The sequence below is a fragment of the Kogia breviceps genome, chromosome 14 (genome assembly GCF_026419965.1).
Source record: "Kogia breviceps isolate mKogBre1 chromosome 14, mKogBre1 haplotype 1, whole genome shotgun sequence".
NCBI lineage: Eukaryota > Metazoa > Chordata > Mammalia > Artiodactyla > Physeteridae > Kogia > Kogia breviceps.
Genome location: NC_081323.1, coordinates 8,299,443 through 8,371,531, shown reverse-complemented (window position 1 = coordinate 8,371,531; position 72,089 = coordinate 8,299,443). Strand labels below are relative to the sequence as shown.

General features: G+C 45.4%; 1 protein-coding gene across 4 annotated transcripts; it reads right to left on the bottom strand.

Annotated features, from left to right (window-relative positions):
* Positions 1-39,543: 39,543 nt before the first annotated feature.
* On the bottom strand, positions 39,544-67,941 carry ZNF217 (zinc finger protein 217). Of its 4 annotated transcripts, none has more exons than XM_059038952.2 (6): positions 67,862-67,941; positions 51,903-53,669; positions 47,725-47,841; positions 45,313-46,842; positions 43,704-43,835; positions 39,544-41,737 (listed from the first exon to the last, which is right to left on the bottom strand). In XM_059038952.2, exons 2-5 carry the CDS (start codon positions 53,293-53,295, stop codon positions 43,726-43,728), a joined length of 3,150 nt encoding a protein of 1,049 aa, XP_058894935.1. In that variant the 5' UTR covers positions 53,296-53,669; positions 67,862-67,941; the 3' UTR covers positions 39,544-41,737; positions 43,704-43,725. The 4 variants fall into 4 exon arrangements, with proteins under 4 accessions (XP_058894935.1, XP_058894937.1, XP_058894934.1 ...); XM_059038954.2 differs by lacking the exon at positions 67,862-67,941 and adding an exon at positions 64,373-64,576; XM_059038951.2 differs by lacking the exon at positions 67,862-67,941 and adding an exon at positions 64,029-64,568.
* Between the last annotated feature and the right edge of the window lie 4,148 nt (positions 67,942-72,089).

Here is a 72,089-nt window from a genome sequence, read left to right as displayed (position 1 = left end):
AGAGGGGCCCCCAGCCCCCCTGGGAAGTCACGGAAGGATTCCTGAAGGAAGTGATATTGAAGATAAAGTTAATTTCTGGGAATTCCCTGGCGGTCCAGTGGTTAGGACTCCGTGCTTTCACTGCCAGGGCCCCGGTTCAATCCCAGGTCGGGAAACTAAGACCCCACAAGCCACGTGACATGGCCAAAAAAAAAAAAAAAAAGATAAAGTTAACTTCTCAAAGGAACGTTAAAAGAACCAGAAGTACACAAGAACGCACCCTTAATCACTCGCTTTCCTCCAATCCAATCCATCAAGCTCTGTTGTTTCTAACTTCAAAACACAACTCAAATCTGTTCACTTTCTATCTTTCCTAGACATCTATGGTGACCTTCTAACTGGTCCTGAAGCACTCCCACCTCGAATCCATTCTCTACACAGCAGCGGGAGTGAAATTTAATAAAGTAAATCAGATCATATGCCATTTTGCTCCTCAAGACCAAAGACAGGCATGCCTCTTCTCTGAAAGGTCAGATAGGAAATATGTTCAGCTTTATGGGCCATCTGGTCTCTGACCCAACAACTCCACTCTGCCTTTGTAGTGAAAAGCAGCCCTAGACAAGACTGAACAAATGGTCAAGACTGTATTCCAATCAAACTTCATTTACAAAAGCAAGCAACAGCCCAGGTTTGGCCCATGGACCATGGTTTTCTGACCCTTGCTCAAGATCCTCCAGCACTCAGGTTTCCATTTTTCTTAGATCGACTTCCTGTGGAAACAGGTCTAGAGAATGGGGAAGGGAATGGAGAGGGAACCATGTCAATAAAGGGGCTTTACGAAGTGTGACCACCGTGGGCAAATGGGACCCAATGCCTCTGGGGACTCTGATAGACAGAGCAGAACATGCTTCAGTTATTTTGCCTACTGAGTAGGGAGCTGGGATATTTATATACCACCTCTGCTCAGTTCTTAGTGGACAGCTGCTGAGGGGTGTTGGGTTGCGGGTCGGGGAGGTTGAACGCCCCAGCACCTCCAACGTGCCCAAAGGTTGGGAGAGGTAGGCTCCCGACCTCACCCCTGCCCACCCACTGCCTGCATCTTCCAAGAGCCCCCTCTGCCATCCAGCCCCCACTGCATTTCTTAAGGATTTCACGACATCGATGACCACTATCGACTAGATCTAGGAATACACTTGCGAGCCGTCTTAACTTTCTGGTCAGCCAGGGGCCTCAGTGAGCTTCACCTGAGTTACTGAGGATGGTCTCAGGGAAGAATTTGGAGAGGAAGAAGTCAGGAGCGTGAGACCCTGCCCCCAGCCGAAGGCGGAGCCAAGAGCCCAAGAGAGTGTGTTCGCTCTAAAGCCAGTGGACTCAGGGTGGAATTTTAGAAGTCCGAGTACCGAAGCCAGACAGAGACAAGCCCCGAGGAGGCCGAGACACAGCTCTAAACATAAGAAGGTCAGGCTGGACAAACCGAAGTCCCCCAACAAGCCCCAAATGTATCCAATTTGTTACCCATCTCGCACATTGCAAATCTGAACCTGTATTCAACAAATTGAACATATAAAAGCACCACAGGGGCTTCCCTGGTGGCGCAGTGGTTGAGAGTCCGCTCTGCCAATGCAGGGGACACGGGTTCGTGCCCCGGTCCGGGAAGATCCCACATGCCGCGGAGCAACTTACGCCGCTGAGCCGTGGCCACTGAGCCTGCGCGTCCGGAGCCTGTGCTCCGCAACGGGAGAGGCCACAGCAGTGAGAGGCCGGCGTACCGCAAAAAAAAAAAAAAAAAAAAAAAGTCATATTAAATTTTTTTACTCAGTGTATATATTGCCTTTTCAAAATTAAAGAATAAATAAAAATATCTGATAGAGTATATATCTATATATAATATATATAAAAGGAATGTCCCTATTAGATATGAAAATATGCTATAAAGTTAAGATTATTTTTAAATGCTGAACTGGCACAAGAGTGAACAAACAACCTAATGTAAAACAAAATAATGCCCAGGAATATGTTAATTGTTTAAAGAATTTAACATTATTATAAAAGTAGAATTTTAAATTTGTAGAGAAAAAGTACATTAATAACCAATAAAATAGTGCTCAGATGATTGGTAAATTTTTCAGGAAAAAAAGTAAGTTAAATATCTTATTTTATATATTAAATTATATTTCAGATGAATGAAAGAATTAAATCTAAAAATGAAAACATAAAACAACTAGAGGAAAATGTAAGTCAATTGCTACTTGGTATCAGGCAGGGCAGTTATTTCCAGGTGTAAATACTATGGAAGAAATCATAGAAACTAAAATTCCAGGAGTTAAAAAAAAAAAAAAAAAACCACTGTAAGTATGATGAAAAGTCACAAATTGGGGGAAAATTACATTAATCTATGATTAATGGTGCCTAGCATAATTAATGATGTAATGTTTATATATCTCTAAGAAAAATAGATAAATATCCAAATAGAAAATTTTGGCAAAACTCATGAACTGACAGCATGTATATAAAGAAATACAAATGCTTAGTGAGGATTTAAGACAATATCAAGTGACAGTAATAGCCAAAGAGACATATATTAAAACAGGGAGAAATCATTTTCTCTTATCAAATTGACAAAAATAAAACATAATGTTTCCATTATTGGAGCAGGGTCAGGGAAGAGACACCTACACACATTGCTGCTGCAAGAAAAAAAGGATAGGAACTTTCTAGAAAATGATTAAGCAGTATTTATCAGTTTCTCTAAAATGTGCACGCTCCTTGATTAATTACTCTTCTGAAGAGTCTTCCTTGGAAAATAATTGAAGATGTGCACTGAGATGTATTTGATAAGAATGTCCAATCACATGGGCGGGGGGAAGGGGAAGCTGGGACGAAGTGAGAGAGTGGCATGGACATATCTGCACTAACAAACGTGAAATAGAGAGCTAAAGGGAAGCAGCCGCACGGCACAGGGAGATCAGCTCGGTGCTTTGAGTCCACCTAGGAGGGGTGGGATAGGGAGGGTGGGAGGGAGACGCAAGAGGGAGGAGATATGGGGATATATGCATGCATACAGCTGATTCACTTTGTTATGCAGCAGAAACTAACACACCACTGTAAAGCAATTATACTCCAATAAAGATGTTAAAAAAAAGAAAAGAATATCCAATCATACATTGTTGTAATTGTGAAAAGTTGGAAAGAACCAAAATGTTCTAAAATAGGAGACTGATTAAATAAATTATGCTACACCTATTGGGTAGAATACTACACAGTCACGAAAAGGTGTGTGCTTAAAAAACAGCCACAGGTTGCTTTAGCAGGTAAGCTTGGAAGTCACCAGCCTGTCCTAACGATAAGCTAAAAGCTTGAACAGACTGAAAAATCAACAACTCCGGGATCCAGAAGGGGGGAGGACAGAGGGCAACACTCTACCCCAAGTTTAGAGAGACAGACAGGCAAACACGGAGAGTAGAGGCTTAAGGGGGGGAAACACAGGAACATCACCTCCAGGAGCACAGCCAGATTCCCAGGTAAGTATCAGAGAAAAATCTCCTTGGCTTCCCCAGGGGGAGGGAAAAGGAAACCCTTTTGAAATAAACCGGAGCATTCTGTTCTTAACAAGTCCTGGCTTTAGGTAAAACTAGTTAACCAGATCCTAACTGATCTGGGGAAGGGAAACACCCAACTCCATTCAGCCTGTTCCAGCCTCCTATCTCACCTAAGGGAGGAGAAAAAACCAAGAAACTCTTGTGAAGTTCACAGTCTAAGGCACAGGCTTACTAAGATACTGAGACATAACCGTAAGACTACAGAAGGCTTCCCCTCCCCCCACTCCTCACCACAACATTGCTAAAGCCCTATTTACAGCAGTTCGTTTTACCCGGTACATCATATCTAGCTATTAAGGCATACCAAAGGGCAAAAAATATAATCTGAAAAGATAGAGCTAGCATCAGAACCAGACATGGAATTGAAAACAACTATGATTAAAAGAAAAGAAAAAAACAGGTTAATTGCTAAGGGCTCCAATGGATGAAGTAGACAGCGTGTAGGAACACATGGGCAATGTCAGCAGAGAGAAAAAAATCCTAAGAAAGAACTAGAAAGAAATGCTAGAGATTTTAAAAAGAAAAGAAAAAGAAAAAAAAGCCCTGTAACAGAAATGAAGAGTGATGGGCTTTTCAGTAGACTGGATATAGCTGAGGAAATCATCTCTTAGCCAGAGGGTATATAATAAAATCCTCAAAAACTGAAAAGCAAAGAGAACAAAGACTAAAAAAAAAAAAAAAAAAAAAAAAACAGAATAGAACATCGAAGGACTGCAGGGCAACTGCAAAATGTGTAACATATACGTAAAAGGAATACCAGAGAAGAAAGAGAAAGGAACAGAGGACATATTAGAAACAATAATGACTGATAATTTCCCCAAAATTATTGTCAGACACCAAACCACATATCCAGGAAGTCTGAGAAAAAGGATAAATGCCCAAAAGAAAACTAGGCATATCATCTTCAGACCACAGAAGATCAAAGATAAAGAAAAAATACTGAAAGAAGACAAAGGGAAAAAAAAACACCTTACCTAATGCTTTACCTATAGAGGAACAAAGATAAAAATTACATCCAACTTCCCCTCAAGAAACCATGCAAGCAAGAAGGGAGTAGAGTGAAATATTTAAAGTCTTAAGAGAATGAAAAAGCAACTAGAATTCCCTACCATGAGAAATGATCCTTCGAAAGTGAAGGAGAGGGGCTTCCCTGGTGGCGCAGTGGTTGAGAGTCTGCCTGCCAATGCAGGGGACACGGGTTCGTGCCCCGGTCCGGGAAGATCCCACATGCCGCGGAGTGGCTGGGCCCGTGAGTCATGGCCGCGGAGCCTGCGCGTCCGGAGCCTGTGCTCAGCAACGGGAGAGGTCACAGCAGTGAGTGGCCCGTGTACCGCAAAAAATAATAATAATAATAATAATTTAAAAGTTTTTTAAAAAGTGAAGGAGAAATAAAGGCTTCCTCAGACAAACAAATATTGAGGAAATTTGTTATCAGTAGACCTGCCTTGCAAGATATGTTAAAAGAAGTTCTTTAGAAGAAAATAAGTCAGAAACTCAGATCTAAGAGAGAAGAGAATCATACCAACAGAGGCAGGAAAAGCTTTTGACAAAATCCAAATTCTAACTATATGGCATTCTATGGACTTCCATGGTGGCGCAGTTGTTAAGAATCCACCTGCCAATGCAGCGGACACGGGTTCGAGCCCTGGTCTGGGAGGATCCCACATGCCGCGGAGCAACTAGGCCCATGAGCCATAACTACTGAGCCTGTGCGTCTGGAGCCTGTGCTCCGCAACAGGAGAGGCCACGATAGTGAGAGGCCCGCGCGCCGCGATGAAGAGTGGCCCCCACTCTCCACAACTAGAGAGAGCCCTCGCACAGAAACGAAGACGCAACACAGCCATAAATAAATAAATAAAAATCATTTAAATGACGTATCCACAGTAAGTGTTCTACCCAGGTGAGTAGGGGAAATTTCTCAGGGCACAGCTCAGCAACTGACCCCAATTAGCCAAAGTGCCCCAGGACCTGGTTAAGCAACACTTACAACAGTTGTAATTTTACTCATTACATGATCATAATTGATTAATGCCTACTTTCCTCGCTTATATAAAACTTAATAGCTAGCGTTTGTAATGGAAGACACCGCATTTCAAATGCTGTACTGAGCACTTTACATACATTATTTTATGTAATCCTGATGAACAAACCTCCGAGGTAAGTACAATTGTCACCCCAATTTTACAGATGAAGAAACTGAGGACAGAGAGGATAAGTAAGTTGGTCAAGATCAACCAGCTAGGAAGTGGGAGAGCTGAGATTCAGCTAGGCAGACTAGCTCCAACATCTATGTTCTTGGATGTTCTTTACCAAGGGGTCAGCAGATTGCAGCCCACAGAGCAAATCCAGCCCTCACCTGTTTGTTTGGTTTTTTTTTTTTTTTTTTTTTTTTTGGCTGCGTTGGATCTTCGTTGCTGCGCACGGGCTTTCTCTAGCTGCAGCGAGCAGGGGCTGCTCTTCATTGCGGTCCTCGGGCTTCTCATTGCGGTGGCTTCTCTTGTTGTGAAGCACGGACTCTAGGCGCTCGGGCTTCAGTAGTTGTGGCTCACGGGCTCTAGAGCGCAGGCTCAGTAGTTGTGGCGCACGGGCTCAGTTGCTCCGTGGCATGTGGGCTCTTCCCGGACCGGGGCTCGAACCCGTGTCCCCTGCATCAGCAGGCGGACTCTCAACCACTGCGCCACCAGGGAAGCCCCATCACCTGTTTCGGTTTTTTTTTTTTAATAAAGTTTTATTGGAACACAGCCACAACCATTTGTGTACTTACTGTGTGGCTGCTTTCACACTGAAACAGCCAAGTTCAGTAGCTAGGACAGAGACGTCTGTGAGGCCCTCTTCATTCAGCACCGCTGCCCGTGCCCTTCAAGTCGTAGTGACGTGGTTATAACTTGATTTTGCTCTTGCCCCCCCCCCCCCAAAACCAAAACCACGTACTATCCGGTCTTTTACCAAAAACATTCGCCGGCCCCTGTTACACTGTCACTTGAGCGTAGACTCCATGAGGGTAGGGACCAGAGCCCGCTGGATTCACCACTGTGCCCCCAAGTTCTAGGACAGCCCGACATGCCTCTCACATCACACATGCTCGAGACAGTATTTGTTCAGAGAACCAACAGATGTGTGAACAAGTCCTAGTTAATACCTCAACATGTGCTAGGTACTGATGCTTACCTAGTAGCCAGACCTGAAGCTAAGAAATGTCCCAGTCCTCACAACAACCCCACACTACCCACACCCCGTTTTAGAGTTGAGAAGACCCAAGCTGCCCCATATTGCATCCCCCTTGACACGGTGGACCTGGAATTCAGACCTAAGCTGTGATATGGGAAAACCACGCTCGTGTAAGCTCCTAGCACGGGGCTTGGCAGACGGCACGTCCTTTAAAGATGATGGTTTAGTCACCACGTAACGGTCACTGGGCCTAAGTTCTGGGTTTGAGCGGTAAGCATCCCTGGGCTTCCCGGGGCCACAGCAGGGAGGGCTTGGAGGGATGCAGGATGAGAAACCGAGGAGACGGTTCACCACACAAGCAAATGTGACGGCAAAGGTCTTTGAAGTATGAACGGGAGCCTCATCGTCCTCCCAGCTTACCTAGTCCCCTCTTGGTTTTGTTTTCCAGACGCCAGAACTAAGCTCCTCCCTTCCCAAGGGAAACGGAAAGGGTTTGGGAAAACACAGGATGTTCTAAAATGTCAAAGCAAGTTGCACCCTCAGCCGTCCCTGCCCACCCTCAACCTTTGATTGATTCCTTCTCCTGGCTCCTTGTGCCCTGGAAACAGACCCCAGCCTCAGCCGCCTGAGTCCCTGCCTGGTCCAGCTGCCCCCAGCCCAGGACACCCACCTCCTCCGGCACATCGCACCCCCCAGCCAGATGGGGTCCTCTCAACCCCCATGTCGGCCTTTGCACGGGCCGTGACCTGCCTTCTCCTCTGACCCTCAGGCTGGGGCAAGCCCCCTGCCCAGGGGTCACCCCTGAGCGGCCCGTTTGCCCTCGTGGTGACTGGTGCCACCCGCCTGGCCGCGCTGCTCTGCTGCACCCCCTGTCCCAGGCCCCAGGCCGGTGGGTCCGCACGACCCGCCAAGGCCGTGATGGTTCTCCTCCCTCAGTTCTTGCACTGACTCTTGACAGCGTTCGCGAGAGGAGAAGTGTGTCGTGCCCAGGGTGGAGATGAAGACACAGGGACCCAGAGGGTTAAACGACGCCTCCGAGATCACACGCCGAGTGAGGTGAGACCCAGGCCTGATCTCAGGTCCAGGACTATTGGGTTACAGCTTGAGGTCACCTCAGCTCGCTTCTGTTTCTTTGCCTTCTTCTATCTTTGTCTTGCGTTCCTACCTAATCTGTAGGTATTAGACTGAAGGAAAATATAATATGATGTGATATAATATAATGTAATGTAATATAACATCACATAATGTAACAATATACAGTATACAGTTGACCCCTGAATAACCGGGGACTTTGGGGCGCTGGGCCTCCATATCCGAGGTTCTGCGTTTGTGGCTTCAACCCACCACGGACTGTGCTGTGCTACACTATTCACTGTTGAAAACAAACTGTGTATAGGTGGACCCATGCAGTTCAAACCTGTATTGTTCAAGGGCCAACAGTATATCGTACTAATAATACTATATTATCTTTAATATAGTTTATATAATACACACTAATACTTAACCATTATTGAGCACTCACCCTGTATCGGCTTCTTGACAGAAATTACCTCTCTTAGACTTTACCATGGCCCTAAAAGAAGCATTCTCAACAGCATAGCATCACTTCCAACTGGGGGAAAAATCTTAGCCGCTACAACACTTCATGGTCCTCCACAAAGTACAAAAACAGACGTACTATGTGTCTGTGGCATTAAAGTTTCATGGAGAGGGAGGCAATTGATGCAGGAGAGTCTAAAAAAGTTGCTCAAAGAGGCAACTTCTTTTAAAAGGTTGAGTCACACTGCCCTAACATGTAAGTTTTCTCATTAAGCCCGTGGTGCCAGCTCAGAGAGATGAGCTGACTTGCCCAAAGCCGCACAGCTCGTGCTTTGTACAGCAAGAATTCGAGCCCATGTCTAATACCAGAAGCCATGCCCTACGTGACTTCTGACCGCCCTCTCTGGACACTGTTAGAGGTCGCAGCAGAAAGGTGCTGCAAATCCCGCCACTCAATGTGTGGTCCTCCAACCGGCCGCTGCAGCATCACCTGGGAACTTGTTAGAAATGCAGACATGCAGAGCCTCAGGCCCTGGCCCAGACCTGCGGGCTGAGGATTCACGACACACCCAGATGACAGTCTGCAGGTTCATAAGCTAAGGGAGCTGGGGTTCCCACACCCCAAGCGAGCGACCCTCATCCACCTTGAACAGCAGAGAGACAAAGACACCTACACTTGCTCCCGCATCCTAGGTCCCCAGTCCCGATGGGAAACTCCCTTGTCAGACTAATTATATTTAAGGGTGTTCTGTGACTTGCTGTATTCCCCGGAAAAGAAAGAGAAATGAAGTTCTCTTTCAGGTTTGCAGGGTAGATAATATCAAATATTTACAGAGCAAACATTCTAGAGGCGTGCTATTCCCTTCCCACTGATTAGGGGGCTGTCAATCACGCCTCGACGAGAGGGCCCATCAGCTCTTCTCGGGAGAATCCACCTGTCAGCTTGGTTGAACTCTGCATGCCTGCCGAGCTGCGGGGGGTACAGGGAGAGGGTTCTGAAGGTGGGTCATGGAAGTGGGCTTGCTCCAGGGCTTCAGAAGAATGGGGTGGCTTGAGGTTGGCTGTCCAGTGAAGCTGATGGCACGGGGGAAGAGAGGCCTTTGGTGCAGAGGAGACTGGAGCTCTCGCACACCAGGGGTTTTCAAACCCAAGCGAGCATCTGACCTCCCGCAGAGCTTGACAAAACACTGGCCTGCCCCAGGCTCAGAAGTTTGGGGATGGGGGCCTGAGAATAAGTATGTCCTCCCAGCTCCCAGGTGAGGCCGCTGTCCTGAGGTCCACTCTTGGAGAAGCGGGTCTGAACCTTCGCTACCCCAGATGTGGGCCTCAGACCAGAAGCTTTGGTGTCACCCAGGAGCTTGCTCGGAATGCAGAATCTTGACACCTACCCCAGATGCTGAACAGAATCTGAGTTTCAGCAAGATCCATGGGTGGTAATGATGCACATTAAACTCTGGAAAACACTGGTTCGTACTTAATTTCACACCGGAATCATCTGGACCAGCTGTTAAACGCAGATTCCTGGGGCCAGCTCTGGATGGAAATAGTCAGGATATTTGAGAGACAGGACCGGGAAAACTGTATTTTTAAGTATCGAGGAGAAGTCTCCTAAAGTCAGCACAGCTGGTCTAAACGGTGCTCTCCGAACTACTGGGGTGATGGTGCTTATACCTATCACCCCAATAGATCTTCACTTAGTCATGTAGAAACAGTATACACATCCTATTGTACTAATTTCTTGTGTACACTATGAAGCACCCCAAAACACTTACAGTGTTTTATATATAAATATGAATATACTATGCTTATACATAATTTCCATATTTTTCTACCCACCGCCAGGGAGCTCTTACCCACCCTCGTTGGAGACCATTGGGATTCACAGTGGAACAGTTCTTCCGACGCCCTGCCAGCCACTTTATCACCCCTCCTCACTTAATCTTCACAGCAACCCCACGTAACTGGGATCATACTCCCCATTTTACAGATGAGAAATCTGCAGCTCAGGCTGCACGCAGTCACAACACGCACCGCTTGCTGCATCGGCGTTGAAACCTGTGTCCCACTGTGTCGTCCGAGCACTTAACCGCGCTGATCACCGCCCAGGTCCTACGCAGGGCCTCCTAAGACCCAGGTTCAAATGCAAGGGGCTCTTAGGGGCCCCCTTCAGCACCTGGAAGATACTAGATCCTGTGACAACTTTCGGAGGCATAAAGATAGTTCGAGGCGTGATATCTGCCTTCGAGGAGTTTTTCTCCAGATGAATAGACCATTGCAATAAAATAATTTATGATCACGTGTTAAGTCCTAAGACCAAGGTACGCAGAGTGCGCTGAGCAGAGAGGAAGGGCAGTTATAAGCTTTGTGGAGACCCGTCCGCTTTCCTCCATCATTTTTTTGATTTGGAAATATAGTTGATTTACAATGTTGTGTTAGTTTCTGCTGTATGGCAAAGTGATTCAGATGTATATATATATTCTTTTTCATATTCTTTTCCACTGTGGTTTATTATAGGATATTGAATATAGTTCCCTGTGTTATACAGTAGGACCTTGCTCTTTATCTATTTTATATATAGTGTTGTGTGTCCGCTAATCCCAAACTCCGCATTTATTCCCCCCCCCCGCCCCCTTCGGTAACCACAGCTTGTTTTCTATGTCTGTGAGTCTGCCTTCCCCCAGCATTACCGCCACGTCCGTCTCTCATTCCGACTCATGACTGGTTGCCTCACTCCCCCCTCACCACCTTGGAGTCTTTCCTGACAAAGCAGCCTGTGTAATCCTTTCAAAACAAAGAATCGGATCACATAGACCTCTGCTCAGAACCATCCTGTGGGGACTTCCCTGGCGGTCCAGTGGTTAGGCCTCCACACTTCCACTGCAGGGGGCACAGGTTCAATCCCTGCTCGGGGAACTAAGATCCCACATGCCCTGGGGCACTGCCAAGAAAAAAATGAACAAAATCCACCCCAGTTAGTTAAAACAGAAAAAAATAGAAAGGAGGAAAACAAACAAAACAAAACAAAACAAAACCCTCCTGTGGCCCCCATCTCACTCAGAGGAAAACCCTAAAACCTTACCAAGGGCTGCCTGAGCCATCCCTCAGCTGCTACCTCATCTCCCACCACACCCCTCCTCCCCTCTCTAACCATTAGGGCTCCCTGCCCTTCCTCCCTCATGACCAAGTCACCCGACCACAGGACCTTTGCACTGACTGTTCTCTCTGCCAAGAACACTCTTTCCCCAGGGCATGGCTCATTCGTATATATCACTTACATCTCTGCTTAAGTGATACCTTGTCAGGGATGTTTTCCCTCTCTATCCCCTTAACCCACTTTACACGTTTCTTCACAGGACACACTGCCACCTGCTGTGATATAATATAGGTATCTGTTTATATCAATGACAATTCATCCCTTAACCCCAGAAAACACTGGGTAATGTCCAGAGATATTTTTGATTGTCAGGACTGGGGAGTGTTGTTACTGGCATCTGATGGGTGGAGGTCAGGGAGGCTGCTAAACTTCCTGCAGCGCACAGGACAGCCCCCAGCAGAGAATGACCCAGCCTCACGTGTCAGAAGTGCTGAGGTTGAGAACCACGGTTTCCATGTTGATTGTCTCCATGCAGAAAGGGACAGTGCCTGCCACACAGTAGATGCTCATAAAGTATTTGTTGGATGGATGGATGGATGGATGGATGAACAGTGGTTCAGACTAAGAGCTCAGAAAAGACATTACTCATCTCTAACCTCCTAACCTCCAGTTTCATCCATTCTTCAGCTCTCAGCTTATATGAGCCTTCCTTGATTCACCTACACACACACACACACACACACACACACACACACACACACACACACACACACACTAGGTGCTCTACTGGAGGACCTTCTGAGAACATTTCTACTGTCCCTAGTAGCGCTGATCCAGAAGGTGATAATTTTTTGTTTGGATGTCTGCTCCACACTATCTGCTCCACTCAACTATAAATTCCACGAGAAGAGGGTGGTATCGGCCCGTTCACCAATTAATCCCCATAGAGCCTAGCACAGTAACCACTCCCTACATTTGTTGAATAAATGAAAATAATTCTAGGCAAAGAGCTTTGACATACAGCCATAAATATATCTGTTGAGCAAATGAATTTGTGGAAGGATTATTTATTGAAATACTCATTCGTCTTGTTCCTCCTGAGATATAGAAATAGGGGAAGATATTTCTATTGCCCCCATGCTCTGAAAGCAGCCTGGACCTCTGTGTTTCTTTTCCCCGGGGGGGAACGAGTAGGCCTTTGTTTCCAAATAGAAGACGCTACAAGGATAGTCCCAGGAAAGGGGAGCTCCGAGGGAGGTGCGTGAGGGGTGGGGAGGGAAGGAGACGAGGCCTCAGTGGTCCAGCCCTAAGGACCAAGGAATGGTAGAGCTGATGGAGGAGATGCAGCGATGCAACGTTTCCCCATCACTCCCAGAGGAGCTGATCATCTAGTCAGGCTGCCGGAAGGGAAACCTGGGGCTCCCTACAGCAGGATGAAAGGCACCACGTCTTGGTGACCTTAGAAAAGGGTCCCTGTGTTCAATCTCAGCATGGTGAGCCAGTTGGATTTGAGGAAGTAAAGCTGCCCTGAGAAGATCTCACTTTTAATCACAACGCAGGGCTTCCCTGGTGGCGCAGTGGTTGAGAGTCCGCCTGCCGACGCGGGGGACGCGGGTTCGTGCCCCAGTCCGGGAGGATCCCACGTGCCGCGGGGCGGCTGGGCCCGTGAGCCATGGCCGCTGAGCCTGCGCGTCCGGAGCCTGTGCTCCGCAATGGGAGAGGCCACAGCAGTGAGAGGCCCGCGTACCGGAAAAAAAATAAATAAATAAAAATAATCACAACGCAATCAAGACCAGAGACCCACTTCCTCAGTCTTGTAGAGCTCGGAAAGCTTTGTTTAACTCTAAGGGGGGAAGGAATTCCCCCTAAATAGGGCAGAATAGAAATATCCCAACCTCTAGGGAAACAACACCCAACAGATATATCATGCAAGCCGTATATGCTTAATGTTACATTTTCTAGTAGCCACATTTTAAAACAATAAGAGAAACAGGTGGAATTAAATTTAATAACATATTTCATTTAACACAGTACATCCAAAATATTATTTTAACATAAAATCAATATAAAAGCTTATTGATAAATATATTTTTTTATTCTAAGTCTTCAAATTCTGGTGTGTATTTTGTACTCACAGCACATCTCGGTTGGGACCAGTCACATCTCAAGTGCCCAAGGGCCACATGTGCCTGGTGACAACTGTATTAGATGCCTCAGTGTTACTGGATGGGAACTTCTAATCTATATTGGGGTCTTTTTTATAGTGTAGCATCTGTTTTTCTCTTTCTTCTAATAATACTGCCCACGTTCCTCTTGAGGAAACAACTCCCTGTGTTAGTCATTTACTTGCTGGTTGTTTGGTTGGATCGTGTCCCCACCAAAAAAAAAAAAATATATGAATTTCTAACCCCCAGTCCTTGTAAATGTGATCTTACTTGGAAACAGTGTCTCTGCCGATGTAATCAAGTTAAGATGAGGTCATTAAGTGGACCCTAATGCAATATGAGTGGTACCCTTATATAAAAGGGGAATTTGGACACAGAGACAGACGAGCACAAAGGGAAGGTTATGTGAAGAGACACAGAAAGAAGATGGTGACCCATAAGCCAAGGGATGCCCGGGGTGACCAGAAGCCAGGAGGAGGGCCAAGAACAGGTCCTTCCCTAGGGCTTCCAGGGGGAGTGTGGACCTGCTGACATTTTGATTTGGGACTTCTGGCCTCCAGCACCACGAGAAAATTAATTTCTCTGGTTCTAAATGACCCAGTTCATGGTACTTTGCGATGGCCATCCTAGCAAACGAATACACCACATAATAAATTGTCCCAAAATTTAGCAACTGAAAACCACAGGCATGTATGACCTCACAGTTTCTGTGGGCCAGGAATCCAGGTGTGGCTTAGCTGGGTCCCTCTGCTTTAGGATCTCTCGCAGGCTATGATCAAGGTGCCAGCCAGGGCTGTGGTCTCATCTCAAGGTTCAACTGGGGCAGGATCCACCTCCAGGTAAAATCGGTGGCTGTGGGCAGGATTAGTTCCTCGTGGGCTGTGGGATTGAAGAGCTCAGTTCTTCAGTGGCTGTTGGCCAGAGGCCTCAGTCAGTTCATTGCCATGTGGGATTCTCTTTATGTGGCCCACACATGGCAGCTGCTTCAGCACAGTAAGCAAGCCAGTGCAATGAGACAGAAGTCAGACTCTTTTGTAACCTAATCATCCATGTGATATCCTCTCATTTTTGCCTCATCCTATCCATCAGAAGCAAGCCATTAGACCCAGCCAAATTCAAGGGGAGGGGGTCACACAAGGGCACGAGTGCCGGGAGGTGGGGGTCAGTGGGGCTGTCTCAGAGGCAGCCCACCACGCTCTCCCAGACGGTGCCGAGGCGCGGGGAGGTGTGCAGGCCTATCACTTTCTCTCTCATCCGGGAGAGACTCAAGTCACTCCTAGTCCCTGGAACCCCAGGGCTGCCCTGTGTCCTGCCCTACCCAAGCCCAGTCCTTCAGCTCGTAGTTTGTCGGCTACCCTGTACCATTTCAAAACTGAAGAGTCAAGTTTGTTTCTTGCATCCATCAAATTCTAATGGATAAAGAGTAGAACAAATGTTCCTAATTTAGAAAAATAATGAATTATAAACCTTGAACCCAACTGTTGTAAAGCAAATGCCCACCTGCTCAAATGGATGGATGGATGGATGGATGGATGGATTTGAATCTCTCTGTGACATGCCCACCAATCCTAATCACTTTCATCTGCCCAACAACTTTTAAGAGCAAGGTCATGATAACATCAAGTTTCCTATTTCAGTTACATTTCTTGGCTTTTATCTACTTGAAGCAGAGTGGCAACAGTTGATGTGTGTGTGTCTGTGTGTCTGTGTGTACATCCTAGTTTGTTCACATGTATTGACTATCTCATGTATTCTGAAATTAACCTGGCCTGCTAAGGGACATTAGTAAATATTTGGTCATAAAGTGTCTTCAGAGAACCATTTTCTGAGTTAACCACACCCGATAAAATCCTCTTGCATCACTGAAAGCCTTGTCTGGCTGTCAGGCAATGAGATCGTTTTATTGAAAAGACTCATGATGTAGTGAACAAAAGCTTAAGAAATAAACTCTAATCCCCAAAGGAAGACTCAATACAACTCTACTCACACTAAAATATTCAATTTATGGCTTACATTGAATCTTATGTCTATAATTTACTGCCCTAACTGCAAAGGAGTTCTTTTTAATACAAACCAATTTCAATATATTTTACTATTTTCCTTGCCTCTGTTAAAGCAGAAATAACAATTTTTGCTGAAAGACTAGGAGACAAATGCAATAGACATGTCCAGGGATGCATCTTACAATCACCCGGTTTTGGTCAGACTCTGAGTACCTAGGATTGTGCTGGATGCCCTGGGCACCCAAATGAGTATTCTCTTTTTTCACTGGCTTCCCAGGGAGTTCTGATATACACCAAAGACAATAGCTCTTAGGAAAACAACGGTGTGTTTATTCAATAAATATTTTAGGGCACCTACTGTGTGCAAGAATCATTCTAGATGCTGGGGACACAACAGTCAACAAACTAGAAAACAAAGTCCCTTTCTTTAAAGAGCTGTCATTTTAGAAGAGAGAGAGAAAGTAAATAGACATGTAAATATATACACTATAGAAACTGCTCGGGAGCCAGAAAAGTCCTCATTAAGTGAGAAGGTGCTTTTTGGGGAAAGATCTAAAGAAAGTAAAAGGAGGGAGCCATTCACAGATGTGGAGGAAGAGGAATCGTGAGGGTTTTGGAGCAGAGTAGTTGATAGTCCAGCTTATAATTTTAAAAGATCCTTCTGGCTACTGTACAGAGAACTGACTCTAGGAGTGTGAGGGATAAAGAAAATGTAGGTAGATGGCAATTGCAGCCAACCTAGTGAGAGGTGATGGTGGTGAACCAGGCTGGTAACTGAGGATATGAGAAGACATGATTGGATTGGGGATACAGTTCACAGTTAGAACAATGGAGCTTTGCTCTTACATTAGATTTGGGATGTGACATGAAGACAGGTTTTGAGGATATCCTCAGCGTTTTAGCCTGAGTAACAAGAATCAAGACATTGCCATTTTCTGAATAGAGAAGACAGCGGGATTATTATGTTTGCAGGATGAAGATTACGAGTTCAGTTTTTCACATGTCATGTTTGAGATGCTGTATTGATTATCTGTTGCCACATAATAAATTTTCCCAAAACTTAGCATCTTAAAACAACAAATATTTATTATCTCACAGTTTTTGTGAGTCAAGAATTTGGGAGTAGCTTAGCTGGTGGTTCTGGCTCAGGATCTGTCATGAGGTGGGGGTCAAGATATCAGCCAGGGCTGCGCTCATCTAAAGGCTTGACTAGGGCTGGAGGAGCTGATTTCAAGATGGCACACTCAATATGGCTGTTGGCAGGAGGCTTCAGTTTCTTTTTTTGTTGTTGTTTTTAAATATATATATATATATATTTTTAATCTATTTATTTATTTTTGGGTGTGTTGGGTCTTCGTTTCTGTGCAAGGGCTTTCTCTAGTTGCAGCGAGTGGGGGCCACTCTTCATTGCCATGCGCGGGCCTCTCACTGTCACGGCCCCTCTTGTTGTGGAGCACAGGCTCCAGACGCGCAGGCTCAGTAGTTATGGCTCACGGGCCTAGTTGCTCCGCGGCATGTGGGATCTTCCCAGACCAGGGCTCAAACCCGTGTCCCCCTGCATTGGCAGTCAGATTCTCAACCACTGCGCCACCAGGGAAGCCCTTCAGTTTCTTATTGACTGTTGGCGGGAAGCTGCACTTCCCTCACCACATGGGTCTCTCCATAGGACTTGTTGAGTGTTTTCCCATGATGGCAGCTGGCTGCCCCCAGAAAGGGTGATTCAAGAGAGCAAGGCAGAAGTCACAATGCCTTTTATGACCTAGTCTCAGAAATCATACGTTGTCATTCCTATAATATTCTGTTAGAAGAAAGTCATCGATTCAACTCACACTCAAGGAGGGAGAAATTAAGCTTCACTCCATAAGGACATTGTATCAAAGAATTCATGAACATTTTTTTAAAACCATCACAAATGCCTATTAGACATTCAGGTGGAGATATTGTACATGAAGCTGGTTATACAAATCTGAAGCTCGGTGGAGAGGTCTGGAATGGAGATACAGCCTGGGAGTTGATGGTAAATGTTCATTATCATTATTATTATATCCTTAACACCATAGCAGTTATGAGCACAAGCTTTGGTGTTAGATTTGAGTTCAAATTCCAGATCATGCATTCACTAGCTATTTGACCTTGATGGCCGTATGCAAACCTCTTGCAGTCACACTCTTCTTCTTTATAAAAGAAGCAGAAAAACACATTTGATAGTCTTATCCCCAGGGAGCCTTGGTCCACCCAAAAACCCAAAAGTGAGGTAGCCTGGTTTCCCAAAGAAAATACAAATTGCAGCACCAGGATAAAGAGGAAGGAAACTAGACAAAACCAACAGACACCCATATAGACATTTCAAGTAGAACAATGCCAACGGATCCCTTTAAAAGATATTTGCACATTGGGATGTGAAAACCCTTCTCTGTCTGTCCAAAGAAATTGGTCAAGAGTGTCCTTGATACCTATGAAATAAATGATCTGAGTGGATTATTATAGATTTAAACAAAGGAGAGACGGAGTTTTAGGGAGGCAGGGAGGAGAAACAGGCATCACACTCAGCAGCCGGACCCCGTGAGAGGGAGAGCCTCCCCCACATTCCCTAAACCGCCACAGGGAGCCGCAGACATCTGTGGGCAAGCTTCAGAATAGCACAGGCTTAGAAAATGAGGATTTCAAGGCGTTTTTACCCAGATAAAAAAGGCAGGAGTTCTCCAGCTGTCATCCAAGCCACCATTATAATATTGATCATAATTTTCCAACTATCTCCACCACCGTACCCAACAGAGATTAGGAAAATTCGCGATGGTACTCGAATCCAATGGGTGGGAAACGGGGAAGAAAAGTCACGACTCCAAGAAAGCAAAGAAGCTAGTGAGAGGCGAGATGAATGAGTCCCAGTTTTAGGAAAGTTTAAGATCACTGAATTCGTAGACACAAAGCTATTCTTTGATTCATTTGAATATAATGGTTGATTCATTTTTTATAATGACTTTATGAATGGGTACTTTTTAATGACGTTTCAGATTTATAAAAAGGTGTTGGGGAGTAATAAAGCAAACACCTCTGTTCCCACCCAGTTAAAGGAAAAGAAAAAAATTTATATAGTTAAAAACCATGGGGCTTCCCTGGTGGCGCAGTGGTTGAGAGTCCGCCTGCCGATGCAGGGGACACGGGTTCGTGCCCCGGTCCGGGAAGATCCCACGTGCCGCGAGCGGCTGGGCCCGTGAGCCATGGCCGCTGAGCCTGCTCCACAACGGGAGGGGCCACGGCAGTGAGAGGTCCACATACCGCAAAAAAAACAAAAAAACAAACAAACCAAAAAAAAACATGTATATTGATGGGAGTCTTTAAAGTATGGCTGTGATAAACATAAAAAAATGAAAACAAGTTATTAAAAAATAAACAGTAGACAGAGCAATAGAAGAAAATTTAAGAGTAACATTACAGTGGCAGTGTCTTACATGCTCATTATGGACTACGCCTTTAAGTAGCTGTCTTTCTTTAATGAATAAATAATTACATCCCCTTTTTTTTTTACAGTAGACCCCTGTGAACCTCTCACCTCTCTGATCATATTTCCCTCCTTCTACCCTAAGATAACCACGATCCTGAATTTGATGTTTGCTTTCCCATGCATATCTTTATATCTTTTACATTTTTATCCCTGTATGATAGACAATGTTCTGCATGTTTTTTAAACTTCATACCAATGGTATCATTCTGCATTTATCCTGCAACTTGCTTTTCTCACTCCACGTTAGTGTGTGAAATGTACCCATGCTGGTTACGCTAGCTCCAGCTCCTTCCTTTCTGCGATAACATGGCCTCCCATTCTAGAAGCAGAACGCAATTTATTTATTCGGTGTCCTAATGTTGAACCTTTCGTCTGTTCCCAATGTGTGGCAAAACAGACATCTCTGCAGTTGACGCCTTGTCCTCACATGTGTTTTTCTAAGTATCTGCCTAGGAGTGAAATCGCTCAGCCTTGGGGTGTGCCCGTGAAAATCCCATTTGCTCCTATCCCTAAAAACAATTTTAATTTTTGCTTTTCAGACTGGAACAAAAATCTCATCAAATTGCTTAACAGAAAGTCTTTATCTCCACAGGCTCGCCGGCCTCACTCACTCTCTCACCCAACCGGTGATGCTATTCCTTTCCTGACACCATTGACACGTGGCTCTTTCTAGAAAACCCCAGTACCCCTATTTCTTCTCAGTCTTCTTCCTCCTCCCTGATTTTTCTGCATTGTTGGACCTCGTTGGCCTGCGGTCCAGTCGGGGAAAAAAACCTCAGCAATTGAAGACATGCTTCCTCAAATGTGGGATCCTGCATTTGAGAACAGCACCGTCCAAGAGAAATATGTGAGCCACACATACTTTAAAATTTCTAGTAGCCCCATTTCAAACAAGAAGAACCAGGTGAAATGAGTTTTAATAATACAGTCATTAGAGTATTATAACTTAATAATATAATATATAACTATATTATTAAAACAATAATATAAAAATGATACAATATTGTCATTTCAGCCTGTAATACATATATAAACTATCAAATGTGTTTTTCAGATTTTTAAAAAATAAACCTTTAAAAGCTGGTGTGTATTTTATACTTATAGCACATCTCAGTTCAGATGAGCCACATTTCAAATGCTCGACGGCCACACGTGGCTGGTGACTACATGGGGACCAGAGCCATCCAGACTCTGTTTTTCAAAGTGTGGTCCTGTTAAACGAGTTAGAAATCCAGAATCTCAGGCCACACCCTGGAGCTGCTGAATTTCAATCTGCCTTTTCACAAGATCTCAGGTGATTTTTGTGCAAATCAGAGTCTGAAAAGCGGCTCTGGAATTCCATAAGGACCTAAAGATCCAGGACCCCCACGCCCAGAATCCATTGCCCTTTCTTCTTCACCGGCCGGACTCTGACTTTGTTGCAGGGTTCATTCCTCTCCTACGTGGCCCAGGTGACCCGGAGAAAACTGACATTACCCCCAGCTGTTCAGGGCATGGCATTCCCCTGGCCATTGTTCCCATTATGTCACATGCTTGTCCCCAGACAAGTGACTGTGGCCAGAGAGATACAAGGTTCCAATCGCCAAGCCCTGAGTCCCAGGCCCCTTCCTGGATTCAGGGGTAGAGTGAAGTCCATCCAAAGCTCATGGAGAGAGCACCTACTGGGTGCCAGGCACTACGTTCCACGTACATTCATCACCCGATAAAATAGTTTTATCTTCAACTCACAGAAAAGGAAACTGAGGCCAGGAGAAATGAAATGATTCCCTTAAAATCACACCCGCAGGGAACAGCTGGCCAGGACAGCACCTGAGAGGGCGCCCCGAGCCAGTGACCATGCCAGAATAGGTTGTGATTTCATTCTCTCCCCTCCCCTCCTCCTCCCTCTCCCCCTCCAGCGGTCCTGGGTGCCACATGAAGGGGACACCACAGAGGCATGGGGTGAGGCCAGACCCTGGGAGCTTCTGTTTTTCCCGCAGTTTCCTTGCTTGTAGACCCAACAGCTGCCCAGTCTCATGGAAGAGTAGAGCATCAGTGTCTCTTTAGGGAACCAATGGTCCACGTCATTGTCAAAGCACCGACACCTGCTGTATCAAGTTCAATCTAGAAAACTCTGCAGGCTCGTGGTGAAGCCCATGGGCCCTCGGCCTAATTGACAGGTTCAGATGCCAGCTCTGTCAAATGATGTGATCTCAGGAGCGTTCTCTGTTCCTCGGTCTCCTCATCTGTCAAATGGGCTGTCAAATCATAGCACCTTCTTCATAGGGCTGGTAGGATTAATTGGAGCACAGGCAGCATGGTAGACACAGTGAAGTTGGTTATTATGGCTATGGTTCCTCTTCAGACCATCCCGCTGAAGGGTAAGACTTAACTTTAGCTATTTGAGCCTCTACGCTAAAGGGCCTGAAGGATGGAGGAGCAGCTTTGATTGTCAAGGCTGATGTCCTCAAGAGCATCTTCCCCTCTCCAACTGCTAAACTGGAAACACTCTTGGAATAATAATAATTATAATAATACAAATTGTTGCCAATAATTGAGAACTTGATATGTTCCAGACATTGCTAAGAGCACCTTCCATACAATGTCATGGGCCCGTCGTTGCAGCTTTAACAGGAGGTGACATTATGGTGCCCACTCAAAAAGAAGGCAACGGATCTCATTGAGGTCACATGATTTAATAGCATCATCAGAGGCAAGTGGCCGACCCAGGACCTCAGTTCTCCCTGACCCCAAAGGTCATGTTTTGCATTGTCAGCTGGATAGCGGTGCTCCGTAAAATGGTCAGATGCTCGGCTCTCAGACCGGAGAGAATCGAGAAGACTGAGAAGATCCAACTTTGGCAAGAGTGTGCAAAGTGTGGTATTGTCAGACCCTGCTGTGAGCATGTAAATCTGTGCCTCTATGGTGGAAGTGAATTCAGCAATAAAAATTCAAATGGGATATGCACATACGCAATAACCCGGCAACTCCACCTCTTGGTACCTACCCAAGAGAAACGCCGTCACGTGTGCCCTAGTGGACAAAGTGAGGCTGTTTACAGCAGCGTGTGGCGCAAGCCGGCGACAACCTCCAGATCCCTTCGTGGAAGGAGGGCTCACGTGTTATGAATGCAACCACTGGCCGGCTTCAGCGAGGCTGGATGTAAACACGGAATAAGTCTAGGGTAGTGGCATGGACACTCTCCTCTACGTCACGTTAAAAGTGAAAAATAAGCAAATTACAGAAACAATAGAGGAGAACGAGGCTATCTGCATTTTTTAAAACCTTACATGTCGATGTCATGCATGGGAACACACCATGAAAGATACACATCAAACTGCTGGCAGGGATTATCTCTGAGGAGAGGAGTGGATGGGGGAGGGCAGAGAATTCAAGAGTGACTAGGTTTTTCTGCATTATTTGAATAGTTTACAAGACTATGCATGTTTTCTTGGGAAATTTTTGCAGAGCATTGAGATTAGATAAGGCTCAGTAAAAAGGAAGAGACCACCATGCAGTGATTCATAATCTTCCTGACAGCTCATCTCACTGGAAAAAAAAATGCACATTTTGCACATCTGTACAAAACCTCATTCAGGGGTTTCACTGAAAAAAAAAAAAAAAATGTCCATGAGACCTAGTGACCCCTGGTTTAACAGACCTGCAATGGAAGGAAAGATTATGGTGGATGAACGTGCCACAGGGCCTTTGCTACCCCTCCCTGGAGAGGTGGGATCTGATTCTACCCCACCTGGAATCTGAGCGGCCTCAGTGATTTGCTTGACCAAGTAGGATGCTACAGAAATGGTGCCCTGGAACCTCCGAGGCTACTCATAAGAAGCCTGGCTTGCAGCTCTGCCCTTGGGACACTCGCTCTGGGGGAATCCAGCCTCCGTGTAAGGACCCTGGCTCCCTGAGATCACCACGCTGCAGAGGCCACATGGAACAGACAGTGCCAGCAGGGTCCAGCCTCGCAGCCATCTTTGCCAGGACACCAGACACAGAGTGAAGCCCCTTTCACTTCCAGACCAGCCCATCCACCAGCCTTCAAGGGATCACATGCAACACGGTGAGGGAGCAGGAAAACTGCCCAGGCGAGCCCTGCCCACGTTCCTGAGCCACAAAATCAGGAGACACAATTTACTGCTTGTGGCTTTAAGCCACTAGGTGTTGGGGTATTTGTTACTTGGCAGTAACCGGAAGGGGATGCATTCCTATGATCTCGAGTGAACGTGGGGACCCCAGCTATCCAGGGACCCTGGGAGGGGTCTTCCCTTCAGACCTGATATCTTAAAGCGGGTCCTGACCTCCCACTGAAATCATTTCCTCCCTTCCCTCTTTCCTGCCTTCCCTCCTGTTTCCTTTCCCAATCATTAAACTGAGCACTTACTAAATAAGTACAAAGCATGGGACAGACTCTGGGGAAACACAGATCGGTTAGACTGGGTCCCTATTCTCAAGGGACCATTTCAGTGTGACATAGATAGGCATGCAAATAAATTCCCAAATCATAATAACTACAATGCTACTACTTAGCACTAATTGGCTTTAAATGGACGAACCCGTTTAATCCTCTAAGATGGGTCTGGGTCCCATTATTATTTCCATCCACCAGATGAGGAGACTGAGACACACAGACATGAAGAGACGCGTCCAAAATCTCATGAATAAGGAGTAACAGAGTCCAAATGTGAACCCAGGCTGCCTGGTTCCAAAGCCACCAAAACTGCTGGGGAGAGAACAGGCTGTAGGGCCCCGAGGGAAGCAGGGAGACCCTCGAGGATAAGACGGTGCCGGCTCAGATCCAGGTGAAGATGTTTTGCACGTTTAGGACTGAAGGGGTGGCCAGCAGGTTAGAGATGTACGCGGAATGTTGACTTGACGGGGTTGGCTGCTGGCTGTGTCCCTTCCACACAATCTCACGGAAGCACGTGAGGTTTGGGGTGAGAGAGAGAGAGAGAGAGAGAGAGAGAGAGAGAGAGAGGTCAAAGGTGGGGCAAGATTTGCTGGGAAAATGGAGAGCTCAGTTCGGTGAAGTACGTTGGAAATCCACGGATACCTTTCAGTGGCCCGTGGTAAACGAGTGCACTTTTTCAAAGGAGGAGATTTCACTCTTGAAAAAACACCTGCTCGGGAATTCCCTGGTTGTCCAGTGGTTAGGACTCCAAGCTCTCACGGCCCAGGACCTGGGTTCAATCCCCGGTCGGGGAACTAAGATCCCACAGGCCACACGGTATGGCCAAAACCAACAACAACAACAAAAACACCTGCTCAAACTCATAGGCACAGAAAGTAGATGGGGGGCTGGGTTGCCGGGGGCTGGCGGAGGGGAGACGGGGAGTTCGCGGTTAGCGGGCGTGGGGCTTCAGCGTGGGAAGATGGAAAGTTCTGGAGATGGAGGGTGGCGATGGCTGCACAATGATGTGAATGGACTTAATGTCACAGAATTGTGCCCTAAAAATGGGTAAAACGGTACAGTTTACGTTATGTATTTTTTACCACCAGCAAAAAAAAAAAAAAAAAAAAAAAAACCTGGATTTTTGGAGTCTCTGGAAAAGCTGGAGAATCTGGCAAGACTGTGATACCCTTCCGGGTCCCCACTCACACGTCAGTAGCCTCGGACACCCGGGTCTCGGCTCCGCGGAGGGCCCAGGCCAGCTTTCCTGGCAACCTTCCTCCTTCTGGGTGATGCCTTTGCTCCGTCCTGTTCCCGAGGCCCAGGAAGTGTCAAGGAGAGAGTGTCCGGTGTCCGGGGCAGAGGAGGGCAGCCGGGCTGGCACCTCAGGCTTCTAGTCTGTCTCTAAGTGTGATGGTTGCTGCTGCCCCGCCCCCGTGCTTAGCCGGCTCTGAGCCAGCGTTAGCTCGTCACTCAACCATTCCTGAAGCATCTTCTTCAGCAGAGAAGCGTGGCCTCACCCTGCACTTACTTGGCAAACAGGCCCCGCCAGTCCCCCCTCGGCGGCATGGGGCTGGGGCTCCTGGCCCGAAGGAAAGAGCAGAAGCAAGGCCACGGCACAGGGGAGGCCCGCGCGTCGCCGGGGTGTGTCCGTGTGCTGTGTGCGCCCACGCGTGCGTGTCTGTCACCACCACCGTCACCATCACTATCTGAGCTGCACAGACCACAACACACAAGGTGGAAGCTTGCAAATGTGTTTCGTCCGTCCTGCATGTGCCTTTTACATTTTGAACCAGTATTTTTTATAAAGGGAGATGTCACGTAAATACCCTGGTTTCTGGCTTCTTTTTAAAAATCTGAAGATTTGGTGACATTGGACTTGCATTCCCACCTGGCACCGGTCAGCCAGAGCTAAGTAGCCACTGTTTCCCTTTCAACGGGTCCAGGTCCCCAGGCCGCCCTCCCCAATTCACAGGTACACATGTCCACTCACATCTGAGCCACCTACTGGCCTTAATAGCCTTGGAGTTTGTCACCTCTGCTCTAATCCAATCCCTCCATCTCCCCAGGGATGACCAGAGAGGTTGTGTGGCCCACCCAAAGTCACCCAGCAAGTTGCAATGGAGTTGGGACTGGACCCCAGGCCTCCTGGCTTTCAGCTTTCTTGTTGTCACTAAGGTATTTATAACTGTGGGGCTTCCAGCATCCCGGACTGTGAGAAATAAATATTTATCATCTATACCCTCCAGTCTATGGTGTTTTGGTTATAGCGGCCCAAACGGACCTAGACAATCCATTTTAGGATTCTGGGACCTTGAGAAACAAGCCTCCTCTTTACATTCAGATTTTTTTCCTGAAAAATGAAATACAATTTTTAAAAGATGTTTCTGATTACACAGACTCCAGAAATGACTAAATAGAAAGAGATACTTTCTCTTCTCTCATAAGAAAATTTATAGATGATATTTCTATGTATATTAGATTAAATCATATGGCCTTTTATTATGACATTTAAAAATTTATATTCTGCCTCATTTCACAAAGGAGTTAAAACAGAAATTTGGACATATTTTATGGAAATAATTATTTAACTCAGACTCTGCTTTGTTACTGTAATATTCAGAAAGTTTCCAGGAGAATTATATCTTTAAGGGAACTCACAGGCAGTCTAAAGAGATGCTAGAGGTATCCAAAGCAAACAAAAACACTAATTTGGAAAACTACACCCACCTCAATGTTCATAGCAGCATTATTTACAATTGCCAAGATTGGGAAGCAACTTAAGTGTCCATCGACAGATGAATGGATAAAGACGTGGTATATGTATACACTGTAACACCACTCGGCCATAAAAAAAGAATGAGGGGCTTCCCTGGTGGCGCAGTGGTTGAGAATCTGCCTGCTAATGCAGGGGACACGGGTTCGAGCCCTGGTCTGGGAGGATCCCACATGCCACAGAGCAACTGGGCCCATGAGCCACAACCACTGAGCCTGCACGTCTGGAGCCTGTGCTCCGCAACAAGAGAGGCCGCGACAGTGAGAGGCCCGTGCACCGCGATGAAGAGTGGCCCCCGGTCGCCACAACTAGAGAGAGCTCTTGCCCAGAAACGAAGACTCAACGCAGCCAAAAATTAATTAATTAATTATTTTTTTTAAAAAAAAGAATGAGATTTGGCCATTTGCAACAACGTGGATGGACCTGGAGGGTATCATGCTTAGTGAAATAAGTCCAGTGACAAATACTGTGTGTATGTTATCACTTACCTATGGAATCTAAAAAATAAAACAAACGAAAGAATAATACGAAACAGAAATAGACTGACAGATACAGGTTACCGGTGGGGAAGGGAAGGAAAGGGACGGGGAAAAGTAGGGGTAGGGGATTAAGAGGTGCAAACTACTACGTATAACATAAATAAGCTACAAGGATATATTATACAGCACAGGAAATATAGCTAGTATTTTATAATTATAAATGGAGTATAATCTATAAAAATATTGAATCACTATATTGTACACCTGAAAGTAATATAGTAAATCAACCGTACATCAATAAAAATTAATTAATTAAAGAGATGCTAAATCAAGATCAGCAAACTATCTCTGTGAAGGTCCAGACAGTAAATGTTTTAGGCTTTGCCAGCTATAACCATCCATGTTGCCACTACTCAGATCTGCTATTGTAACACAAAAACAACAGACAACATGTAAACAAATGAGAGTATTGTGTTCTCTTGAAACTTCATTGCATCTAGATGAGAAGCCGGATGTTAGCTGAACCTGTTGTGTAATCATTTCACAATATGTACAAATCAAACCGTCACGCTGTAGCCCTTAAACTTATACAGTGATGTCTGTCAATTGTTTGGGGGAAAAAAGTTAATAAATAGTCTAGCCTTTGACCCAATAATTCTGCTTCCAAAAAATCTATCCAGAAGGAAATCTGAAATGTGAAAAAAAGCTACATGCACAAAGATATCCAACGCAATCTTTTTTATAAACAATGAACACTTGGATCAACTTAATGTAAGTGCTGTGGTCCGTATGTTTCTGTTCTTCCAAAATTCGTATGTGGAAATCCTAATGCCCAGTGTGATGATTTTAGAAGATGGGGCCTTTGGGAGGTGATTTGTCACATGGGTGAAGACTTCCAGAGTGGTGGGGTGCCTTATCAAGGAGACCCTAGCCCCTTCCACCGTGTGAGGACACAGCAAGAAGTCTGCCGCCCAGGAGAGGGCCCTCACCCTGCCACGCTGACCCCCCGTCGCAGGCCTCCAGCCTCCGGAACCGAGGGAAATAAAGTTCTGTTGTTTATAAGCCCCCCAGTTTGTGGTGTTTTGTTACAGCAGCCCGAACAGACCAAGACACTAAGTACAGGGCAGTCGCGTCAAAATACACATTTCATTCATCAATGGGAGATGTTACAACCTTCAAAAATCATGGTATGGAGTATATTGATAACTGGGGAAAATGCCTTATTTTATACTTTTAAGTGAGCCAAGGAGGATGCAGATTCGTTTATAAAGTTCAACCTCAAAACATAACAATTTTTTTTTAAATAATGGAAAGAATCACGGTCACACATTAGCTGCCTCGCAACTGGGAAAGTACGGGTGATTTTCCTTTTTAATGGTCTACTGGGGTGGTGGTTGTTTTTTAATTTATCAGGAAACCCACGTCTTTTCTTTCCAGAGCAACCTGGAGCAACCAGAGAACAGCAAAGCTCTGTGGCCCACCGGCTAGGTGCGGTGGTGGGGAGGGGACGCTCGCTCCATATCCTGGGTTCAAATCTCAGCACCTCCGCCAGTCACATAAACGCCTCAAGGTCTAGTTTCCTTCCCTGTAAAATGGGAATGATATCAAGTTCCTGTCTCAAAGGGGAGTCACGAGAATTAAATGTCAGTACATAGAAAACAAAAATATGGAATTACCATGTTGTATACCTAAAACTAATATCATACTGTGTCAACTATACTTCAATTTGAAAAGAAAGAAAGGAAAGAAAGAAGAAAGGAAGGAAGGAAGAAAGGAAAGAAAGAAAATGCACAGCCCGTTGCAAATGCTCAGGAAAGGTGAACTCTCCTCCAGTTTGGTAGAAACAAGCTATGCATTTAAGGAAATTCAGATGAGTTACTTGCCCTTCGAATCTTGATTTCCTTAACAAGTTTCTCTCAAGCCAAAAGAATTAACACCTTTAGAAGAATGCCTCCTCGAGTCTTAATGAAGTTTTCGTGGATTTGTTTTTCATGAAATTTTCTTTTTATCCAATTTAAACGATTACCCTTTAGTCTTCAATCATATTTTTCCAACTGTCTTGCCCTGTGTTTTATGAAATCATGGCACTAGTAAACGCCAACTGTATTTTTTTATCCCCTTAACTGGCAAGATCAAAACTTGATATCCACCCCTATGATGACACCAGTTTTTCAGTGTTATTGGTCAATGAAATTCCAAAAATCCGAGCACCCTGTGGCCTCCCCAACCCGATGGAAGGTCTTCTTGGACAGTCGCTTTCAGCGGCTTTTGAGATGTTTGTCGTGCACTTGGCTGCCCTCGAGTTAGAAAGTTCTTCGGGGAAGCAGTGCCCTCTCTTTGGGTCCTCATCTGTCTGTGACAACAGCACAGGGGGAGTAAACCAGGGACCACGCTTGGGCAGCTCTGACGCAATCGTCCGGCAGACATGTGGGAGCGTGTGCTCTGAGCCCTTTCCCAACCATGGAAGAGGGGAGAAACCTCGCTGTGGTTTTCGGAGCTGATGCCTGGTCTGTTTTATATTTGTTGACCCAGCGATCTACAGTCGTTGATTAATTTCCTAAAGTTGGCCTAGAAACCCAGCAGCCAGCCCGCTGTTGGTGACTGCGGCCTTTGTTCCCTTACAATTGTTATTCTGAGCGAATACTGCCCCCGTGTGGACAGAGGCTGCATTACCATTGCCTGGGAAAAAACCTTTCCGGGGGCCACCGTTGAATGGGCTTTCCCTAAGAAAACTCAAGTTCCCTCTCTACCTGTCCTCGTGTCTACGTTCTGAGTGTTCCAGAGAAAGTGGTCCAATTAAGTAGAGACTGCTCTAAGATGAGGGTATGAATTTAGGCTCCACTTCTAAGTGAACACCCCCTCCCAGGCTCAGTTTTCTTTTTTTCCTTTTTTTTTTTTTTTAACATTTTTATTGGACTATAATTGCTTTATAATGGTGTGTTAATTTCTGCTCTACAACAAAGCGAATCAGCTATACCTATACATATATCCCCATATCCCCTCCCTCTTGCGTCTCCCTCCCACCCTCCCTATCCCGCCCCTCTAGGCCGTCACAAAGCACGGAACTGATCTCCCTGTGCTATGCGGCTGCTTCCCACAAGCTATCTATTTTACATTTGGTAGTGTAGCTATGTCCATGCCACTCTCTCACTTTGTCCCAGCTTACCCTTCCCCCTCCCCGTATCCTCAAGTCCATTCTCTAGTAGGTCTGTGTCTTTATTCCCGTCCTGCCCCTAGGTTCTTCATGACCTTTTTTTTTTTCTTTTTTTTAGATTCCATACATATGCGTTAGCATACGGTATTTGTTTTTCTCTTTCTGACTTACTTCACTCTGTATGACAGACTCTAGGTCCATCCACCTCACTACAAATAACTCAATCTCGTTTCTTTTGATGGCTGCAGGCTCAGTTTTCTAATCAATAAAATGGACCAGCAGGCCCCACACATAACGTGTGAGACTGAGATAGAAAAACCAGAAACTTAAACCAAAATACAGCCCATGCTCCTTGGCATGAATAAGGAGTCAATACACATTCACTATAATCAGTTCTCATAGAGAATTTTATGCCCATGTCATAAAACATTTTTTCAGATGTTGTAATTAATAGGGTACCAATTCACTGACTAGCACAACAGAAGTCTTGGTGGGTTTTGCCATGAAGGGTTGCCTCAGTGACTATCATTCATTCATTTACTCATTAAATATATATTTAATAACATTTAAAATAAAATATATTTCTTTAGCAACTCCTGTTTATCACTGTTCCAGGCATTCAAGACTCAATCGTAAAGTGCAATTACTATCGTTTAGACTGAAAGTCTGGGGGAAAGTAACACACTAAGAATGGGTTCTCCTACTGAAAAATAAAAGAAAAAAAAGTGTATGTGATATAATAACCCATATGACTAAACAATTCCACTCCTAGATATATACTCAAAAGAACTGAGAACAGATATTCAAACAGAAACGTGTACGTGCAAGTTCCTAGCAGCACTATTCCCAACAGCCAAAAGGCAGAAACAACCCAAACGCCTATAAACAACTGGAAGATAAACAAATGTGCCGTATCCATACGATGGAATATTATTCAGCCATGAAAAGGAACAAAGCACTGATTCCTGCGGTCACATGGGTAAACCTTCAAAACATGATGCTGAGTGAAAAAGCCAGGCACAAAACGTTCCATATTGTATGATTCCATTGGTATGAAATATCCAGAATAGGTAAAGGCATAGAGACACTTTGCATAGTTATAACTACTGATTTTTCAGCATTTAGAATCAAACTAGGTAAGTATGGACAACGTTCTTTTATGGTTCCAGAACCCAGATAAAGTGTCACCAGTCTTGAACATGGAACAGAAAAAGTACAAAAAAAGTACATAACACGAATTGAGAAGTGGAAGCAGAGATGTGATGACGGGGCAGACACCATCGTTATCGTCATTTCACAAGAGGGGAGGCAGAAGGTCCTCAGTAGAGCAGCTGTTCGCAACTAAAGGAGGTGTTGCCCACCCCAAGGACACTTGGAAACTCTTTCCTCACGTAACAGGCAGATCCTCTACTTTGGGTGGGGGTGTGGGCAGGAAAGCTAACGTTCCATCTTGCAATAAATGGTCAGTCCCACGCAACACAACTTTGTCCCCCCCACCCAAAATGCCAACGGTGCCCCCACTGAGAGACACTGCAACGGACAAGCTAAAAACCCTGGCACAGTGGAATGGAGAGGACTCGAGAGACAGGAGCTAGTAGCCATATCGCTGGTAATGCCAATAGAAGCTTGGAGAAATGGTCTTGCATCAGAAAAGCAGCACTGAGGGAGTAGGGAGGTAGTGCAAGACCCTCGTTTTTCACTACGAACACTATTTGGCTGTTTTAACCATTTGTATGTGTGATGTTGTTCATTTTTACATAAATGGACATCTCAACAGTATGGAAAGGGCTATGACATAAGGAAACGCTATCAGCTACAACATTTCACTTGAATTTTTTTAATGTTTTCTTATGTCACATGCCCTTTGGTTTCAAAGACAAATCCAGCTTGGAACTACAGAGCAGCTGCTTGTTTTTCAAGGGAAGAAAATGCATCATTGGAAGCCGCAGAACTCACATCTCATCTCAACAAAGGAGCAGCCACGCTTCTGTTTACCTGATGACGGGCGCCACCATGTGGCAATGATGTGTCCCCAACCTTCAGCCCACCTTGCCTGAATGAAGATTCTTGGAGAATTTCTAATTTTGTAGCATTCACACTATTGCAAATTTGGTGGGTACACGTATCTAATTCACGATTTCAAATGTGCATAAAGTAAGACCTCCCCGTGTCACCTGGGGTCCAGTCAGGAGGATGCTACTTCTGAAAGTCTGTAAACTTCTCAACCCCAGGCATCGTTTGTATTGTAGATGAAAGGAAGCCATCGAGCTGGCTGTGATTTACGATTAGTTGCTTTATATTAAGGATCAGCAAAAGGCAATAAAAAGAGTCATTGGAGGATTCCATTTTCCAATTTGCTACACTTGCCTGCTCACCTTCAAAACTAACTGGATAATAATGAGGGAGAGTTAATACAAGTTCAACCAAAAGTTCAAGTCTTGCTCTTGATTTTTGACATTGCCTTACTGCTTCTGGTCGATAAAACCATGGACCTTGCCGTTCTGCAGCTTTGCACCCTGCATCTGCTGGCCACATGATAATGGAAACTCCTTAACCGGCTAAACAGCACCTCTGCAGCCTCTTCAAACCCTGCCCCGGCAGAAAATTCTCTTACCCAAGTGGATCACCTACCGGTGATCGCTGAAGTGGGTCTTTCTGCCTTCAACCTCCACAGGGAAGTTGGAAGGGAACAGCAGGCGCAAACCCTCTCAGAGCCATGTGCAAGTCTCAGATTAGGTGACACTTCCAGGAAGCCCTCCGGACCTTCCTCGTGAGGTTCAGATGCACCAACAGGTGGGGTCTTCCAGGAATGGGAATCAAGTTCAACACTGTGGGATGAGCGGCCCCACAGGGTCTCTACTGTATGAAAGCTCAACCCCACTCGGAGGTCACCTCAGTGACTCAACATCCGCGTCCCGGCATGGAGCTGGAATACGGCTGTGACCAAGTCCAGTCAGGTTAATCCTCTGCTCAAAGCCCTCAGTAGCTCCGCATCAAGCTCAGAGCACAAGTCAAATCCTTCCAACAGCCACAGCAGGTCCCCATCTCTCTCCTCAGCCACCTGGCCAGCCGGCCACCTGCGCCTTCTCACTGTTCCTGAGTAACCCAGGAACTTTGCACGAGCCACACTAAGCCAGATCTACTTCCAGAAGTTCTTGACTGAGTCACCTTAGAAGGGGTGGGGGGGAGGGAAGAGAAGCGGGGAGACAGGAAAGCAGGATGGGTTTGTAGAGAAAGAGAAGAGGGCAGGAGGGCACAGGCTCAATCCACTCCCCCTGGAGCCGAGAGGCTCCTTCCTCCAGGACTAGATTTCCTTTAATGTTGGGACTTCACCACACCCTCCCCCAACTCTCCAGGATCACTGATTTGAACCTGTACCTTCCTGCCCCACATCCTCCCTGTAAACTAGAAGGCAGAGGCATCTCCATCCTGCCCCCGGCTCTCTCTGAAGCCAGCATCTGAGGCAAAGAGGAGAAGACGATGGTGACCAGTTTCTTTGTTCCTTTTTTTTTTTAAAATTAAACTGGGTTGGGGGCATTCCTGGAAATAAACATTAAAATAGAAGTGGTGGGCTTCCCTGGTGGTGCAGTGGTTGAGAGTCCGCCTGCCTATGCAGGCAACGCGGGTTCGTGCCCCGGTCCGGGAAGATCCCACATGCCGCGGAGCGGCTGGGCCCGTGAGCCATGGCCGCTGAGCCTGCGCGTCCGGAGCCTGTGCTCCGCAACGGGAGAGGCCACGACGGTGAGAGGCCCGCGCAACGCAAAAAAAAAAAAAAAAAAAAAAGTTACCTGTGTGGGCTTCCCTGGTGGCGCAGTGGTTGAGAGTCCACCTGCCGATGCAGGGCACGCGGGTTCGTGCCCCGGTCGTCCGGGAGGATCCCACATGCAGCGGAGCGGCTGGGCCCGTGAGCCATGGCCGCTGAGCCTGCGCGTCCGGAGCCTGTGCTCCGCAACGGGAGAGGCCACGACGGTGAGAGGCCCGCGCAACGCAAAAAATAAAAAATAAAAAAGTTACCTGTGTGGGCTTCCCTGGTGGCGCAGTGGTTGAGAGTCCACCTGCCGATGCAGGGCACGCGGGTTCGTGCCCCGGTCGTCCGGGAGGATCCCACATGCAGCGGAGCGGCTGGGCCCGTGAGCCATGGCCACTGAGCATGCGCGTCCGGAGCCTGTGCTCCGCAACGGGAGAGGCCACGACGGTGAGAGGCCCGCGCAACGCAAAAAATAAAAAATAAAAAAGTTACCTGTGTGGGCTTCCCTGGTGGCGCAGTGGTTGAGAGTCCACCTGCCGATGCAGGGCACGCGGGTTCGTGCCCCGGTCATCCGGGAGGATCCCACATGCAGCGGAGCGGCTGGGCCCGTGAGCCATGGCCACTGAGCATGCGCGTCCGGAGCCTGTGCTCCGCAACGGGAGAGGCCACAGCGGTGAGAGGCCCGCGCAACGCAAAAAAATAAATAAATAAATAAATAGAAGTGGTGTCATTCTACTGCAGAGTTACAGTCACTAATGAACATAAAGGCTAGCTCGTGGGATGTTGAACTACAAAAATGTTAAATATTTTAATAAAATCATATTAATAGAGTCTCATGGTTCCTGCAGCATTTGCAATAACACAAACCACTATTGCTCTGTCTTGGGAAATTTTGTCCCAAATAGTTGAATAGCAAAGCTGGTTGGATGAGTAAACGAAGCTTGTTTACAACAGCGCCCACCTGGTAGTGTAGTTTATTTAGCACTTTCCAGGGTTAAAATATCTGGGGTCTTGGTCAGTTCCGTGAGGAAAATAGTCTTGAATTATTCAAAGTGTTCGATTATTGACTGTCTTTAAGAACACACGTCTCAAATGCAATTTGGCAAAAGTGAATTGTGCTTATTGCCGTCCTCGTGACTAGAGACTGGTTTGGTCCCAAACGTAATCAAACCCCAGTAACTGCTTTAGCTTAATTCACAGAAATAGTCACACTTTACAAAAAGTCACGTACAAGCTATAGCCAGCTACCCATCTCTATGTTAAAAGTACAGACCTAGCTCAACCCCTTTACCAGCCGTGGACAGGTTACTTAAATTCTCTGGGCCTCGGCTTCCTCATCTGTCAAATGGTGAGAATAAATTCTCCGCCTTAAGATAATGCATGTAAAGTCCCTTCATGCTTTTCTATTAAGTAAATGCTCAACGAAAAATCAGAAGACATGGATTCTGAACCGTTAAAGGTGGTTATTTTAGAGGAGGAAGTTTCACTTTCTACGTTATAGATTTACACGAAGCTTGCTTCTTCATAAAGATATATTGTGCTTGTAGTTGTAAAATGAACGGGTTTGTTGTACTGTGGTAAAATACACATAACACAAAATTTACCATTTTAACCGTTTTCAAGTGTCAAACTCAGTGGCATTAAGCACATTTACATTGTTGTGCTTCTATAACCACCCTCCATCTCCAGAACATTTTCGTCTTCCCAAACTGACACTCTGTCCCCGTTAAACTCTTCATCTGCCTCCCCTACCCCTCGCTCCTGGCAGCCACCATTCTACTTTCTGTCTCTGTGGACTGGACTATTATTCTAAGTGGAATCGTGCAGTATTTGCTCTTTTGTGCAAAATCGGGGTTTTTCAATGGAATATACAGGAGGCTTCAAGCAATACCTCTGTCTTCTGTAAAGCCCTCAGTCAACTGTATTATTCCCAAAGTCCTAACAGTGTGGTCCAGGGACCTCCTACGGGTCCAAAAGACCCCTCAGGGGGTCCAAGGGTCAAAAGATCTAATACCAGGAAATTATTTGATTTTCACACTCTCGAGTGGAGTTTTCCAGAGGCCACATGGTGTGGGATGTCCCCAAAGACAGAATGCAGGGCAGTCAAACACTAGTGACAGTGACAAAAAAGTGAAACAATGCTATTCTTCTCATAAAATGTTTTTGCCTTGGAAATTTTGTTATCTATCATGAAAAGATATTTATGTTAACATGTAGTGGGTTTGTTTTTCCTCATGAATTAAAGTTTTAATTCCGTTTTAAACCAGAATATGGTAAATATCAATAGGCATAACCCACATAAAAGAGAAACTTTCGAGGACCCTGAAGAATTTTTAAGAGTGTAAAGGGATTCTGAAGCCAAAAGTCTTTCAGAATGGCTGAATTCTGTCAACCCTTCCTACAACAGATGATGCTTGGATTGGCATAGACCAAGGAAAATTTTTTCTGCATATATATCAGTGATTTGTGAATGGCTAAACTTCTCAGACGTGAATAATACCTTCTTCCAGGCACTATCTCTGCTCTCCTGCAACCTGATTATCAAATTCTGCCCTCAAGCCATCTCCACATCCTCACCCTCACAAACACGCACACCCAGTAATAAAGCAATCATTCAAGTACTCCAGACCAAAGCTCTCTCAATCCGAGCTACCGTTTATTCCTCTAAAATACCAGTCCTACCCACAATCACCCTCTCGGTAAAACTCCTCTCACAGGACTTCCCTGGTGACGCAGTGGTTGAGAGTCCACCTGCCGATGCAGGGGACGCGGGTTCGAGCCCCGGTCCGGGAAGATCCCACATGCCGCGGAGCGGCTGGGCCCGTGAGCCATGGCCGCTGAGCCTGCGCGTCCGGAGCCTGTGCTCCGCAACGGGAGAGGCCACAACAGTGAGAGGCCCGCGTACCGCAAAAAAAACAAACAACAACAAAAAACTCCTCTCACTTGTTATACTGATGTATAAGCAAAAATAACCTAAGCAAAGAAAAAAAAAGAAATAAACCACGTAATTCCTTTTTGCACCATGAAAAAATAATAATAATAATAACCTAAGCAGTGATGAGTGTGAATTACATTTGTTGCCATGGAAATGCTTATGTCAAGGAACTCAGTAATTAATTTCGAAGGTATGAGGTTATTCTGACATAATTCTAGGCAAACACCTCTCCGTCTTTAATGAAATGCTGGGCCAGAATAAACCACATATATTATCCATCCTTCCATCCTTCCATCCACCCATTCTGCCAACAAATATTAAGAGTGCCAAGCTCTGCATAGGCCTGGGGATACATTGATAACAAATTTCTGCCCTCAGGGAGTTCACCTGCAACTGGGGGAAGACCAACCCAACAAATGCACATTATAATGGCAGGTGGTGCTGAGTGATAGGAAGAAAACTCATGCCAGATCCAGAGACGGAGAGGGCTGGAGAGACTTGGGGGCTGGTGACGTAGGAGCACTTGAACGTGGATTATCCAAGTAAAGGAGGCACCAGGCACAAAACAGCAAGGGCATCACTGCTGAAAGAGGAAGGTGCCCTAAGATGTTCCAGAAGGACAACCAAGTCCCCTGCGGTTGCCGTAATCAATGAGAGGAGGGGATGGGGGAAACCAAGGCTCAGGCCTGGTGAGCAAAGCCATGGCCAGGATTGGGTTTTATATTGTGAGTCATGTAAGATCATTGCAGGGTTTGAGCAAGGATGGGGTAAAATGACCTCTATTGTAAAAGATAGTTACGGCAGCCGTGTGATTAGATGGGAGAAGAGGTTAAAGAGGGAAGAGGGGAGACTGAAAAGGTGAAGTCATCAAGGTGGAGTTCGTGTCTTGGTCGAGGGTGATGGCAATGGAGGTGATGGGGAACGTCCACGTGTCCGGATGTGTTTTGAAGGAACAGAGGGAACAAGTTTGGAGAGCAAATAAGAAAGAGGAGTCCAGGGTGACTGAAAGGCTTTGTTCCGTTGCACAGAGAGAGGAAGACAGGCTGTCATTGTTGCCATCATTCCGGACGTGTTGAGCTCAGATGCCAGCTGGGGACCCGGGTGCAGATGTGCAAGAGGCAGCTGTGAGCGACACATCTGGGCTCAGGGGCAGGGCCAGGGCGTGGACAGTCCTGAGGATGAACCAATGCGGACAGAGCCCTGAACCCTGGGTCCTGCCGGGTCCTGCCGTGTCAAGAGGCATGGGAGGGAAAGATCCACCTGTTCCTAAAATCCCTGCTGGGGCTGCTGTCGGTTAAAGTGAAAATCCCTGGGGCGCTGAGGATGGCAATCAGTCCACTGACGATGATGGCTTGTGAGGCACAAAGCTCAGGGACACTTTAACCATCATTATGATGAGATTACAGCTACCCAAATAGAATATCCAGGAACCTTAGGTAACCTCTCACTCTTCGGAGTAAATAAGAATCACCTGGTGTTCTCGGTAGGCATTCAGGTTTCTCAACCCTGTTCCAGACCTGCCAACCAGAATCCAGGGGAGGTCGGGCTGGGAGACATGCCAGGTGATTCTGATTCTATGGCTACAGTCCATAGGAGCCATAGACGTTTGGGAGTTTGATGTGTGTGCAAAAGTGAGGATGCAATTTCACTGTGACGAATAAGGGTAACGGGCAGAAAAGAAATGTGATTTTTTTTTTTTCCTTTGGTATAACTTTTCATAAACTCACAGGTTGGAAACCTTTTGTCACATGAGTATGTCCCATTCATACTAGGAAGCAGAATCTCATTGAAAGGCTGTACAACTGGATTAACATCAGGTGCCCAAGTCCCAGACACTGGCACAGAGATGTCACCCGGGCACCACCAACAGCCAAGTTCTGAGGAAAGAAGGGCAGACTTAGGTCTAACCAAGTCTGAACATGAACCTGAGATTTTGCACTTCTCTCTGACCCCTGGAAAGAGAGCCGAGTGTAACAGAAGAGAGGGACACCTCCCTCCTAACGCCCAGCAAAGCTGTCTGGCCTTGGGATCACATGAGGCCTTCTGGGGAGCTCGGGCTCCTCGTCTGTCCAAGGAGGGGGTCGAGTGCAGCCTCTGCAAGTTCAGCTCTCTCACCCTCTTGACATTACACAGCCACGGAGGGTGCCTTCTTTCTTTTTCAGCACTTGCCTGAGCCGGGCTAAGATATGGTCAGCCTATCCATGCAAAAATTTTGAACTTCAGGGATTTGAGAAACTGTACAGAACAAAAGGGGTTGAATACATGAAAGTAGTCAACAGTCACACGTTGTACGTGTCCAGAGGTGACGCGGCTGAAGTGCGATGGGCTGAAGAAGCCCCCGCCTCCCCCAAATTGAGATCGACTTTAAACCTCTAGACTTTTATTTACCCGTTTACAGGACTACATATAGAGGCTGGAGACACAGGTTAGATGAAACCACAAATATGCAATTAACCCAAACAAGAAAGTGAGAACTTCTATAGGACAAATGACCCAGTTTCTTCAATAAATAAAATGTCATGAAGTGTGTGTGTGTGTGTGTGTGTGTGTGTGTGTGTGTGTGTGTGTGTGTGTGTGTGTGTGTGTCGGGGGTAGAAGGTTACGATTAAAATCGGGTTAAGAAACCTATCAACTAAACCGAGTAAGTGGATCTTGTTTGGATCCTGACTGCAACTTACCAGTTGTCAGAAGATGTTTCTGAGACAACCAGGGAATGCAGACAGACATGGAGGTCAGCTATGAGCAATCGTTTTCCGTTTAGTTAGGTGTGATGAGGAAAAGCCCTTATCTGTTAGAGATACTTAGAAGTTATCTGAGGAATGAAATTAAATCATGTCTAAGATTTGCTTTAAAATACTCAGGAAAGGGGTGGGGAATCGCAAAGAGACTGGCAAAGTGTCGCCGGCGAGCACATGGGGACTCACTATACTAACCTATGATTGTGTATGTCTAAAATTACAGTTACAAAAAGTTAAAACAAAATCAGAAAGCAGGGACACAATGAAGACCAAAGCCCAAGACTGCAAAACACCAAATCTATATTTACATCCACATATAATAACATAACTTTAAGCTGAAATATATCATAAATAAAACAAGTAATGTCTACGGTTTGACAACTTAAGTATCAACAATTAAAATAAATCAAACTGGAATGAAATAAATACATAAACAAAAATCCAACAGATTGTACCTCTATTATATGTACTGTTGTCTCAAAGGAAAAAAAAAAAAAAAAAAAAAAACCAGTAGTATCCCAATAGTTAATACTGATGGACAAAAAAAAAAAAAACAACATATTTTGGAGTACAGGGCTGTGGGAAGAAAAAAAAACTGGTATTTTTATGCACTCAGAAATGTGGTTAAAAAGGAGAAATCTGAAAGCCCCCCAAAATTTCAGCATAACACGAACTGACTTGTTTTCAAATAGATTTGGTGATTTTTTTTTTAAATACAGATTTAAATTTCAGCCCTCTATTATCACGTATCCCCTTTTAAGATTAATATTTATCATCACAGCAAGCTTTCTGTAACACTCATTGGATTAGGTAAGGATCAGGTCAATCATCTTGCAAATGTGTTAATCTTCAAAAGTAGGCTATAAAAGTGCAAAACTATGAAAACAAAAATCTAGATTATGTACATATGGCTCAGCTTGTGAACAGGAAGAAAGGTAAATAGTGTACACTTTCCTGATACAAAGCACTTCATCACGATGCCAGCAGACTGATCTCAAGCCAGGTCTCCTTTTTCACCTGGGAGTTAAGACTTTTCTACCAAGTAGGTGTCATGTTGCATAATGAAAACAAACAAAAGAAACATCAGGATTCTTTGAGGACATTACCCTTGCTCTAATGGAGAAGGGCAGGGCAAGAAAAATTAACAGTGCAAATTTATTTTTGAAACAGTTTTGTTAATAAAGTATTTTGTGGTCGCTAAACCCAGGTACTGCAGAATACACTCAGCCGTGGACAGCGGATTAAGAGAACAGAAGTTTAAAACACCTAGTAAGCCAGCTGGTGGCTAGCCTTCTCATTAAAACCCAAATTGCATGTACACTGGGAAAAACGCTGCTGCTTCAAAACAACCAAAAATGGGAAGACAATTGAGGTCTCAAAACAGATCACCTCTCCCCTGAGTGCCAGAAAACTCAGCCAGCACTCCTGCAGAGCCCATGTGTCTGTAATTAACCTGCGTGTCCACAGTTAACCCAAATGCCAGACACTCCAAGACTTCCAAAGGCAAACCTAAAATTTACCCCAGAACTTTCATTTCTTTTAAAATTGTTTCCTATACATATATAATTCACATGTACAATTTAGTGTTTATATTTTTATATATGAATTTAGGCAAATGCCAGAAAAACCCAGCAACTGTCCAGCAAAAATGATTAATTTGATAGAAAACAAATTTAAGTTAACTCCACATACGATTTGGTATGCTTACTGCACGTGTGGCTGGCCTACAGAGGAAATGGTTCCCTGTAGATACACACACTTAAAAATCCCACAAACCATGCCATTCCCTCAGAAAAGGACTGTGGATCTGGGTCTTTCTCAGATGACATGCTGAAATTTGCAGTAAAAGGGCACCAAATTCAGAATGGCTGATCTCCGTACATGCAGCACATATTCATAGGGGTCAAATGCTTCTGTTAACAATTCTGTTAAGACAACAGAGTGCGGAGGATTTAACATAATACAAATCATTGAGAAATTCTTTTTTAAAAAACACACATTTTAAACGAAAGAGGACAAGTGGCAGAACCATGCTCAAGGCGATGAGCAACATTAGAGAAAAGAACACACACCGTTTTCAACAAGCAGGTTTACAACATATATTTACAGTTTTACCTGAGGTGCAAGCGTTATATACTTTCTCCCCCATCCCACCCCCCAGCCCAAATGATTTCTTTTCAGCAGCGCTCAAGTATGCAAAACAACTCCACTTCTTATTTGGTCAATTCTAAAAAAAATATTATTCAGGGCAAAATAGAGATGTCCGGTCTCCATTTGTGTACAACCCAACTGTTCCAACTATAGTTTTTATTGCTATTTGGTACAAAAGTTAACAGAACAACTTTACAAAACCGTAGTGTTCGTTATATGTTATATGTACAGTACAATCACAGCTTATTTCAGTAGCTTTCACCATCTGCTTTTTCAAAAGATGAACTAATTCAGTTTCATGGAGAGTACACATTTATATCCATCAAGACCTAAGGGCGGGGCGGGGGGAAAGGTTTAAAAATGATTAGGATAAAACTAAATACAGTTTACAAAAATCTTAAAAAAGAAAAAGTATAATAAATAAATAGAGCTCAAGGGATCTAGAAATGCAATGGGTTCCATTTAAGCTTAAATCTTGTGACCAACGTCTCAGGAGTCTAAATAAATAAAAGCTGCACTATTTAGGGGGTGCTAATATATACTTAACAGTGATTTAATGAAGATGATTTAACCAAGAACCAGAATTCATATCTGACACAGTTGCCAAAGGCAACTGCCACCTATAAGAAACTCTGGAAGTTTATACCCTATGAAAGGGAAATTCATGGCACAGACCAGGGGTGTTTAACAAAACAAATGACCTAGAATAACCTCCTCCATGAGAAGGATGGTGCATAAAACATGTGTAACAATATTTGTTCAGCCAACATCTATCGAGTTGTATGGCTGAAATTCCCAGCGACGGGCCAGCCACTGAATGAAGGAGCCTCCTCCTCAGCTTAGCTCGGAGTGGAAGCCCGACGCACAGGTTAAGATGGGCACAAACGGGTAAGAACCACAGCTCAGACGGAACACAAACAGGGAAGCCCCAGTTCCCGGCAAACATTCTGCAGAGATGATATGTGAGCTGGTCCTGAAGTCTCAGAACGAGGTTGTGTGGCAAAGAGGGTGCGGGAAGGCTGTTCCCGGGGAGAGAGAAATGCAAGCAGAGTAGCCCAGAGGCTGCAGGAAGAGGCTGGAGCTGGATAAACAGGCCGGTTCCCACCTGGTATTACATGCAGTGCAAATAATCTGTGGCTTACAATCTATAAATTTTCTGCTTTCATGTTTTAAGGCAGAGTGGATTTAATCTCATTCCTGTGATGACACCAGTCTCACACCACTGGCATCACCTGAGCGAGAGAGAAGGATGTAGAGCTGCAGAGGCTGACGGGCCCCGTGTGTCCCAGTGAAAACAGAAGGAGAAATTCTGCCCAGGTCCATGAGTCTTTATCTCTGTACCTCGATCTAGCAGGCACTCAGTCAAGAGTCTGCTCCGTGGGGATATGGTGGTGGTTTGACAGGACAAGAGTTATCTGGGAGGGAACTAAATCGGTCCACGAGCCTCAATCTTTCCATGCAATTTATTGTTAAAAGCGTCCTAGTGTGACTCTCACAAAGACATCATGCCCTCTGCCCAAACTTGGAAGTAACTAAACTAACACGTGTACAACTCCAAGAACACTGAGGCTTTGGGGTAGCTACCCTTAGATACCTTTGCCATGTGAACCAAAAAGTCAAAATAAACCTACTTACTCTGTCCCACTCCCCTCCCCCAACAGATAAGGATTTATAAAGTCTTTGAACAAGCTCTTAAACTGGAGGGCTGGGGCACAGGCCTTGGACTGTGCAGACCTACGACCAAAAGTAGGCAGAGTAAGACGCTGGGCAAGTTACATAATCCAAGTCTCAGTCTCCATATCTGTAAAGTGGGCACAAGACCTCCTAACCCAGGGAAGGGCAAACTTTTTCTGTAAAGGGCCAGACAGTTAATATTCTCGGCTTTGCAGGCCATGAAGTCCCTGTCACAACTACCCACCTCTGCTGCTGTGGCACCAAGCAGTCACAGACAATACGTAAAGGAATGGATGTGGCTGTGTGCCAATAAAACTTTATTGACAAAAACAGGTGGTGGGCAGTTGGCTAACCCCTGACCTGATGCTGTAAGAAGGATTAAATGAGCTGATGGCGATAAAACACTTCACTCAACGCCTGGCATGAAACAAATGCTTAGTAACTTCCAGTTGCTATTGTTTTTACCATTATCATCGCCGCTGATATGCAGAGACCAGGAGGACTCTGTTTTAAGACACTTCAAAAGTCAAATTAAAAGCAATTTTACTTTTTATTATTATATTGGATAAGCTAGATGGTTTATTTTCCATTAAGTAAAATCAATACATTATATGTGCTCACCTTTCATCCCCAAAATAGGAAATCAAGTTTTTTTGTCATTTGGTCGATAATGTGCGTTCCCAATAAAATTCTCATAGTTCCTCTTCTGTAGCATGCTGCTAGATAAGTGTTGATAGGACACGGGCCTTTTTCCTGATTGAAAAAAAAAAAGAAAAAAAAAAAAAAAGCATAAAAGGGCATTTAGAATTAAGTTCAACAGTTAGGTAAAATGTGTGTGGGTTGTTAGAAGTCAATTTTCAAAATTCCCAACTGATAATGTGACCAGAACACATAAGATGCATACACGTTATAAAGTTACTTACAAGGTGAAATGTTTTTAAATGCCATGAGGACATTTCTTAGCACAGAATTTTAAGTCACTAAAGCTAAAACTATCTAAGAGCTAGGTGGTCATCAGTAAAGATTAAAAAGTGAAAAGGAAACAGCAGCATAAGGATTTTAAGCCTTTGTGTATGATGAACCAAACTGTGTGGAGGAGGAGGGAAAAAAGACTGATTTACTTGCAACACAGAGCCTTTTCTCTTCAAGTAAAGACACAGTTATGACTCAGGTCCATTTTAAGTGCCGAGGAGGGGGGAAAAAAGGGACGCTTCTAATCAAAAGGCTGCAAAAATTATCTCTTCATCAGAATTTTTATAAAAGTCACTGGAGCGTATGAAAGCAATTGTTTTTTAATTTGCTGTCCCTACCAGATCAACTGGCATCAAGCCATCCTTGATAGAGCATTGTCACCACAGAGAATCTTGAATTTGAAATAAACACAAACTGAGAGGTTCAAAATGGATTTGTCTCTTTGGGGCGGACAAACCTGCAGAGTTTATATCAGACAAAAGAAGGCATGGTGGTTTCATCACCTTCTCCAAGGGGGACAGGTCCCCACGACACTCTGATCTACTTTTTTGCAGGCACAGGTATGTGTCAGACACCTCTATGAAACTGTCATGAGTTAGCAAGGGCGCTAAAGACGCCAAAGTATCTATGAGCGTAATGGACAATACGGGGAAAAACTGTGCTTTTTACAATTCACTTAGATATTTAACAAAGGCTAAAGAAAGCAGTACAGTTCTGTTAAGTCTGAACATCAAGCTGTTCAAAAGATGGTTTAAGCAGCAGTTCTTAGCATTCTGTTCTGGTGGATCAAGGGTCCTCATGGGTATTTACTGAGCACCCCCCGGCACCTCTCTGTGCCGGGCACCTGACAGGGCTGCATTATCAGTTAGATAAAACGAAATTTCTGCCCTGGGTGAGTTCACAGTCTAGTAGGGGCGGTGAGACATGGACAGAAGTACCCCACCTCCGGGCTCCCACCTCCCAGGCTGGGTTGGGATGGGCTGGAGCGCTGGACACGACACACACGCACAAAGGAGAAAACGAGACCATGATGAAGTCAGGTGGGTGGGCGTAAATGACACCTGACATCAGACTCCTGGGTCCTCTTCAAGCGCTTTCCATCATCCTCCCAGCCAGGGAGAAAATTAAATTAAAAGAGCGAAATGAAACACTGGGGAATAAGCTTTCCTCCTGCAGGGCTGAGCTTGGGGGCCCCGAACCACTGCCGGGTCTCGGAACGTCTCGCCCTCCCGGAAGCCCCCGCCTCCAGGACGCCCACCTTCCAGCGCCGACCCGGCCGCGGGGCCCGCGGGGCCGCAGGGGAACAGGGCTCCGGCAGCAGCGAAGGTCTTCTGCGCGGGCAGCACGGCCGCGTCCGCCTCGCCGGTGGCCAGGAAGCGGGGCCGCGCAGGCAGCGCGGTGGGCGGCGGGCACGCGCACTCGGGGGGCAGCAGCGAGGTGAGGCCGCGCACCACGTGGAACTTGGGGAGGTCAAAGGGCCGCCGGTAGTGGGGGCCGGGTTGGTCCCCGTCGAGAGCCGGCGCCCCGACCCTCGACGGCCGCTTGGGGAGCGGCTCGTCCGGCTCGGCGCCGGCGCCACGGCCGCAGAAGTAGTCCCGGGCCGGCGGCGCCCAGAGACCCTCATTCCTGGGGGTGTGGTCGCTGCAGCCGTTGAGGGCGGCGCCTGGGGCGGGCTGGGCCGGGGCCCCGGCAGGAGGCTGAGGCTTGGGCTTGGGCTCCAGCCGCTTGGCTTTATCCGCGGCCGGGGCTGGGGTCCCGCTGGCTTTGGCGAATATCTCGGAAGGCGGCTGCCGGGCAGCGGCCCCCGGCCCCCCGAGGCTCTGCGGCGGCCGGTGGGACTTCAGGTTGCTGGGGGCTAAAGTGCTGGAGTCGATCCCTGAAGTCAGAGGGGCTTTGCCGGGCCCCGGGGGGGTGGGCTTCGCTTTCTCGGACGGCAGGGGTCTGGGCTGCGCTGGGAAGGCGGGCCTGGGCTTGGGCTTGTAGGGATTCGACAGGGGAGGCACATCTTTCCCCAGTAAAGCTGGGGGGCATCCGGTCCGTCGACTTCGAAGCAGAGACTTGTTCCGACAGTTTCTGTGGCTGTCAGGGTTGTACTTATGCTCCAGTCTCTGGTGCATCGTTAGAACCTCTGGGTAAAATGTCTTGAAGGTGCAGAACGGGCAGGTGGTACTCGTGGTCACACTTTTACCCAAAGAAGCTGCCGGGCAGCAGTGGGAAGCCCCGAGGGATAAGTTTAAGGGTTTTTCCTGACAGTCGGCATCGACCTCCACTTTCTTCTCTCTGTGGCCGACCTGGACGTGATGGGCCGCCCGGCCGTCTGGGTGAGGGGCCGCGTCCCCTTCTGTTCTGCAGGTAAGGTTGTGTGCCTGAGGTTCAACTGCTGATCTCTTTTTTAACACGTCCAAATAAGCGGGGGCAGGATTTTTGCTCAGTTTGTCGGCACTGTCATCAGCTGCGTTTTTACTGAAATCCTGAGTATCTTTGTGTACTGCTAAGAGGACAGCACTGCCCAGAATGCTCTGAAAGGCAGGGGCCATCCCCTTCAGCTGCTTTGCAGGTGGGCTGCCTTTAACATCTTTGGCACCGTCAAAACATCTTTTCAGGTTTTTGGTTTGCGCGCTGTCAGCGGCGGGCAGTGCATCTTCCGTCTGCTGCTTTTTCCCCTCGTTCCTGACTTCAGCAGCAGCGTCGGCCTGCTTGTCCTTGTGGTGTCTCTCCAGGTGGTACCGCAGAGAGGTCTTCTGGGCTGCAGCATAGTCACAAAATTCACATTTGTATGGTTTTTCACCTAAAACAAGAGACGTCACTCTATTAGAGAAGTTTATGAAAGGCATCGAAACAAGTAAGACAGAGAAAACGGGGTCCTTTCCTTCTCCCTCCTTGTCTGTTAATCCTCACATCCAGGATCTGTCATGAGTTGTTTGCTTCATCACCCTTTCTACCCCAAATATTTGAAAACGTGAACACGTCTTTCGTTTAAAAAATTAAAAAATACACTTTAAAATTATCTCATTTAATCTTCATAACAGCCCTACGGGAGTGAATATTATCCCACTTCTACAGCTAAGAAAATGGGAGCGCAGAAGAGTTAAGTAATTTGCCTAAGGTTGTACGCCAGTGAGCAGAAGAGATGCAAATTCAAGTCCACACAGCCTCCTAAACCATCATGTTACAGCTGCTTCTACAACCTAAAGAAAAGATTATTGGGAATTCCCTGGCGGTCCAGTGGTTAGGACTCCGCGCTTTCACCGCCGAGGGCGCGTGTTCAATCCCTGGTTGGGGAGCTAAGATCCCACAAGACGTGTGGCACGGCCCCCCAAAATTAATTAAAATAAACTTAAAAATAAATAAATGATTGTTAAATACATTCATTGCATTCTAAGTCACAAAAATTAATGCGAAAGAGCTGTGGCATTAAAAAATGTTAAAGAGTAATAAAATGAGTTAGGATAAAGGAGAAATTAACTTCACAACAAGAACAGTTCAAGTTACAATGACACTAAAGGAATCAAAATGACAGCTACAATCAACAGACTACACATATATTCTTAAGCTAGTCCAAGGATCTAGCAGAATATCTAACAACACAACAACAAAAATCAAGACACAGAACTACATCATAATCCTCTGAACTAATACATGCTGTAAACAAATCTAAGAAGTTCCTTACCTGTATGTGTTCTGAGATGAATATTGAGGTAATAATTTGAACGGAAAAACTTTCCACAATAACTACATTCTCTTGAGGATGTAAGATGCTTTATTTTTCCTCCATCATCATTTTTATCTTAAAACAGAAACAAAAATAATTCATGTAAGAAGATGGCTCAAGTATGTGAACAGGGTGAGCTGACTTAAAGATTCTCGATAGAAACATTTTTGGAAAGTATAAAATATTTTTTATATTAGGTATTGGCTAAAAACATGCCAAATGTTGCTTTGAGGTTACCTGCAGTATTAAAGCACGTGTGCATCAGTATTTTTTCTGAGCACAGCAGAGTTCACTGTTAAAGATTCAGTTCCTCATCTACCTCGATCACAGGACCATTCAGTAGACTGAAACCAACGGGCAGCTGTCCACTCTCCCAACAAGTCCGAGACACGCAGAACCTGGCAAACTCAAGCTGGACCTGCACACAGCCTGGAATAACCAGCTTCTTCAGAATAAGTAATTTAGAAAACCGAGCCAATACAAATCACCGACTTTCCCAACCACCAGAGGAAAAGCTTTTTTATCTTAAGCTTAAGCAAGTCACCACTAGAGGGCAGTGAGCACAACTTAATCTTTACAGAAAATAAAAAAGGTTGGCCCTGGGCAAACACCTAGGAAAGTTTGTCAAAATTTAGCAACGTTTTTGGAAAGCAGGTTGTATTATCCACAAGCACTCACACGGGCAAAATGTACCTGACAACTCAAAATCTGTCCCCAAATGACACGGGGTTGAACTTTAAACTTCACTCTCTGCAGCCTGATCAGGACAGGGGAGTAAATGAAGGTCGTGGGGGAGACACTAGCGAGAGGAGAGCACAGCAGCCCCCCCAGACAGCCGTGCTGCAGTTAAAGTACCGACTCGCCAAATATGGGCCTAAGTTCTAGATGAACCTCCTCTTATATTATTAAATTATGTCATATTACATACATCACAATATGACTACAACAGCAGGCGGGTCATCTCTTTCAATTTAGCATAACTTGTCCTTTCGCCTTGAAAAACTGTAATTCCCTACTAAATGGCCTCTTCCTGGCTCCTTCCACATTCCGCAGTCTAGATGATAGATTTCACTGATTTTAAAAAGCAACTTATAAGTAAACCACGGTGAGCCTCCAGGTACAATACAGACAGGACTATATAGGGAATTCCCTGGCGGTCCAGTGGTTAGGACTCCACATTTTCACTGCTGAGGGCCCAGGTTCAATCCCTGGTCGGGGAACGAGGCACAGCCAAAAAAAAAAAAAAAGACAGCACTATAAAATCTCTGTCACCCCTAAACTTCCCTGAAGACAATGTAGCCACCTCTAAACCTCCGGACACTCTAAGACAGCAGAGACAACCCTTGATCTAAAAAGGTGTCATGAAGACTTTTAAAAATAATTTACATGGGGCTTCCCTGGTGGCGCAGTGGTTGAGAGTCCGCCTGCCAATGCAGGGGACACGGGTTCGTGCCCCAGTCCGGGAGGATCCCACATGCCACGAAGTGGCTGGGCCCGTGAGCCATGGCCACTGAGCCTGCGCGTCCGGAGCCTGTGCTCCGCAACGGAAGAGGCCGCAAAGGTGAGAGGCCTGCATACCGCAAAAAAAAAAAAAAAAAAAAAAAAAAAATTTACATGAACAACTATTATTAAAGCTATTTATAGCTTAAAGTTGAAAACAATAAAGATAAATTATTTACTCTGCTTTTTGATCTTGAAAGTAAATCTAAAGAAAGCCAGGCTGATAGTAAATAACAATAAAATAAATCTAGACTAGAAGACCACATCGAAATATTAATTCATGAAAGTCCACTCCCTAAATGTAGAATGCCCAGCTCTCTTTCGGACAATCACACCCAACTCTGTAGCTGGGCTTGCACCTCACTGCAATTTCCTACTTCCAGCTATGTTGTCAGGATTTACGGTATGTTGCATCATATCCAAAACGTTATGAAACGCCTTTATTCTAACACAAAGGGCATGAAACATCCCCATCTACCTGGCTCCTGCTCCTTCAGCACCACCTGTGACTTTGCCGTGCTGCCCTTTAAAGGACTTTTTATAAACAGGCAGTTGAAATCATCCTTGGGAGGTGGAAGACAAGGGTCAATGAACCAATTTTGTAAACAGGGAAATCAGGGCAAAGAAAGGTTAAGCAACACGAAAGGGGTCACAGAACAAGGCAGTGGTAGAGCAGACTCCACGCGAGTCTCGGCGCTCGCAGCTCTCACGGGCTATTCTCTCTGCCCGCCACCCGGGCCCAAGTTTTCCACCCAGCTCTGCCCACACCGCCTCCTGGCAGAACGTGACCGGCCAGCTCACTTCTTTCAGGGCACCAGGGCATCCAGCTCACAGGCCTAATTACCTCCCCATTACTGCAGGCCCACGAACAGCACTGCCACTAAGAGGAATCACTTAGAAAACTGGAGGGCTGGTTTAAAGTCACGTTTATGACGTCATTAAGACACCATAATGCGTTTTCTAGATTTCTGAAAAATGAAGATTGTAAGCATGCTAAGTGCTAGGTTTCCTGTCTCCCAGGAAACTCTAAACATGCTAAATATTTGATATGAAAACTGCTGCTCTCACACCCATCCTGTGATCAGAAAAAGAACTGGGCACCGGCTTCAGAGACGATGTACTATCTGGTCACATTCACCCTGGATCTCACACACGGGGTTCTTAGAGACATCAACACACAGTCAAGTTACAATGCAAGAGGCCAGCATATGTTTAAACCCAATACCAGTCTGTAAACGATACTGTTTCTCTAAGACTAATTCATGTTCTCATCATTCCCATGTTGATTATGCAGGGGTTTATTCAGTGTTCTCCAGCAACAGAATCCTCTATTCAAACAAAATATTATTAAATGGATAGAGAAGCTCACGTGGTTTATGTGAGGACGGGCACGACCTGAACTGCAGGTGGAATCCTCTGCCCTAGATGATGCCCACTGGGACGAGAGATAGGCCAACAGGCCCTCAGCGATGGCTTCCGTTTTCCATAAATGCCATCAGTACATTAAAATTTTGACTGAGCAAGTGAGATCTTTAAGTCATCTTTGGTGTGTTCACATTCTCTTTACTTTACAAATTGTTTCAGTGAATGAGCTGACTGTGAACGAATACTTGCCCCCAGACACAAAGGACAGGGGACCAGGCAGCACCGAATGGCCTAATACTCTTTCTCTGGTTGACAACCGTTCCCAGTACTGATCTGTGCCCACAGATACCCGTTTGGAATAAACCTGTGAAAGCTGGCCCTTGATAGAAAGGGAAGTGCACTGCATATAAGGATAACTTGTTTTTATAGATTAAGATCAGAAATGCCGGGAAACTGTAAGGGAAGGCCAGCATCTCTCAACCCTGACACTACTGGCACGGGGGGCCTGCCCTGTGCCTGGGAGGATGTGTCGCGCATCCCAGGCCTCCACTCACCGGGTGCCAGCAGCACACACACCAACACAGTGGTGATGACCAAAACTGTCTCCAGACAGTGCCAGATGTCCACTGGGGGCAAAACTGCCCCAGCGAAGCAGTGCCAATGCATGAGGTAAAATCATGTGTGTCCTGGGACTTTCCCTGGTGGCGCAGTGGTTAAGAATCCGCCTGCCAGTGCAGGGGACACGGGTTCGAGCCCCGGTCCGGGAAGATCCCACGTGCCGCGGAGCAACTAAGGCCGTGCGCCACAACTACTGAGCCTGCGCTCTAGAGCCCCCGCTCCGCAACAAGAGAAGCCACCGGGATGAGAAGCCCGCGCACCGCAACCAAGAGTAGCCTCTGCTCGCCCAACTAGAGAAAGCCCGTGCGCAGCAACGAAGACCCAGTGAAGACCCAACGCAGCCAAAACTAAATTAATTAATTAAAAAGTGAAGATTGGTTTTAAAAAAATAAAATAAAATCATGTGTGTCTCTTGTGAGCAAAGTATGAAATCACATCACTTTTAGAACAGGCAGAAACCTCGATAAGCCTTTTAACTCCACCCTATTGTTACAGAAATGAGAAAGGGAAGGCCCCCGAGAGGCTAAGGGACTTACAACAGGGGGATGACACCAGAAACAGGCGGGACTCAAGCCCACCTCCCCACCCTGATAACCGGCCCGTGTCCTCTGGCACCGAGCAGAGGAGGGACAGGGCACCACCCAGCAGCTTACCCAGGTGGAGCCCTTCTGGAAGCCCATCCTCGGACCCGTCTTCAGAGCCACCTTCTCGATCCATGGCTCCGTTCTCCTCCAGGGTGGGGGGCAGGTCCGGAGAACAGGTCCTCGGCTGCCGGCCATCCACTGACATGGGCGGCGACTCGGCATCCGCCCTGCGGTCCTTCTTGTGCACCCGGGAGTGCAGGACCAGCTGGTGGTAGGTTCTGAAGGCTTTGCCACACTCGGAGCAATGCGTCGGCTTCTCTTTGTTACTGGCTAACTTGGGGTCTGCGTCCACGGAAGGCACTTCACCGGCAGGGTGTCTGGGCTTCTCCTTATCTTGTGAGAGACCTGGACAACCGCTTTTACTTGTCTTGGACTTTCCAGAACCTTCGGGATGGCTTTTATTCGCACTCCAAATTTCCCCCAGCTCTTCTTTGTCTGAACAGGACTCATCGTTGTCAGTGCTCCCCTCCTGGCCCGGCTGCTCCTTCACCTCTCGGCACACGGCGACCTTCCCTTTGGTGGCCAGCTGCCAGGCTTGGTAGGTGGTGAACGGGTCCAGCTGAGGTATCCATTTGGCCGGCTTCTTTGCAATCTCCGGGTGAGACCTGGGTCTTAGGTTTAAGAACTGCAGCAACTCTTCCCCCGGAGATGGCATTCCCTCCTGCTGCGTGTCTGTCTGTGAGCTGCGGGTACCGGAAGCAGTGTCTTTGGTGTGCATCTTCCTGTGATCAATGAGACTTTCTTTATTTGGAAACAGAAAGCCACAAACCATGCAGATCTTGTAAGGAGATGAGACGCTCTCAGCCGCGTGCTCCTGCACCACCTCGTTGATGGTCGCCGGGCTCTCCAGGCCTGGCTGCGGTCTGCTCTTGGCCCCCGATTTGCCAGTGTGCGTTCGCATGTGATTCTTCAGAAACCAGGGCTCCTTGAATCTTCTGCCACACACATTACACCCGTAAGTGAAAGAGTCCTTGTGTTTCTTCATGTGGATCTCAACGTCGAAGGCGACTCGAAACGTCTGCCCACACACTTCACAGCTAAGTTCTTCGTTTTCCTTGCAATTCTTATCCTTTGGAGGTTCTGTTCTCACCTGAACTTTATCAAGAGGACTCAGATACTCTGCTTCAACACGCAGAACGGCGGGCTCACAGAGGATTGGCCGATGTTGCATTAAGACATGTTTATTGAGGTCTTCCGAACGTGTGAAGGTCTGACTGCAAAACATGCAGTCCAAGGGCATATACCCTTCTATTTGGATTATGTTCTTCTCCTGCGTGGCTCTGAAAGGAACAGCGGCGGTCCCTTTTATTGTCATGGCATCATCGATCTCCATTTGGGTGCCAAGAGAATTGCCAATAACTTCTGGTCCATCCATATACATCAAGAGGGATTGAGTTGGCATGGTTCCTGTCTCTTGAGGATTGTATATAAAATTAGAATCTGGGTGAGGAATCTCTGGAGTTGGAATAAGGCCACTTGTAAAGACTTGTCACTCACACGCCCAGCAGCCCGAGGCTTCAAAACTAGAGCAAGTATGTTATGAAAATTCAAAAGAAAGTGTATATTCCTCTGACTTCTTATCTCAGAAGTCTCAGGAAGCTCAGTGATAAAAACAATCACTGGATCTTTCCACAAACCAGGCAGACAGACTCCCCAGTGCTTGGATTCAGAGATGAGTCAGCACAAAGCATTAGTTCTCTTTGTCTTCATCAAGTGAGTGATTCAGTTGAGCAAGAAGTCAATTCCAGCAACCTGGAGACAAGGGATTTCCAAAACCTAGAGGAAAAAAAAAATAGAAACGGCTAGCTCCAGTCAGAGAAAAGAGAAGGCTGGCCGATGACTCACAGTGGCCCTTCCCACGAAGCACAGAATGTACCTAATTCAGCTGCTTCACTTTTAACTAATACAGCGCATCCTGTTAAACATGCTTGTTAATTAAATCATTAGCATTTTATCCAATCGGTACCCTTATCAAACTGCCAGAAATTCATGCACTTAAACTGAAAACCTGGTGCTTTAATGATTTAAATCTAAAATGTAAAGTTTCAGGACAGAAATTGTCTCTTTCAGCTGAGTATGTTTTAACTGCCACTAAAAGGCACATGTGTATCCTTACAAACAACCTGTGTAAGTATAGAGACTACATAAGAACTGTAAAAAGTAACAATAAAAGCACTTGAGGTAAAAGTTCAAACGCCAGAGTTTCAAACTGTCTCACAGACAAAACATACAAGAAACACCAATGCCTAAAAGCACACTCAAAGTTTACCCATACATAAGTCAACAACATAAGCACAAGAAAATGGGAACCTTTCCTAAAATCCCCATTCAAGAAACACCCCTCAGAACCGTTGCTCCTCCTGGCCAAGCAGAGCCTTGATGCTGATGTATGTGGTTCACTGGATATTCTGGCCCTCATTCCACTGCCCAAATCCCAGTTTGCTTTTAACAGCGTCAGGCAGGGTAGGGCTTCCCTGTCCAAACAACAAATAAGGAAATACATACACAAAGCTTCTCTGTGAATGTACACATTTAAAATAAAATCCTCAACATAGCTGGTTCAACATGGCTTAGTGTTTCATCAGAAAATAGATCCTCTCATTTCTAATCCACCTTTCACATATGCACTGGCCAGGTAAAAAATGCATGCGTTGATTTAACTCTACAGGGTCCGATTTAGAAGCTAATTTTCACTCTTGGAGAAGAATTAACCTCTGAAGCCAACACCCTCCACCTTTACAGCAAGCACAGGAATTGTTTTTAAATAGTCCCAACTCCTTTAACTGAAGTCAGTTAATTCTACCCAAGAAAACAAAAAGACATGCAAACTATTCCCACCACAGTCAACGTTATATTAAAAAAAACACACAACTTTCCTTCTCTCCACTTCCTCAAAGAGCGAGGGCCTGTAGGCTCAGAAGAGGAGGAAACATTTCTTCCACTACTTTACGCTCAGAGAAAGAAAATACTCATACTCCCTGTTATCTTTAGTTTTGAGTAAACCAGAACTTTAACATTAAGCTTTTCTAAATAAGACTGCAGAGCAAAGTTCAGGATACAGAAAGAATGGACTAAAGTGTTTTATCTTAATTTCTTAGTCTTTTTTGCAATCACAGTGGAGGATAAACACAGTAGGACAGAACAGAACACTCCAGAGACCTGAGTTCCAGTCCTAGCCAAGTCACAACCTTAAAGCTGGCACCACCATGTACCTCACCTTTCTCTGTCTACTTAGTGAGAGTGGTTAAATTACAGGACCACTTGCCGGGTTCCAAAACTCTGTGGTCCTGGGGTGAGATCTACATTTATGGATAGACATACTCAAAAGAGTATTTAATGATTATGCTAATCAAGATGTTAAATGATATTTGGATCTGTGATTGATAATTTGGGTTTCTGCGTAGTCATTTACTCATTCAACAAATATTTACTGAGTGCTAGTGTCCCAGGTAATATTTTAACTGAAGAAAGTAACAGCACACACTCCAGAAAAGCAGTTCTCAAACCCGACAACACTGTTTTCACTGGCCAACAGCTGAATGAGAAATAGAAAAACTGCTCAATGAGCTCTACACAAAGCTATGTGAATTAATTCCAATTTGAATAAAGATTGTCCTTTATACTTTTTGGTGCCAAAATACCCTTTTCATAAAACGAAAGAGTGGCAATAGCAAGCTTTTTTTTTTAATGTCCTAATTTGGCAAAATCAAAGTCCCCCAGGTCAGACCTCAACATAATTTTTTTTTTTAAAGAAATTTGACTATTCTGTGACATTTTTAAGTTTGGGGGAACTCCACCTTTCTATAAATAATCTTTCCCCAAAAGACACCAATCCTAAACTCACTATCTGGATTAAACATGATGTGGGTACATCCCTATTATTTCCCACATGGGGTAACAGCATATACTGGAAATTCCTGTCTTAGACAGTGTAGTTTCAACTCCATCTCCGAAATGTTAAATATCTGGGTGAAGTCATCGTCAGCTTCCAACACAAGACCTAAAGGACTGGTAAAGGAGGGTACTGGGAAAAACCTGAGGAGAAAGAGCAGCTTCAGTTTTGCCCAAGAGGGTGAATAGGAGGGAGGGAAGGATGTCCCAGGCCAGGGAATCTTCGGGTGCAGTCAGTTGGGGAAGAAGACCCTCCCAGGCAAAACCCAAGGACTTCTTCCTCCAGGGAAGCTTCTGGGACAGATTCTGATTGTCATTAACTGTGCCCAGCTGTCCCCAGCACTAGGGTCACAAGCGATCCTTGCTATTCCCCCAAAAGATTGGAAAACTATGGGCCATTCCTTTAAAGTAAGATCCCAGGGGCAGAGACCCTGCTGGCCTGGCTCACTGCTGCCCCCCAGTGCCTAGAAAGGGTCCCTGGCACAGGGTGAGGCTCTCAACAAACACCACATAATCGGTACAGGTAGAGAATGAGTGCGTGTATTTTTGGCCACAGTCACCAACCGTAACTGACTTGATATTAAAATTAACTTGAATGTTCATCAAGACTTCTACACGGCTATCTGTGGCTGCCATCTAATTGCCATTTTCTGCAATGTTAAGAGTATAATAAAAAAATGAATCATATACAATCATACCATAAAGTTAACTAGTAGAAGCCAAACTGCATCACTTGGCTTTATAACCACTCTCCTTAATGACCTACCAAACCCCAAATGCAGGGCCTGCTAGGGACATCTCTGAGCAAATACCCTCAACTTGACTTAAGAAAACTAAATGCAGACAAAACACTTCCTTAAACTATAAATCAAAAACTACACTCAAAATCAGTCTGCTCAACAAAAATCAAAAATCTTTATAGAGTGCCTGTAATAATAAAGACTTTAATAATAACAGAACTTAAGGAAACCAGACATCGTAACCTAATTACTGGTAACAGCAACAGGTCACCATTCCAACTGAGGAAAGTGTGCACACAGGCTCCCTGGCACCTTTGGCGTTTCCATGTATGGAGCACAGGGACAGGACACCAACAGTACGCCAGCGACGCTGCTGACAAAGAGCCCTGTCCATCTCGACAAAGAACTGGGGATGGAGGGGTAGGAAGATGCCCTAAACCGACACCCACAGTCTAACCGCTTTCAGTTTGCAGAGAAGGGAGCATTCTGAACACACTCAGCTTACTGAAAGGCGCTCAGCCAAAATGTTTTTCAACGTCTAAAACAAGTTTTCTTAACCTTTACTCAGGTTAATGACAGCACTTGACCATCAGCCAGACACACCTAAGGTACCTAAGGCAAGAGGTTATTCAGTATAACCTAATACTGTGAGCGAATACTAGGGTTTAATTTATATTGTGATCACTTAAGGAGATACTTTTCTTTAATTCACCACAACATAAGCTTTGAAAAGAACAGAAACCATACTGCTACAACCACCTGAAATATAAGTCTGATGTTCTTCAGGTCATTTATCTCTTTTTAAAGCAGATATTCATCTGTGAGTAAATTTACTATGAATTCTGCCAATACCTATCGACCTTGAAATTAGCAAATATTGATACTACCCAGTATACAACGCTTAATGAAAAGCACCATAATTTGTGCTTAAGCACAGTAAATTAGAGGTGAATGCCACCTTGCTGACAATGTAACTTGGAAATACTGTTCTTAATGTTCAGCTGTACTCAAACTGTCGCCTTTAGAGACCCCACACCCCGAATGCGGCTGAACAGGTTATCTGACATGTCCTGGCATGGAATATTTATTACCATAGTATGGAGCAATAAGGTATTCAAGGCCCTCAAAACCCGTCAAAAACACTTAAAAATTCTATTTATAGTCAAGTAATTTGCAGTATTCCTACAAATCTACTCCCCTGCCACCACCCAATTTACCTAAGCGTCCAAATAAATGATCACTACAACATTCAGTCTAAACAAACTACTAGTCTCAGGCCAATTCATTTGTATCCTTTAAACTTCAAAATTATCTCCAAGACGTGGTTAGGAAACTGCCGGTTTTTCTATAGGTTTCCCTTCTCTATTTTGCACATACGACTTTTTCCTTAATCTGACAAGTGAAGAGAACTCTACACAGTCAGCTAGAGTGGCAATCAAAACCTACAACTTTAAATCCTTCAACACTATTGCAAGGAAATCACCAAGGTCACAGCCACTGAGCAGATGGCCAGCCCAACTTTCCTAACATAGCTGTGGAAAGATGTTTAAAAGTTAAGCGAGAGAGAAAGACTAAAACACTCAGTTTACATTCAACATTACAATCTATTCGAAAGCAAATGATTGCTCAAAGGCAAAGCTTGGGAAGATCCGATAGGATAAAGGCTCATTTTCTTGAAATTCTGTGAAGGTGCTCGGTGCTACATGGGATTAGAGACCAAAGTAGGATAAAAATATATTCCTACTAGCATATTTCAGTGTCATGATTAAGAACTCTGCCTGATTCCTCCTAAATTAATGAAGCTCGATAAACGATCTTAATATGAACTTAAAGCACCACATATTAAATTTTAGTTTCAGTATTATCAATATTAACAGATACTGTGGCCTGTAAACTGGCTTTTAAAAATTCCATCTTGACGTGAAAAAAAAGAATTATAAGGGAAATTAATTGTTTTAATTTTTACTTAAGCAAGATTAAGTACTGCTATCAGTGAGTTTCTATTATTACCACTTAACCAGTACTACCTTAAGTATTTTGCAAAGATTTTGGACAGGACTAACTTCAAAGAGACTTCAACAAACTAAAAAAAAACTACCTGTATTCTTGAACTCTCTACAAAGAAAACACTGCACACACACACACAGTGTGTGTGTATATATATTTGTATATCTGTGTGTATAACACACACACACACACACACACAGATATATAAATCACTATACCCATTACCCATTACCCTACACAACCACACCTTTTTCCACAGTGCCTAATGGTGAGTGTTCTTAATTATAGCCAATTTAACCAACTTCAGACTATATATAAACAAAACTCTGTTTTGTTTATATATAGTCTTTTAAGGCATGAGATCTTTCTTTAGCCACATTTAAATATTCCCCTCCCCATCTCTGATGAGTAAACACTAAAGCTGTATGTCTGGCTCTTTCAAATCACCTATTTGTTCTCAAAAATAAGAAAAAAAAGTCTCCCTTCAATTAATACAATCACTGCTCAGTAGACTTATATACTGAACTGAAAAGAACTTACCCACTAATTTAAAAAACACAAAAACACTTCTGGTATAACTGAACTGTTCTGAGGTTATCCTGATTTGTTACAGGTAGGAAATAACAAAAACAAGTGTTCTTCCTAATGCTGACTCAGGAACAAAACATATGTGGACTCTCAATTTCCAGTCCATCGAAGTATATTTTAAAATCAGAAGGTTCCCCGACACACTAGAAACTAATGAACACCAACACGAAAAACATTACACGAACCCATTAAAAAACCGGCAGCTCACTCCAGGGCTGCTCTCCCACAGCAAGTGGAGGACCGTGCAGGCCAGGAGCAACTCTGGTAAAGCTCGAGGACAAAGGCTAAAGAATTAAACTAAGTCTCTCATACAACTTATTCAGCTGTCTTTTCGGGTTTAGTAATTTTATTTCTCAACTTTATCACAAAATTACCAAACTGGCCCCAAATTTCCAGTAACTCAGTTATGTTGTTACCCTGGGCAGGAAGTTATGAGGATGTTCAAGACTCCATCAACAAACGCTCAAATATAAAGTGTTCTAATGAGCATTCCAACCCGAAGCATAAATGAGCAACGTGTGGTGGCACCTGGCTGACAGGGGCTGCCCTTTCTATTTACTGGGAAGATAGATTTATACAAGAATTGAGCTTACTTATCAATAGCTGCCGATTTTAGGAAAGGATGGTCCCTGTCCTCCCACTTCCTCAAAGTCAGATTTCTATCTGCCCTCATGGTCTCAATTCCCAATCCTTTGCCCTACATACCACTGCAAATTTGCCTAACCATAGTATCAGTTGGAGAAAAATAATCCAGATCACCTTACTGCCAAAAGTCAACATTTCACCAACATTTCAGAAGGTTTTATACTGCCCCCAAATGAGGCCATTCAGCTATGATGATCAAGCTTCCCTCCCGCAGATTTAAGAAATTTCCTGCTGTCTTTGTGTAACTCATTCTTTCTTCCACGTGCATTTAAACTAGTCAGCACCCCTCCCCCAAAGATCTGAAGATGAGGCATATACAAATCAAGACTCTTCCACTGTCACGACTTTCATTTACATGCTGTAACTAAACTCTTCACTATTTAGAATATTTAATATGATTGAATTCCTCTAATTCCACTTCAGTGGCTGTTCTGTAAATACCTTCCAGGTTTTTTTTTTATTTTGCAGCACACCTCAGCAATCTGAAAACTACTCAGTATATTCCAAATAAAGTCATTTAACTTAAAATCTCCTTACATTTATTTTATTCTACAGGAATGAATACTCATCAGTTTATCCAACTGTCTCATGTTTCATTCTTACTGTGTAATTCTGAAGCTTGAAAATACACAGCCATTGTTCAGTTCTTGGACTTCACCTTTCCAATTCATCTATTAAACACACTATTACACAATTAAACTGAAATTAGAAATAAACCATTTAAAACAAGTCATACCCAGCAACTTAGAAAACCCTTACAGGCCACAGTGGCATCTGTGAGCTGGAATGATCTGAATTGACTTTTTTTTTTTTTTTTTTTTTTTTGAGCAAATGGAAACAAAGCTTCATGTAAAACATAAAAAAGGTCTAATCATTCATAGCCTTAAGAGAGATAAGTCTATCTTTTTTTTAAAGTAGTAGACTGTAAGCAGTAAAGAGTCATTAAAACTACTCAAAAGTTCTTATTAACCAATATCATGTTTGCGACAACTGTGAGAAAAGAATGTAATTTTACAAAGTGGGAAAACAGCACATCTTTTGGGACCCCTGAGGCTCTAATCAAGCGTATCAGAATTAAGAGTGCTCTGGGTTGGCAAAGCAGCCCTGCTGTGGCAAAAACAGGCCATTTCATCATAAATGTTGTTAAAAGAGAGAGAAGTGATTAGCATTTATCTGAAATGAGGAGACAGAGGGACTGTCCTTGCCAGGCCATTATATTCCTTAATTATTTCATCAGTTTGTAAGTGACTTGATGACTGAGTCTTATTTCCAGATTTCCTCTTGAAAAGGACCACTGGAAGGGGTTTTTTATTAAAAAACAGGGGCTGCTATTCCTCCCTGAAGTTCCACTGCCAAAAATGGAGGATTATTAAGAGAACGCAGACCGACCTCCACCTTAAACCTTTACTGGGAAAGCCAAAACCTTCACCCCTCCCTCTTCCTCCCCTACTTGGAAAAAAAAAAAAAAAAAACAAGCTGTTATCTAAATCGATTCTTCAGGACAAAGGAGCAAAACATTTTCTACAAGTTTTATCTAAGTGGTGTATTAGTTCCTTTTTTTGACTAAGAAGTGAAAGGGAATAATATGAACCCAAGACAACTACTAAACTTCGATCTCACAAGTTATTAAAAACAAACACACGGCAAAGGTCAAACGGCAGAGTTAGACGGTGTTGTGAAGATAAAAAGACTGAAAGAAGTTGGACACGAAAGAAAAGTCTGTGTCCTTTACCTAGAAAAGTCACAATATTCCCCTATTCCCTCCTCCAGCATGCAAATCAATGTGTAATTCTAAAGGAGCAGCCTCCCTCGTCTCGTCAAATAATTAAAATTCCAGACAATCGGATTATTAACCCTATTCTACCAAACAAGCCAAATAAATGATAAATTTGGCCTGTAGCTACTGACAACTGAATTTTTAAATAAGTCCCTGCCTCTGGAATTCAGGACTTATATAACTGATTTAAAATGGCAGCAATGTGGGGTGGGGGTCGACTTCCACTAAAACACCAGGATTAAACACACGCACGCACGCACTCACACGCACTACTAGTCTTCAGAATACTAAACAAAACAGTATCTAAAATAAACAGGACTTCTCAGAAAAAGTCATCTACCATTAAGGACACACCTTAAAAGTTCTTAGCACACATTAACTAAGCAAGCATAAACTAGTGGTTTGACTGTATTTTTTAGACAAAAAGCAATTAGGTTATTGCTCTACACTTGTCACTACTGCGCTAAAGGCTTTTTAGAAAATCTAGATCTATTACTCATTCTCAAAGTATTACAAAATTCACTATTTTAAGTCTTATTTGGTATCAATCAGGACGGTCCATCCATTCCACGGGGGAAAAAGTCCAGTCGAAAACATTTTAAATGTACTTCTTGACACATACAAAAGAGAAGGTAAAGGCCTCCTAAGGACCCCTACCTAGTGGCCAGGCCTGGCTGGCAGCTGCTGTTACCCTGCCTTTTCTTTTGTTGGGCTTAATCTCATGTCAACTCATTCAACCAACTCAAAAGCGATGAAGACATAATTGAATCAACCTGAACTAAATCAGACCTAGGCTTCTTAAAACATACACCTTAATGATTCCAAACGATCTAGAAAACTAGGAAACCTGCTCGTTTGCACGGCGGTCAATAACATAGGACCCCAGACCAGCCAAAGAACCACTGAACCCGCCTGTCTTTAATACACGTGAAGGAATGTTCAAGCTTAACGCTCCAAGCCCTATAGGCTGATCCAGAAAGATAAATTGAGGCTCAAGGAATTTCAAAGGGGAACAACACAGCAAAGCCTCAAACTCTGAAGTGACTATCCTTTTCTTGGAAAAAGCAACAAAATGAGAGAAAAGAAAGTTTACACTGCTCCAAGTGTGAACAGGCTGCTTGGGGTGCCAGAAGTGGCCACTGGTGTCCCTCTCCTGCTCTCTTTACTAAGCCCTGAGGGGAAATTGCCCCCCCCGCCCACCCCACCCCCACCCACCCGCCCAAGAATGCGGCTTCCCGTCATCGGTGGCCCTACCCTGAATCCTAAAATGTGGGCTCCAACCTGGGACTTGAACTTCTGTTCCGATCCCCGGGGCGCAGGTACCGCGGCCTGCGCACCCCGCAGGCCAGGTCTGGCCCCCTCGGAGCAAGACCGCCCGGGCCATCCCAAATCCAGCCTCCCGGGGCCCCCAGCAGCGCCCTCCTACCCCTCTCCCTCCCCATCCCGTGCGGCTCGCATTTTGGGGCCAAATCAAGAGTGAAGAGGGCTCTACATCTGAAACTGAGCGGTCTCGCCACTCAGCGCCTCCTAGCAGAAACTTCCCTTTTTAAAAAAAAAAAAAGAAACACTTTTAGGCTAACATTTCAATCCCTCCTGCCCTTTAGAGTTCCTACTTCTGCTTCCAGCTGGCTTTGCGTCTCCCACTAGAACCGTGATAAAGATATTCTTAAAGCATTTAAGGGTTATTAAAAAAAAAGTTTAAAAATATTTTAAAATTAAAGGGGGGGAAAAAAAAACATCACACATCCAGGAAACGCAGCCCGGTGCACAGCCTGCTCATGGATGGGCAAAGGACCGGGGCTCCAGGGGACGGATTTGGGGGCGCCCGGGAGGCTGGTTGGGGTGCGCGGCCGGGTCCGCGGCGAGGCCAAGCCCCTCCCTCGGCCCCTGTAGACGCGCCCTCCGCCCGGCCCGTGCGGACGGTCCCGGCCATTGTTTGCGGGGGACGCCTGTTAGGACGCATTGTTTTGGCTCTTTCCAACTTGCCCCGGCCCCTCTCGGGCTATAGCAGGGGACCCCGCGCCGGCCCGCTACCCTCCGCCCGCGCCCCACGGCAGAGTGGGCAAACGGGGAGACCTGCCCGGCGGAGCCACCCAACTTTTCAGAAACAGCCCCCCACGCAGCCCCCGAGCTCCCTCCGACGGGCCCCTGGCTCCCGACCCAGGGAAGGGGGCACTCCTCCGCCCCCAAGCCATCTAGACTGTTTCCCAGAGTGAGTGTGATGGTCAAACACAGTCTGTGCACACCGGGGGCTCGCCCGACACCTTCTCGCCAGTGGAATCGCTCAGAAGCCGGGAGGGGAGGGGGCGCCCTAGAGGAGCGGAATAGAGAGTAGGAATGGGGGGGGCCGGCGGGGCGGGGGAACCGTCCGGATAGGGGGCGAGATAACGAGCACGGGAAACTCGAGGGCGGGCTCGGGGGACGCCGGAGGGGCGAGACGAGGAGCCCCCTGGGGCCCCGCGCGGGCGGGGGGCGCGCCCCCTTTACCTGCGGCTCCGGCTCCTCGGCCATTTCCTCGCTCTGCGGCGGCCGGGACTGAACTGACACCACACGAGCGAGCCGAGGTTTGAATGAGGAGGGAGCAGGCGAGGAGGGGAGGGGGCGGGGAAGGCAAGAGGGAGGGGAGGCGACGGGGAGTTTCTCTCGGCCTTTTGTGCGGACACCACCCGGATTCCGCGCCCGCACCGGCCCCCCAAAAGAGACTGGGGGCCACTACGCGAGAGGCGAGGCCATCCCCCCAGGCACCTCGGGACTTCGCGCCTTGAAACCCCCCCCAAAAGGAGCGTCCCCCACCCCCACCCCCGCCTGGAGGATTTGGGGGCCGGGCTCACCTCGGGCGCGGGGCTAAGGTGAGCGGGGCGGGGGTGCTCACGGGGGTCAAAGGCGCGGGCGCCCCCTACTCGTCCGCGCGAGGACAGTGCAGGCGCGGGGGGTCCCTAGAGCCGCCGGGGCGCGGCGCGTCAGGCGCAGGGGGACTGTTGGGTCAGAAAGTGCTCAGGGAGCAGCTGTTGCGCCCTCCCTCGGCCCGGCCGCTTGGAGACGCCCCGCCTCCTGCCTTCACCGGCCGCCCGGCCACGCCCTCGGCCACGCCCCCACATCCACGTGATCTGCGCAGGCGCGCCCCTGCCCCGCCCACCGCCACGGACCCCCGCCTCCCGAACGCGAGCGAGCGGTCGAGCGCGCGCACTCCCTGTTCTCGCCCTGCCACTCCCGCGCACGCGCGCGCCTTTCACCACCCCCACACCCCCCGCCTCCCGCCATCCGGCTTAACGTGGCCCGCGCGCGCCCCGGCGGTTCCAGTGACAGGTACGCGGGGAGGGGGCCACGAGGGCAGCGCGCAAGCGCAGTTCCAAGCCTCTGCCTCGCCGCTTCCCCCTCCCATGCAAGGTGTGCCCAGGCGAGGGGAGGGGCTGCTCGCCCGAACTCCTGGGTCATCCAGCGTTACCAACAAACGAAAAGCCTTTACCCCCATTTGGGTAGGTTAGAAGGCAACTGTGCACAAACAACATTTTTTCAGATTTTCTTCAAGCATGAGAAAGGTCGATGAGATAAGATGATTAAAATATTTTTTAAATTAGTATCTTCGTAAAGCTACTTTTAGTTGTTACTATTTTTCTGAAAGGGCTGAGCTTGCGCTGCTATAACTTGAGGTTTCTAAACTTGACCTACATGCCAAGAATCCACTTGGCTTTGATAGAAATCCACGTGGATGAAACCAGGCTCAAAACTGGGGGGAAAAAAGAAAAAAAACGAGCCTTCCCCCTCCCCTTAATTGAAAGCGTTTCCCAACTATTCTTTTTATTTGCTCACTAAAAAAGAAAAGGTTATGATTCCGAAGGCCAGTGATATTCCCCCATTTTAAGTAAGCCCCAAGGAGGAACCAAAGAAGCAACAATCATATCCACCAAGTTCTCTGCCCCAAGATGCAAACGAATGCAAAAGTAAAGGGTGCTACGTTAAGTCACCACAAAATAGCCAAGTTTGTTTTGTTGTGTTTTTTTTAATTGGCCTTCGGTGTATCCAAAATGGAAAAACTTAAAACATATCAAGAAAGGCCCTTAAAGTATATATTTAATAAATCAGGACAAAAAAAGCCCTACATAAATTCTCCGCTGGTGAGCAGTGCAATCCTTAATAAGTAGGAAATGGAACTTGAGAGACAGTTTCTCAGCAAAGGGGAAGAATTTGCCAAGTGTGATGTTTTGCTGTCATTTTATATATAACTACTAACCCCACATATGGTCTGGTTAGTCTTTTTTAAAAAGGAAGTGAACCAATTACTTACTCACACTTAATTAATTAGCAGTTCCAGAAGTAGATTCTTAAGCCAGAACTCTTTTTTCCTCACTCAAGTACACTGATTGATCACTTCTAGTACTAGAGTTCCTTTTCTCAGGGAAGATGAATATCTTTCTTTAAAATATTTTTTAAAGTCTTATAGTCACATACCAAAATACTGTCCATAGACGCACTCTTCCTAAACAAGAAACTTCATTTAACTTACCAAAACAAATGACTTCGGGCACTGCTACAAAACAAAGAAACTATGGACAAGTGAAACCAAATTGAGTCTTCACATATAAGTGTAGCCTCACTCTACATGTTAATAGATAACCTTTGAACTCTGAAACCTTGAAAGCTGTAAACACAATAGCACTGATAGTTAAAAATCCTAGTGTCAAAATTGAGCAAAAAGTCCAAACTTTTCAGTAGGGATAGGGAAACAATCAAATGTTTTGACAAATAATCGTTTCACTAAGAACAATGAGGCTCCTGGCTCTCAGACCTTGTTGCTACTGAATTATTTTCTGAGCAAAAAATGGTACTTTTCCCTATGCCCTCACAAAACTACCACTTTGAACATAATAGCATCATATGGTTTGATAGTTACTGTTTCTCTCTCCTCCCCCCTCCACCCCCGGCCCAGCAAAAAATAAAAAATGGAACAACAACAAAAAAAAAACCGTATTACCTTGCAGATTTTCAAATTGAAAGTAATTTTATTAACTGATCTATCCGCTAAGCGTTTTATAGGCGATCTTACGTTTGAGCAAAGAATTACAAAGAACCTTATTCCTGGAGACGTGCCAACAAAACTGGGAAGTCGTTGAAAAATTCTGCCAATGGCTGAGTGCTGGGTTGCAAACACATACTGTGTTTTTAAATGGACATAGAGTGATCTGAATGCGCTGTAAGGGCGTCTGTGGGACACATTCCGGCCCCTTAAAAGGTGGAGACTCACACTTAAGATTTACTTGGAAAGCGTGTATAGTTAAAACAATTAAGAATGAAAACTCCAAAAGCAACAGGAGGACGCCGGGAACATTCGGTTTTGTAGTAAAGCCAGGAACTCATTATTATCGTATGAAATGAAAATCGAAAATCGAACGTTGGTCTCCATATACTTAGCTCCGCCCACGCATAATCCTGTTTCGCCCCCCCCCCGCCCCCCCCATCCCAGCTAGACTATCTCTAAAGGAGTCAGGTGCTGCAGAGACGCAGGCGACACAAACAATGGAACCAGAAATGTCCCTTCAAATGTGAGCTGATGCTCGGCACACGTTATTCGGGGAGAGAGCGAAAGACCCCCACTTCACCTCTTTTCAATGCGACGCACATCACCTACACCTCATTTTTCACAATCATCCAAACAGACCAACCCTCCTTAAGCTCTGTTTCCCAGTGTATGCTTATAAAATCGCACCATTATCTCTGATCCAATCCCAGTGATAGGAGCCCTCTGGCTTTAGTTAACTTCTGATTTTCTCTCCAGCTCCTGCCTGCCACCGCATTCTCAGATCTAACAACAAAACACCCTTCTAATTTGCTATATTTAACATTCATTGGAATCATCTTTTGAGAGTTAGCCTTCATTAGCAGAGGAGGATGCCGTTATGATCTTCTTATTTTCGCAAGTATTTATTTTACTGTGGAACTATTATAGAGAAACGATTTGGAAACTATATGCAAATCCCTGGAGCTGAAACGGAGCCAATACAGACTTAAAAGAATTCAGTGTTCAGAGCAGGAAAACCTGAAAAACTGCAGTGAGGAGTTAGCAGGAAAAGAAAATGAAAAAGTTAGGCAAACCTGCCAGCTCTGCAAACTACAAGGGACATTTGAGAAGGAAATGAAGAAGGGCAGCTCTTTTAACAGGACAGAATGCACTAAATGAAGTAGGGATCACCGGTGACTCCAGGGAACACCAAACTTCTCTCTTTCCTATTAAGTTTCTTCACCCCATTCAAGTCATCTCACAATGTTAAACGCCCTACAAAACATCATAATAATACATGATAAAAATAAATAGCAGAAATTACCTTGCAGAAGTGGAGGCAGGGTCTGGAACCAGGAGGCTTTCTCTCCCTGAGTTGGCCAGTCTACCTGACTCAGAACAATACTGGAAGAGATGTGATTGCTGGTTTTTATAAGCAAACCAAAAAAGGGAGGGGCCAAGAATAAGGCTCAGTATAAATAGAGGTTTAGATGCAATCCCAGCTTGACTAACCAATCATGGCAAGTTTGGTGAGTGTCCTGCCCCACTTTACAAGCACAACTTCTATGCATCTTCTCCAATATCCTGGGTGGTTTTCCAAGGCTGACTCCCCTCAAAATGTCACTGTAAACTTCCTTTAAAAATTACACGGGTCACAAAGAAAACAAACTAGAGAATATAACAAAAAAGAAGCACTCAGATATAGAGAACAAACTAGTGGTTACCAGTAGGCAAAGGGAAGAGGGGGAGGGGCAAGAGAGGGGGAGGGGATTGAGAGATGCAAACTACTCTGTATAAAATAAATAAAGCTACAAGGATATATTGTAAACACAGGGAATAGAGCCAGTATTTTAGAGTAACTGTAAATGGACCTTTAAAATGTTTGAATCACTCACTATGTTGTACACCTGAAACTTATATAACATTGTACATCAATTATACCTCAATTAAAAAAATATATATATAAAGTACTAGGGATGCAATATGCAACATTATTAGTATAATCCACACCACTGTATGTTATAATGAAAGTTAAGAGAGTAAATCCTGAGTATTCATCTCAAGGAGAAAAAGTTGTTCTTTTTGTGTGTCTATATGCGATGATAGATGTTCACTAAACTTACTGTGGTCATCATTTCGTGATTGTGAAAAGTCAATCATTATGCTGTACGCCCTAGCCTTACGCAATGGCATATGTTGAATACATCGCAATAAAACTAGAAGAAAAATAGATTACATGGGTCATGTGACTTTTGGAGCACCTCTTTAAAGCTTTTGTACTCATCTAATATTCCAAATGGGGAGCTGTGGAGTGAGGGGGAGGTGATGGAGGAGGAAAGTAACTAACATCTATTGAAATGCAATTTTCATCATCATCTCAATAAATGGAACTATATTCCATCCACCCACGTAAGCCAAAACCTGGAAGTCAAACTGATATTTCATCTGCAGCCCCACCCCCGTCTCGCTCACACACACACATACACACACACACAAACACCTTTAATCCATCAGCAGGGCCTATAATTTCTATCTTAATATATCTCAAATCTCTAACACAAGGCTACTCCACAGCACCACGACCTCTCACTCCTCCAAATATACCAAGGTGTCTCCAAGCTTCTTCCTTTCTAGGTTTGCCTTAGTTATGTTCTTCACCCATAGCCCAAGAGATCTTTTACAGTGTAAATCAGATCGTGTCACCACCCTGCTTAATGGCTTCCTATTGCCTCAGGAAAAAGAACAAACTCCAGAGCCTGCCTGCCAACCCTGTAGATCTGGCCCCTGCCTAAGTCTCCAGCCTCAAGTCTTGGCAAGCCCTCTGCTTAGAGCTCTAAGCTCCAGCCACAAGGCCTTCTCTCTGACCCAGAGGCTCCAGCCCTGTGTTTCCCTTTGCCTAGTTCTATCTCTCCAGTCTTTCAGGAAATCAGCTTCTATTCCTCCTGAGAGGTTTAAACTCCGGGCTCTCTGGGGGGAGGCCCTCTGACAAGGTGTTGGAAGGTCTTCTCTCCAATAATCCAATCTGGGGCTCAAACATTCCTGCTCCAACCTCTAGACAGCTGCATTAATCCTAGAATACTATTTAATCTCCATGGGTTTCAATTCCTGATCCATCAAATGGTGTGATAAAGAAGAAAAAGAAGAAGAAGATGGAGGAGGCGGGGAAGGGTGAGGTAAATATATTTTTTAAATTTTTTTAATGGAAGTATAGTTGATTTAGGGACTTCCCTGGCCATCCAGTGGTTAGGACTTAGCACTTTCACTAAGGTGGCCTGGGTTCAATCCCTGTTCAGGGAACTAAGATCCTGCAAGCCTCTTGGTGTGGCCCCCCCAAAAAAAAGTATAGTTGATTTACAGTATTACAATATTATATTAGTTTCAGGTATATGACATAGTGATTCAAAATTTTTGTAGATTATACTCTATTTAAGGTTATTATAGGGACTTCCCTGGTGGTCCAGTGGTTAAGACTCTGTGCTTCTAATACAGTGGGCACAGGTTCCATCCCTGGTCAGGGAACTAGGATCCCAGGCCATGTGGCATGGCCAAAAACATTTTTTTAACTTCTAAATTAAAATAAAATTTATTATATTGTTGGCTATATTCCCTGTGCTGTATAATATCAATATATTCTTGTAGAAGAAAGTAGATCTTAAAAGTTCTCATCACAAAGAAAAAAAATAATGGTAACTATATGAAATGATATATGTTCATTAAATGTATTGTGGTCATTATTTCGAAATGTATACATATACCAAATTACTACATTGTATACCTTAAACTTATACCATGCTATATGTGAATCATACCTCAATAAAACTGGAAGAACTATATAATAATATAATTATATTATTTATATAAATAGTATTTCTGTTTTCATAAGACTCTTGGGAAAATTGAGGCACGCTGTGTAAAGCTTGTAAGCCCAGAGTTTTGCAGGCCTGGCATTGTTCTAGGCACCGGAGCTAGAGCTTACAGTGGGCAAAGCAAACGAAGTTTTTGCCCTTTGGGAGCTTACCTTCTAGAGGGAGGCAGATGACACACAGGCTCGGTGGAGAGGGGAAGGTGCCTGCTGTGTTTTGGACTGGGGCTCCCTGAGGGGCAGAGACCTCCAGGAAGTCCGGTGGCAAAGCCTACTAAGGCAGGAAGCAGACGGTGAGAAGGCTCAGGGCAGAAGACAGGCTGACCCGGGGAAAGCACTGCAAGGAGGCCAGCGCATCGGGGCCCAGCGGGTGAGGACAGGGGAGCAAGGAAATAATAAGGCAGGAACGTGTAAAGACAGAGGCAAGGACTGGGTTTTTTGGTTTGGTTTTTTTTTTGGCCGCATCACAAGGCATGTGGTATCTCAGTTCCCAGACCAGGGATAGAATCCGTCTCCCCTGCAGTGGAAGCGCAGTCTTAACCACTGGACCGCCAGGGAAGTCCCGAGGACTGATTTTTGACTCTGGTAGCAGTAGGATATCAAAGATGGTCAGGGACTTCCCTGGTGGTGCAGTGGTTAAGAATCTGCCTGCCAATGCAGGGCACCCGGGTTCGAGCCCTGGTCCAGGAGGATCCCACGTGCCACGGAGCAACAAAGCCCCTGCACCACAACTACTGAGCCTGCAGTCTACAGCCCGTGAGACACAACTACTGAGCCCGCGTGCCACACTAAAGCCCACGCGACTAGGGCCCGTGCTCCACAACAAAGAGAAGCCACGCAATGAGAAGCCCCGCGCACCGCAACGAAGAGTAGCCCCCGCTCGCCAGCAACTAGAGGAAGCCCGTGTGCACAGCAATGAAGACCCAGCACAGCCAAAAATAAATAAATGAATAAATAAATAAATTTTAAAAAAAAACACAAAACATGGTCAATTCTCTGCTCTCATTTTATTTGCCATATCTGCAGCCCTCATAGAGTCAACCCTTTTCCTCTTCCTTGAAACACCTTTCCCCCTGATTTGGGACACCGCGCTTTCCTGATTTCCACCAGCCCTCACTGGCTGCTCCTTCTCCATCCCCTCTGCTGGTTCTTTTCCCCTGACCTCCAGACTCTGAAGTGCCCCAGGGCCCAGTGCTGGAGCCTGGTCTTTTTCCTACTCATTCCCTAAGTATTTCATCCAGTCCAATGGCTCAAAATACCATCTATAAGGCTCCTAAATTGATGTATTTCCCACCCAGACCTCTCCCCTCAAACCCCAAAATATATTTCCAGCTGTCTACTCCAGCTCCATTTAGATGTCCGGAAATTATTTCTAGATTTCACCCTGAGACCTTCTCCCACAGCCCTCCACCACTAATGAATACATAAGATCATAGAATTGCATGAGGCTCTCCAGGAAGGGAATGTAGATGGAGAAGAAAGAGTGGGTAGAGAGCTGGGTCAGCCACCGACATTGGATCAGGCACCCCTGCCAGGTACCCCCCGAGCTCAAACCAATGCAATTATACTCATCACACATTATAGTAATTATTTCTGCCTGTCCTCCTCCCACTAGAGTCTAAACTCCATAGAAGTACATGATACTGTGATTTGTTCTCTGCTGTATCTCCAAGTCTTAGTATGATGCCTG

Bases quoted from the DNA above. Each gene is read 5' to 3' on its own strand.
- ZNF217 (XM_059038952.2), bottom strand. From the start codon at position 53,295: ATGCCAACTCAATCCCTCTTGATGTATATGGATGGACCAGAAGTTATT. The intron at 46,843-47,724 runs GTAAGGAACTTC...CTCTTGTTTTAG, and splicing joins TCATCTCAGAACACATACAG to GTGAAAAACCATACAAATGT. The intron at 43,836-45,312 runs GTGGGCGTCCTG...TTTTTCAATCAG, and splicing joins GGCCGGGTCGGCGCTGGAAG to GAAAAAGGCCCGTGTCCTAT.